Source organism: Carya illinoinensis, chromosome 3 (genome assembly GCF_018687715.1).
Source record: "Carya illinoinensis cultivar Pawnee chromosome 3, C.illinoinensisPawnee_v1, whole genome shotgun sequence".
Classification (NCBI taxonomy): domain Eukaryota; kingdom Viridiplantae; phylum Streptophyta; class Magnoliopsida; order Fagales; family Juglandaceae; genus Carya; species Carya illinoinensis.
This window is the reverse complement of record NC_056754.1, coordinates 37676083-37748171: the sequence shown is the minus strand read 5'-3', so window position 1 is coordinate 37748171 and position 72089 is coordinate 37676083. Positions and strand designations below refer to the sequence as shown.

Genomic DNA, 72089 nt, shown 5'->3' with positions numbered 1-72089 from the left:
GAGGGCTGTGAGCAAGCAATTAAGCAGGGATGGGAGAAGAGGATAGCTGACATTGAACCTGTATAGAAAGTTCAAACTAGACTAAAAGTTTGCAGTGGCATACTGTCATCTTGCTTTAAGGAGAGTGATAAAGGCAAAACTAAGGAAATTGAAACAATTTCAAAGAGAATTAAAGAGCTACAAGGGGAGCTTTCTCAGGAAGTGGTGATAGAATTAAAACAGCTGCAAGAAAGAATTGGTACATTACTAGAGTAGGAGGATATAAAATGGAAACAGCGTGCTAAGAGGAATTGATACATAATGAGAGATAAAAATACTAGATTCTTCCATGAATGTGCTAATCAAAGAAGAAAAAGAAACAAGATTGTGGCCATAATGGATGACTAGTCAGTTTTGAGGGATAATGAGGAGAGTATTGAAGCTGCATTCAGATAACATTTTGCACAAGTTTATTCCAATGCACATCCATCTAAAGAAAGTATTGATGAATGTATTGTTGAGTTAGAGCCTAGGGTGTCTGAATCTATGAATGAGTTTCTTGAGAAGGCTTTTACAAGAGAGGAAGTGGAGGTGGCTCTGAAAATGATGGGGCCTATGAAAGCCCCATGACCTAATGGGTATGGGGCTGTTTTCTTTAAATCCTTTTGGAATGTGGTTGGGAATGATGTAAGTGAAGCAGTGTTGAGATTTCTAAATAAAGGCAGGTTGAAGGAATCTATCAATCAGACCTTTATTGTACTGGTTCCTAAAATTAATGATCCAAAGACTGTTAATGACTTCAAGCCAATAAGTGTTTGCAATGTATTCTATAAGATCATTGCAAAGACTCTTGCAAATAGGCTCAAAAAGGTGATGGATAGAGTTATCTCAAGATGTCAGAGTGCATTCATACCTAGAAGATTGATCTCAGACAATGTTATTGCAACTTATGAGATTCTTCATTCTATGAAATGTAGACAAAAAGGCAAAGTGGGAAGCATGACTGTAAACCTTGACATCTCTAAGGCCTATGATAAGTTCGAGTGGCAATACTTAGAGGCAGTTATGAGGAAGCTTGGATTTGGGAAAAGATGGACAGACTTGATAATGAAGTGTATTTCAACAGTAACATATGCTACTCTAATTAATGGTAGACCAGGGAAGTTTATTTCTCCTTCAAGAGGATTAAGACAAGGAGACCCTTTATTTCCTTATCTTTTCCTAATATGTGCTGAAGGGTTAAGCTCTATGCTTAAGCTAGCAAAGCAAAGAGGTGAATTGAAAGGGGTGGCAGTGGCTCATGGGGGTGTTAAAATGAGTCACCTGTTGTTTGCAGATGATTGCTTAATCTTTGGGAAAGCTTCGTGGAATGAATGGAGGAAGATCAGTGGAATTCTGGAGGTACATGGAAAGGCTTCTGTTTAGAGCTTAAATAAGCATAAAACAACAATCTTGTTCAGTCCAACAGTTGCTAGTGAAATGAGAAAGGCCATTATCAAAGATTGTGGAGCTAGAGAACAAAATAACTGTGAGAAATATCTAGGATTTCCAATCATGGTTGGTAGATCGAGATACCAGGCTTTCAGCATTGTGAAAGATAGGGTATGGAAGAGTTGAATAATTGGAAGAATCAGTTTCTATCACCTTCAGGAAAAGAAGTATTACTTAAGGCAATCATTCAAGCAATTCCAACCTATTAAATGAGTGTGTTCAAGTTGCCAAAAAAGTTGAGTGATGAGATAGCTTCTCAAATGGCAAAATTCTGGTGGGGATTTAAGCAAAGGGAGACAGAATTCAGTGGAGAAGTTGGGCAAAGATGGGATGGTCTAAAAATGATGGGGGAATGGGTTTTAGAGAGCTTGAAGCCTTTAATCAAGCTCTTTTTGCAAAACAGTGTTAGAGAGTAATGATGAAACCCCATTCTATGGCAGCTGTGGTATTAAAAGAGAAATATTTCAGATATACTGATCTGTTGCATGCTCCCTTAGGATTCAGACCCTCAGTTATTTGGAGAAGCCAATGGAATGCAAGGGACTTGTTGAGTGAGGGATTGGTTTGGAGAGTGGGAGATAGAAGGAGTATTAAGATTTGGAAGGATAGATGGGTTCCAAGGGTTGTTACCTTTAAAATTCAATCCCCAATCAGTATTTTGCATGCTGAGGCAAAGGTGGAGCAACTAATTTCAGTTGAGAGAAAATAATGGAATGTGGAGCTAGTGAAAGAAGTGTTGAATGAAGAGGAAGCGGAAATAATATGCAAATTACCTATTAGTCTCTCGGGATTACCAGACAAGCAGATATGGGCATATTCAAAAAATGGCTTGTTCATAGTTAGAAGTGCATATCAAGTGGAAATCAATAGAAAAAGAAGGGAGAGAGGGGAGATGCCAAATAAATCAGGAGAGGTGTGGAGGAAGGTGTGGTTATTGAACATCCCAGGGGTAATTAAAATATTTGTTTGGAAGACTATGTTGAGCTGTCTGCCAACAAAGATGAATTTAATGAAGAGGTCTGTTGTGAAGGAAGCTACCTGTCCAGTTTGCATGAATGAAAATGAAACTGCCTGTCATGCCTTATAGAGTTGCAGGGGGCAAGTGATGTATGGGCTTGTGAGAGGAGTCCAGTGCATAAATGGTCGAGTGGTGAAAGGGACATGTTTGAGCTTTGGTCAGATTGGTTTCTAAAGCTGTCTCGAGATCAATTGGAAATTATGGCTGTGGTAATGAGGAGGATATGGCTGAGAAGGAATGGCTTGGTGTTTGATAATAAGCTTGTAGGGGCAAATGAAGTGTTTAACCAAGCTGTTCAATGTTTGACAAATTTCCAGTTGGCTCAAGTGAAGCAAACCAGTAAAGCAAACAGTGGTGTTTCTATAAGCAACAAGGCTACTCATTGAAAACCACCTCTGGGTGATGTATTGAAGGTTAATTGGGATGCAGCATGGAAAACTAAGGAGGACAGAAGTGAAATTGGGGTGGTGATCCGAGACAGTAGTGGGGAAATAATTGCTTCTCTATGCTGTCCTAGAACAAAGGTGCAAGATGCAATGGTAGCTGAAGTGTATGCACTATGGAGGGCCATGAAATTGTGTGCTGAACTGAATTTCAGAAAGGTTCAATTTGAAGGTGATGCTTTAACTGTTGTGAATGCAGTGAATAGCTCTGATGAGTGTTGGAAGAGACACGGGCAGGTAATTGAAGATCTTAAAGATGCATTAAGGAAGAGGATAGGCTGGTCTATGGTATATGTTAACAGATGCTGTAATAATGTGGCACATAGTCTTGCTAAAATTGCATTAAGTTTACAAGAGGAGAGGGTGTGGATGGAAGATTATCCACAAGAGATTCTTAAGTGTGTAAAGTTTGATAAACTGTGTAACTCACCAATTACATGAATACAACATACAAGTTTTCTTCAAAAAAAAAAAAACTCATCACAGGCTATCAAAGTGAAACACAAAGCTAAACTATTTATACTCTTTCCCGGAGTCTACTACATAAATAATATCATTCCTTTGTAGTATATATCACATTTACTAAAGAGAAAAGCACTCTAGAGGATAAAACATTGCATAAAAGGTAACGTAGGGGAAAGAATGCGAGTCGTTCTGACTTTTTGTTCTTCATCGTCTTGTCTTCTGTTTTCCGACTCGTAATTGAAAGAAAAATAGAGCTTGATGACTAATAATATTTCTAGAGTGGATTATCTCCTCTAAACTCTTGTATACATAACTGGTCGTTTGGATTGAAAAATCATATTATCTCATTTCATTATTACAATTTTTTTAAATTCTCATATAAAATATAATAAATAATTTAATATTTTTAAATTTTAAAATAATAATAATATTAAAAAATAATATTCGAATAATATTTTATTCAATTTTTAATTTTCATCTAAAACAATCTTATCTTATCTCACTATTCAAACAACCTCTAAATCTCCATATCGTAACACATTACTATTTCATTTATTTATGCTTTAATCATAAAATATATATATTAATAATATTTTTTGGCCTAATAAATTCTCAATATATTCTTTTTGATAAGTACATTAGTAAATTAATAATACTAATATACATTAGTATATAATGTATATTAATTACAATTATATTTTATGGCTTAATACTAATAGTCTAATACTATATTGCCATTAGTAATATATTTTAAGTTTGTATATAAATTACTATATAAATCACTATACTAAATAGTTATATATGAAATAATGACATAGTAATACTAATACTATCACTATCAATGATATAGTTATAATAAATTAAAATCATTATAACAAGTACTAATATATAGTTATTCTAATCACTATAACTAATACTAATATATACTAATACTCTTAAAACCAGAAAACTGAATCAGACCAGAATCGGTAAAATCGAAGGTATCGGTTTAGGAGAGTAACCGAATACGTAATCGGTTTTTGAAAATGTAAAACTAATGTATATCAGTTCAATCCTAAATTTTGCCTAAAACCAGACCAAAGTGAACCGGTTACACTTCTATTTAAAATTGGACGACTCCTCCATCTCAAACCGTCTTTGAGTCATCCAGACCAACATTGACGGTCAAATCCAAAATCTAGCATTGACCCATTTTATTCAATGTTACTCCATCTATAATTCAATTATGTGACATGGTACTTAGCTCTAATACAATGCATATAGCATTATCACATTGAGTATCAGCATAAAGGAATTAAACCCACTAAAGTTTAAGTAAAAATCTATTTATCATCTTTTTTATTATCATCATCTCAACATTTCTTGGTGTGGCATTAAATAATAGGCTCATAAGTGAAACTGAAACATAATATAGTCTTTAATCATTTAATACAAAATTATGAAATGATAAGCGAATAATTAAATAAAAACTTAAGACTTAAGAGTTGAAAAAAGATACATAAGAAGTGAGCTGAACATTTATTAAGGGATTTATAAATATTGTAAAGTCGTGCTCTGAGGATGAGTCCCAACACGGTCATTTTGTCTTTTTTATTTATTTATTTTTATTCATTTTTTATACCTTTAAACCTTTAAAAATATTCACAACATCATTAAAAAATATTTTCTTAATCACAAAGTAAAATTAAAAAAAAAAAAAAAGATCGGGACCCATCCTCGGTAACTCTAGCTTTATTCAATATTGTAGCTTAGTATATGTGTTTATCTCATTTTTTTTTTTTTTAAATTATAAAGTTTGGATTTAAATTTTAGAATGTGTCATTTAAGACTAGGGAAGAAAATTAGAAAATTATAGCACTAGTATACCATGTTAGGAAAAAGATCCCCTTATGTTATTGTCCAAACTTAAAAACTTTAAATGTGAGAGCGACGTATGAAGTGGGATCTACAACATTTATTGATATCCATATAAATATTTTAAACAACATTAAATAAATAATAAATACTATAGAACCAACTTCATATGTCAATCTGTCTCTTTCAAATTTCAACAATAATTATTTAAGACACATTAATCGAGTCCACATTAAAATACAATATTTTTTACATTAAATGTGAATATCCCACATAAAGAAAATATGGCTCATATTTCATTTAAATTTGAGATCTGGCAATTATTTCAGTAAGAAACTGGTGATGGTCCATTATAGAGTTTGATAGCGAATCTGAATTTATTCCTTGATTGAAGGACCAGTATTTTTATAATTATTTGGGGTAGTCTTTGATACATAAACTAGAAATCTTTTCATTCTCTTACAACATAATATCGTACTATTTAAAGGTAATAATTACATAAATAATCTTAATGACGTGATATTTACTAATAAAATAAAAATATCTGGTTATCTGTAGTTGTAACTATCAATATATTTCATAGTGATGGCCAATTTAATACTCCAAAAAAGAAGTATTAAACCTATGTAGAAATTTTATAAAATTAAATTTATAAAATAATGTTCGATGTAATATTTCAAACTATTTTATAATAAAATATTATTTATAATATAATGTACCACGTCAAATTATATTAATTTATTATTTTTATAAATAATATTATATATAATTATGAGTTGGATAAATGTTATATCCATTCCTTTTAAAAACGAGTAGAACCTATTATTAAAAATTAATTTTTTAATGTGTCTCATATTTATCTACTTTTTCAAAAAAAGTACGCGATACTTACATATTTTATAACTACAAATATTATTTTTAAAATTTTTAATTAGAATAAATTACTTTCAAAAATAATAATAAAAGGAAAACACTAAGGCCACAGCTGGTGGCTCCAGCTGGGGCCACCGCGGGCCCAATTTATTTTTTTTAATTTTTTTTCCTTAATGATTAAGAAATTTTTTTAATATTATTATAATTTTTTTATATTTTTTTAAAATATTTAAAATTATTAAAAAATGATTTATAAAAAAATAAAAAATTATTTTTACCTAATGGTGACAGGATCCACCAGCAATACCTGTAGCAACATTCATAACAAAATCCTCCTAAGCCCTTCTACAGTAGTTTGGAAACTTGTACTTTTTAAGTTGTAACCATAACAACGAGGAAAGGCCCCTTTGTGTGCGGCCTCGAAGCTCTCTTGCACTTCCTGATGCTGCCTTTTCTTTATCCGGACTTGCTTCCATCTTTGTGGGCTTCTCTTTTCTTCATTTTTCTTTTCTTTTTTCTTACGAATTATTTGTCGTGGGTCTTAGATGGCCCATTAATATTTTGTTCTGTTTATTTCTTTAAAAAAAATTAATAAATAAACTAAAAAATGATATAAATAAAAGGTAAATCATGATCCGTCTTTACTTTAAGGCCATCTCCTTTTATTATCAATCTTAGATCTTATGATCTCTAATTACATTTATTGATTTTATATGTAAGTCATTTCAATTCATCATATCTAATCATTATAATTTTTTTTAAATTTTAATACAAAATATAATAAATAATTCAACTTTTTTAAATATTAATATAATAATAATATTAAAAAATAATATTTTATATAATTTTTAACTTTCATTTCAATTCAACTCAATATCTAAACTCAATTAATCTCCCAAATCTTGGATACACTAGTAAAGATAATTGAGAAAGAAAAAATATATTTATTATTCTTTTGTCATCTTATAATATAGTATTAAAAGATAAGTTTAAAAGTTTAATAAATAATTTTTAATTATTTAATATTATATTATAAAATAATAAAAAAAATATAGAGAATTGAAATGATTAACCAATAGAAGAGTTGATATTTGAAAAAAACAAAGGAAAAAAAAATGTCGTATCCGACTTGACAAAATTGTCATGATTCATGTCCTTATCCTTCCACCTATATATTCACATTTCACATGCATACACACAACTTCCCAACTCCCAAAACCCTCCAAATCAATCAATACACACTTATGGTCATCTTTTTTGGGTCCCAACAATCACCTAATATCTAATCCTGAAAGAATCCCCCCTGGCCCTCTCTATAGGATAAGGTTAGCAGCTGTCCTTTACTTTCCACAATTCCTTAACTACCCATTATCCACAGCCTCTTTCTTTTGTTTTTTTATTTTTTATTATATATATATATATAGAAAATAATGAATCCACCACAAAAATGAAAAAAAATAATAATAAAAAAACATGAGTTCTGAACTTTATTCTTTGTCTTAAAGAATAAAAAGAGAGAAAAAGGAGACAACATTCTTGTGCAATTGCAACCCAAATTCAATCTTATTTGCTTTTTTCTCTGCTTTTGTCTCGGATGAATCCCCATACCCAGAAAAGAAAGCAAAAGTTCTCTTGGCAGGTCTAATCCACTAACTTCATCTACTATCCCCCCCGCTCATGTTATTTTTGGTTTCTTTTTGTTCTTGTTGCTTTTTCTACTTTTGGTCAAGAAGTAGAGCTATTTGTTTTTTTTTTTTTTTTATAAGTTGTAATTATTTATAAAGCTATATGAAATAGAGGAAAGTTTTCTAAACTTGAATTTCATTTTAATGAAGTGGCATGATTGTATTAAATTACAAAACACTTGGTCATTTAATACAGTAGTGGAAGGCGTGGCTCAACAAGAGCATAGTTACATACCACACTTTTATCTCATTACCTACAACACCAAACTTTTTTATTACCCTTGGAATGAAAGTGAGAGTATAGTGCATAATTTATTTTTTATTTTTTATTTTTTAAAAAAATAGGGATGAGATGCGCGTTAGGCTAAACATTCATTCGCTTAAAGGAAATTGGACAGAGCATGCGTTCTCAAAGACCAACAAACTCGGGCCCGCTCAGTAAAACCAAAGCTCCAATCGCCAAAATACATTAATGTGAAATTCAAATCTAAGTGATATTAATAGCGATTAATTGACATAACGTACGAGTAATTTTGGGCGTGATATCTGTCCGTGATATCCGTCCAGCATATCAATTCCTCCTCTGATTGGTAGAAGACTTGAAGCCTTAACAATCCTCCCCCTAGCAAGGATTAGAGGATGTGAAGCATGAAGACAAATCGTTCTAGTTAGGCTCTTAGCCCGTATAAGTAGAGGTCAAAATACATCGAGCCCCTCTCATTTTCTTGTGCAAGTTACCGGAAGTCGTTAGCAGGAATACAAAACATGTCTGCAACAATATGCGAGAGAGAAGACGAGCAAAAATATATTTGTATTATAAAAATATGTTTTTATAGCCATCAAAAAGAATTTATTAGTCATTAAAAATAAATAAATGACCAATAATAAAAAGGTTGAAAGTCTTCAATAATACTTGAAATAAATAAATAATAAAATCAAACAAGATAACGACTGGTCATACAACACAAAGAACTTCGCTTTGAATATCATAAATGGGGTATTATTAAAACTATAGAAACAAAATAAAGTAAAAGGAAAACAATAAAGTATCCTCTATAATGCGTCAAACAATAAAGGAAGTAATACAATCGGTGGATGTAGGGAAGATAATGTCTTCTTGGCCAAGTTGTGGATAATGGAATTGGTCAAGTGATAGATCTTCTTGAGTACTGTTTAAAAGGAAGGAGGATATGATTGTCTATATATACGTCGGTAATAATATTAAAAAAATATTAAATACATTCATAAATGTATAAATCTCGCATATTTTATTTTTAAAAGAATAGAATTTATTCTTTTAAAAATATTTTTTTTGTATGTCTTAAATTTTTTTTTTTTTTTAAATTGAGTACTCGAAATTTATATATTTTAAGACTATAAATACCATTTATATATAAATATCACGTGAATAATATTATTCGGATGCGTATGCTCAATATGTTGGGAGTAAAAGTATTGTAAGCCAAGAGCGAGACTTTTTGAAATAAGGAGAAAGTAAGAGACAAAAATGGCGCTTGGAGCTTTGAAAAGAAAGGATACCAACAGCATCCATGCAAATTCCTCCACAAAAGATATGTGTGCCCCACAAATCTCTATCTCTTAGAGCATAAACCTCATTATTTGTTAATTCCCTTACGCATTTGAGTGATTCCACTAGTTAACTATATATATATAATACTCTAATCATAAAGATATTATATAAAAATAATTTTATATGACTTAATATGATTCGTCAAATTATAAAATTATTTTTATTATAAAATACATATTAATCAGATAAAATCATATAAATATTTCATACACATGCTTCCATCTCTACTCAATCGGTGTGAGGTTTTTTACCTAACAGTTTTGGCATCATCCATGCCTCCATTTTCATCATCTTGGATTACATAAATAAGGTTAAGAATTTTAACAGTGCTTTCTTTGATACCAAGCATGTTTGGATGTTTGTAGTATCTCAAAATTTTGTACCTAATAATAAAATAATTTGAACGAAAATATTTTATTAGATTTTGAGAAATGAGAGAGAAAATATTAAATAAAAATATTATAAAGTTAAAAAATTATTAGAATATAATCTTTTAATATTATTTTTATTTTGAAATTTGTTAAAGTTATATTGATTTTTATATTTAAATAAAAATTATGTAATAATTAGATGAAAAAGTTAAAAATTTAATATTAAAAATTATTTTATATTTGATTGGTGTTTAAAAATAAAATTATAAAAAAATTTAAAAAATTAGATTTCTCATAATGTCGAAAACATGCCCTCATAATCTCCGAACAAAGAATTATTTTTCTATTGTCTAAATACTTTTGAACATCCTTAGCAACGTAACCAACACTATAATCACTATCAGTGTCTTTAATCAACACTATAATCGAGTATATTTAATTTATTTAAATCTCTTTTATAAATTAAATTCAATTATATTAATAATGAGGGGGTTTTCTAATTATAAATAGAATTATATATATAACTTTTTAGTAATTTTAATTCATAATTCATAATTACTCATCATAATTAGCACCTTCTCTTCTTTTCCTGTTAAAATGTAGATGTAGGGCTTGTCGAATCCAACTAATGATTGGATTGGGATATGCAGTAGTCTTGCTGATTTGGACCAATGATTAACGTGGGTTACACACATTGAACAGATGATTTGACAAACGATTTGCATATAATATCCAATGGGCTCAAAAGTTTAACTCTTTTAATTTAAATATTCCATTATCCTAGTGCTTGAATCATATCATATCTTCAAAGCCTCCTAATAAGTTGAGCTTCAAGATGGTGTGTGAGCTGGATTTTCTTGTTTGTTTTTACCATCCAAACTTGTAATGATATAAAGTGTTTTTTTTTTCTTCTTTTATATTTTTTCATAAATTAAAAAAGTTTAACCATTTCAATATGGTTCTGAATCATTTAAGAGATTGAAAACTATATCGAAAGTAAAATGAGAAAAGTTTATATTTAGTGGCACCATTAAAAAAAGTAAAGATGCATTTGGGCACAAGCGTGGATGGCATCGAGTAGGACTCCCGACAAGAAGGACGAGCAGATAAGGTTAGACGATCGAAAAAGACCGAGATTTGAAGTGGAATCAAAAATTTCAATTTAAGTGAATAAACTTATAAAAATATTTCTTTATAGAAGGAGAGTAGATAAGCATGATAATGGCACATTACAGAGGAGGGTAGATTTTTTCATCTACAATAGAAATTTTCCTAACTTTTTTACAAAATATAAAACTTTTCATGTGAATATATTTCATATTTTTATTTAAGTATAATACAAATAAATACTAGTTTTAAAAACGAACATGAACATCGTGGGCCACCCGTGGATGGCCCAGCCGCCCAAAAACCACCAGCTTGCTTGTACGGCTTTCTCTTTTCATGGCCACCCGAAATTCAGTTTTTGTTTTTTGTTCATATTTTAAAAATTAAAAACTTATATTCATTTTTTATACACATTTAAAAGAATTTATAAAACTTTAATAAGTACATAAGTTACAAAAAATTATAAAAACAATAATTCTATAAAGTGACATGACATGATGTGATATATTAACTTAAAAAATAAACTGACAAAGACAAAATAAAGTGAGAAGGATATATATATATATATTTTATCTCCATTTAAAAAATTTGGTTTGAAGTATGAATCTAATAAGGAAATCCTAAAATCTTCTTTTTACCTCTTTTTACATGGCTTTGGGGGAGATCTTAGCCTTTTTTTAATTTTTCTTTATTTTAGAATAACTAGAATAGAGTACAATATGGCAAGGTATCTACACCCATTAAGCCAAAGCTCAAATTGAATCATAAAAATAGGACCTTTTTTTACACAATAAAAATAGGACCTAAACTATAAAATTAAGCTTGAGACAAATAAAAACGTGAACAGATCTCACATCATATACAACATTTCTCTCTCTCTCTCTTTTTTTTTAAAATATTTTAACCACAAAATAATTATATAAAATTGAATTTATAACTTATATGAGTTGAAATGATATATCAAATTATAAAATTATTTTTATTATAAAATAGATCGAATAAATCATAAGAAACTATGTTAATTTATTAAATTAATTTTATGAATTTTTTTTTGTACATATAGCACTTTTTTTTTATCCTTTTAAAATCCAATCAACTCAATTTCATTTCTTGAACCCATACAAAAAGTGTGATATACAAAAGGGTGGTTGTAGGCTGGGAGGGGGCTTCCTCTAATTGTTTTTATTTTTTATTTTTATTTTTTTGTTTTTTTACATGTATTTTTTAATATTTTTAAATATTTTTAAAAATTTTATAATATTATTAAAAAATACTTACTTAATCATTAAATAAAAATAAAAATAAAAAAATAAAAAATTCAAGACAAGACGACCAACCAAAAGAGTAAGTTCTACTTAATAAGTAGAATGAAAATTTTAAATTTAAGATGAAATATTAAAATATTATATTTTAATATTATTATTATTTTAAAATTTAAAAAAATTAAGAAAAAATTAAATTATTTATTATATTTTATATAAAAATTTAAAAAAATTATAATAATGAGATGATAATTTTAAATTTAAAATAATTTTTTTTTTTTTTTTTTGTTACCAAACCACATTTAAGATTTTCCTATACAAAATTTGTGAAAAGACACCTACGGTACCAAGCCTTGCCAATTGGAGTATGCCTACGTCATTACATTTTTTATTGGGGGATGAGGATAATCGACATATTGATGGTACATGCGAGTCATCATCAAGAAATACCGTCAAAATTGTCTAATGTATTAAATCAGTTAGGTATAAGCAGTACGTGGATGTTGATAAGTTTAGGTCCCTGCATTTTGGATAGAGAGGTCTGATATTTACACGTACAACCTCTCCCTAGAATAAGAAATAAAAAATCAAATAAACACTGCTTATTATTTATCAATTATTTTGATTTAATACGTTTTATTGGAATTGTAGATTTAATCTATTAAATAAAATTATATTATTCTCTAAATTTATTTTTATATATATATTTTTAATTGTGTATGGTTATAGATGAACGAGTCCCCATAAGTCAAACATGTCATCCTTCCTTATTTTCTTTATTTAGTTAGTTTTTTTTTTTTTTAATCTTTTCAGGTTTTTTGTCCTTTTCTTTTATATTAAGTCATATTTTTGTTTAATTTTCTGCATGTCGTTATCTATAAAAATAATTCTATTCATCATTTTTATATTAAATAATTATTTTTTATTTTTTATCGTTTGTAAATATATAATATAAAAGTGATGAATAGAAATTTTTAATTAATTTAATAAAAATAAATAATAATAATATACGGTATAGGAAGCTAGATAGAAAGAATCTCCAAAAATAAGTCAGGGTAGATCCACTGATGTTTGGGTCATTGGGTGTCAGTGAAACCCTTAACAAATTATTTGATGAAAAAATAAGAACAGAAATCAACGTGGAAGTGAGAGATTGATATTGGAAAGATTGGTTGGCTTTAAGTCCAGAAGACGACACACAAACACACAACAATAATGTATAAATCTAAAGGGTAAATATGACAGATTTTCCCAATCCATACACTCTGGCAACACCCATTTGGAGGAGAAAGTTAGATACCAAACACCAATTGCTCGCAATCACAAACCACAGATTTTTCAATACCACCATCCCAATCCCACTGTTCTATCTGTCCTTTGGTTGGTGAGTCAAAAGTGAATATTAGCCTCTATACCTTGAAAATGAAATGCTGTGGTCCTTCTTCTTCAGCCGACCTTTTCTTTTGTCCTCCTATCCAATGAAATATATATTATATAAAAATTTTATATTCTCAACATCTATAATAAACTACTTATACGATATAATTTAATTTAAAAATTAAATTTTAAAATTTAAATATTATAAATTAAATTTAATCGGTTAAATGATATGAATAATATATTCTATATATCGGATTGAAAATAAAATAACTCATATATATTTATATGAAAAATTCTATTCATCATCTTCACGTAATATATTATATATAATTTTTTTATTTTTTTATTTCTTTTCTTACTAAATGTGTGGTGTATAGATGATGAGTAGAAGAACTCAATTAGTTTAAGAAAAATAATAAAAAAAATTTTAAAAATAATGTGTGGTGTATAAAAATGACGAATAACAAAACTCTCCCTCTCTCTATTATTCTATATACATATATTTGCATTTGGGGAGAAAAATTCAAGTCACCCACTTTTATGAAAAAAATGGATTAACATTTTGTTCAAGAACATACAAAACAAAAATATCAAAAAGCACATCTCAGAATGTTTTTTCTTCAAACATATCTACCCATTACTTTTACAAATCCCAACTAAAAACATATCTCAATTACAGACCCACCACTTTTAGAAATCAAAAAAGAAAATAATCTAAAAGATTGTCTCAATGATTTTAGAGAAAGATAACCAAGATAAACAGAAATTTCTGTATATTTTTTTGTAATTAGTAACATACTGGAATTATGTACGTGTTTCTGTTGAATAAATAATGATTTCTAAGTGAATGCCAGTTAATAAATGCACTAATAGAAGTAAATCAATTGAAAATTTAACCCTCAGTAATAAAAAAAAAAAAGAAAAAAACAATACTTATTAAAGTCATTCTTTTCCCAGTTTGGATTTAGAGTTGATCACAACATCTCATTTAATCATTAAATTATTTTTAAATTTTTACATAAAATATAATAAATAATTTAAATTTTTCAAATTTTAAAATAATATTATTAAAAAATAATATTTTATTCAATTTTTAATTTATAACTTTCATCCCATCTCGTCTCGTTTCAATTATAAATCTAATTTTATCAAATGAGCCGTTATCTGAGAGAGCTTTGAGAGGACCAGTTGTGCGAACTCGTTTGGGAAAAGTGGATGCGTCAGACCTCTGCCTGCTGTGATTTGAAACCTTCCAAAAATGATATTTTGTTGATGTTGATTTTTATTTTGTTCAAAATATCATAAAACATAATCCAATTAGAGTATTAGGAGGCGAATGTTTAATAACGTGTATATTCCATTTTTATCTACGTTACTTGAGTAAAATTGACAGGAGTCATTTTAATTGTTTATTACATTAAAACAAGATGTATTGAAATCTTGTCATAAAAAGTTAATTAAAAAAAGAGTTAATTAAATGTTCAGTCAATAGATTTTACACGTAACCACCCACTTCATTAAGGCTTGTAAAACTAGATGAATAAGATGCTACTAACCTTAAAACATACAACCAAGTATAAAAGATTTCATACATTTAGGAAATCTCCAAATGCATTTATAAAAAGAAAATAGTTTGTCATGTGATAGTCATTGCTGGGAACATAAATCATTTAATGTAAAGATAAAATCAATATCATTTCTTAATGCCTCAAGCTTCGTGTCACTCTCCTGGACAACATTCTCACTCACAGCATCCTCAAAATCTTCCTCACCTAAGGTAGGAAAAACATAGCAACAATTAAAATGAGTTAAATATTTAGTAAGAACCACTTGATGCAGTGCACATAATATAAACATAGGGTTTTGAGTTAACACCATCGTTCTTTAAGAAAAACTTACCTTTAAGCAGACATAAATCACTTTCCTTAAGAGTTACAAAAAACAAAAAAAGAAAGCCCTTCTTTTCCTCAACCTCAATCATTAATCATTTATTATTTAAAACTCATCTTTAATGGCCATTACACATTATTAACTCTCTTGTGTTAGGGTTAGCAACCCTTGTGATCAATGGTTCTTCCTGTAGCTAGCAGATAAAAACCGAACCTCAAGAATGGGCCATCACTAAGTGCACTGCTAGTGATATATTTCGACATTGCCATCCATCCTAACCTCTCATGGTACATTCCTCATCCTCATATATTCATTAAACCTCATCAATTAATTACATGTATTCTACCTTTTTTTTTTCCCCCTTCTTCTTTAACCTTTCATTCTTTAAAATAAATAGTCATACTATATAGAATTCAGTCACACATCAGTTGTACAGTTCTAAATCATATAACATCTTTCATCATAAATAGGGTTCGTAAAAGGGATTTTCCAACGAAGGCTTATACATACATATATATTCCTTTATAAACCTTTACTACACACACACATATTTGCAAAAGAGATTTTATTGTTTACCATAAAGCGATGTATAGAAGAATATGATCACACTCACTTAAGTCATTATGCAAATTAATCTAATCATATGTGTTTCCAATCTTTAATGAACTATAATATTTTAGGCAATAGTATAAGCGCTCTAATCCATTAAATATGATGCATGATATGCTTTACGCATGAACCCTCAAGATGTTTACGTTCCTTAGTTACTACTCTTCCTTGCCTCCATTGCTCGCCAAGAACTTTGCTCACCTACACGTTGCTCGCCTAATGTTCTGTCCCAAATCCCTACTTGGGATTTGATAATAATTGAAGTATCGAGGCATGCAATATTGAGTTCCATACTCCTCATTTATGACAGTTAACACGCAATGCACTCTAACATGTTACTTGCAGTATGAATAGATCGCTGAGAAAAAATAACAAGCACTTGAGCAATATGTCATAAAAACTTAATCTTTAAATCCCAAATCATGTTTTAATATCCTTACAAAAGTAGGGTCTCAAAACATTGACCTTCATGTTTACCAAAATACCATCTTGTGAAACATAGTAAAATAAAATTATCATTGTTTGCCTAAAATCTCTAGGATCTCTATTATCAGCTTCAAAATGGTCTCTATAAATTTATCAATCCCCTCGAGGCGATTCTCAATCATAAGACCTTCTTCAACTATTGGTGGCCAATGGGTAGAAGTGGCAATATGTTACACAACCCGTTAACCCAACACGAACACGATACGATAATAGCTGGTTAGGATTTAGTCTTAACAGGTTTGGGTCAAAACGGATTGACCCGTTAAGACACGATTGCTTAATGGGTTGATAACAGGTCAACTCATTTTAACCCGTTATGATACGTTAAGAAAGTTAAAGTTACAATTATACCTTATACCTAAAAGTAAAATGGTTAGAATTTCAATTTTGATATTTTTATTGTTTGAATTGTAATTTTGTACTTATAGTTAAATTTATAATTTTTATAAATATTATGATTTTAAAATTTATATAAAATTAGACTAAATTTAATCAGATCAAATGGGTTAATTTTGGACCTATTCAACCCATTTACATAAACAGTTTGAAACGGGTTATATTATATCGTGCTAACCTATTTCGTAATATTCATTAATAGGTCAAAACGGGTTGACACGACATGACCTGTTACTAGGGGTGTCAAATTGTGTTAACGAGTCGTATTCGTATCATGTCAAAGCATATATATTATGCTATATAGGTCAATCCTAATCCGACTCGTTAAGCTTATCGTGTCAGAATCGTAAACCCCCTAACATGACCCTTTAACATAACGGGTCATGTTTTACTTTTATATTAGTTTTGACCCATTAGTAAATATTACAAAATAGGTTAACACGACACAATACAACTTGTTTCAAATTGTTTATATAAATAGTTTGAATAGGCCCGAAATTAACCCGTTTGACCTAATTAAATTTAGCATAATTTTATATAAATGTTAAAATCACAATATCTATAAAATTTATAAAACTAACTACAAGTTCAAAATTACAATCCAAACAATAAAAATATCGAAATTGAAATACTAACAATTTTACTTTTAGGTATAAGGGTATAATTGTAACTTTAACTTTATTAACGTATCATAATGGGTTGACATGTTATCAACCCGTTAAGCAATCATGTCTTAGCGAGTCAACCCGTTTTGACCTGAACCCGTTAAGACTAAATCCTAATATGCTATTATCGTGTTGTGTTCATGTTGGGTTAACGGGTCATCTAACATATTGTCACCCCTACCCGTTATATTAATGGGTCGTATTAGAGTTTGAAATTTTGACATGATAAACTTAACGGATCGAGTTATGATTGAGCTATAAAGTATAATATACATATTTTGACATGACACGAATACGATCCATTAACATGATTGACTGCCAATGGAGTTTATGTTTCCCCATCTTGCTCGCTGTCTTCATTATCTGTCACAACTTCTACCATTTTGAAAAATATAGTAGTGAAACTTCCACAATAAAATTTCAAGAAATCTCAGTAAGTTATGCAAAAAACATGCATAGAGATAACATAAATATACATAAAGTAAACATGAACATGGATGGATGAGCATGAATGTGCAATTTCACAAACTGTATTTTTCACCCATTTAGACTTCTTTTTAAAATATATTTGAATTTGTAACAATGTAACCTTTTGCACGAACTTACCATTTCTTACTCAATCACATACATTCTTATTCAATATAAACAATTAAAGATACCTCACGGTTTCCCCTAAGAACCGCATGCACATGCTAGTTGCAGCATCATATCACAGGCCTTTTGACCAACTGCGAATGTCATATGAGAGACATTCAGGCAGAACAACATGCCTTTACCGAAAGTTCACAGTCGATACGACAATACATAACACCTTCACCATACTTGCCATATTTTGTAACCACTAGCGTCAAGTGCTAAAACTTCACTCCAAAAACCTTGTGGTCCAATTTAAAGCACATTTACTATACTTTATCAACTCAAGAGTTACCATTTCATATTTAGTCACTTGAAAATAGATAAGGGAGTTCCACTAGAACATTTCCCCATCCTAGCATTTGGCTTGTCAAAACTTACTTTAGTGCACAACCCATCAAATTTTGCATGGCATGAGATAGTAACATATAATAATGATATGGCATGTGAAATGCATGTAGCATGTCAACATAAAGATGAGAACATATGACGTGATTATGGCCTTTATATTGGGACATACTATATGGGCACAACTTATGACGATACAATAAATCACTTAAGCATGATTTGCAACAATCAAACATGTCACAAGAGCAAGATTCCAAGTATTCACAAGATTCGATCATAGCATGACAAACCGAACACACACATGATTCAATCATGTCAAGAAGCCAAGCATGTGATATATCATTACAAGAATTCAAACATATATAGATATACACATATAGTACGTATGCAGCGTTTACATAAAAACATAAGCACATTATCTAAGAGTAAGTTAGAGGCTATTCTACAAACTTTTAATTTAATAACAATGCTGACGAATAAGTATGCTAAAAAAATATATGTTCTGAATGTTAGAGCTTGATTAAAAAGGAAATCCTTACACTATCGTACTTACCTGTGTACTTGGTGGATCTAGAAATCTCTTTGCTAAAAGTTCCTAAATCCACTTAACTGTAGTGGTCTTTCAACCCTTCCAAACTCAACCTTTACTCATACACTTGGCTTACTCATACACACACAAACGGGCAAGAACCCTAGTGAGCCTCCCAAATCTCATCACTCCCTTCATCGGGGCCACTTTGTGGAACACCTTGTCTCATGGTTCAAAGTATAGTTCCTTGTATCTATGGTTTGCGTATCTCTTCTATCTCTCCTATGTTGTTGCCAATGTTTTTCTAATCACTATTATTTTATCATAATGGTTAGGATAAGCTTTGGGCCTAACATCTTTCTCTCACTTACCTCATCCATAAAATCTTCAGTAACCCCATATGCCAACATTTTAAGTGTTGCGGTTATCTTTTATATAGAAGATAAATCGAGTCTTCTGGTATTATCTTTTTTCTAGACGAAGTACGGCTCGTAAGACTCTACCTTATTTAGAATACGGAGAAATAGGGGACGGCTCATCTGAAATCTAATTCGAAATAGATTCGAGGGATATACTGGATTTTCTATGAAATAATCGCGAAATAGGCACTTGTGCCCATGAATATGATCACGCCGAATAAACTTACGACGTTGACGATTACCACAATGTCTTGATGACTGTCTATTGGCCTCGTCATTAAGAACAACATCGCTATCATCTTTAGAGGATACGTATGTCAGCAATTTGCGAAGAAGGTACAAGCCATTTGATCAAGGGAGTGAGAGACCAGGGGAGACTATTGAATTTAAGTTCTATAGATCAAATGAGATTTGAGTTTGTAAGAATATGAATGTTAGCAATATGTGTATTTATAGATGAAAAAGTTATCATTACATATATGATAAAAAATGTTACCGTTTGAGAGAAGACAAAAAAAATTACCGTTAAAGAAAAGACAAAAAATGTTACCGTTTGAAAAATGACAAAAAAATATTACCATTATAGAAATGAGAAAAATTTTTATTATCAATACGTGACTAGGTATTACGATTAGTTAAATTGATAAAGAGTATTAAATAAAAAAAAAATTGGCCATCACGTTAGAAAATGCACATATTAAAAAAGAATATTATTATTTTTATAATACAAATTCCGGTTAAAAAATAATATTGTATTAGATAGTCAAAATCGTATAAATATTTAATAGAAGATGAAATTTAAAAAGAAGATAATAAGACAAAATATTAATAATTAAGATTGTAAAAGGAAAAGAGAAAAAAAGTAATAAAAAACTAATAGATAAATATTATTTAATAGAATAGAGATAACGATAGAAAATATGATGTAGAAGGTTTTTAAAAAATAAATAAAATTTAAAGATAAATTTAAAAAAATTTAATTTTAAATTAAATTATAAAAAATTTTATGATAATTCAAATGGAGATGCTTCTTAATGGATTTGACGTCGGATGCTTTTTAGATTTGCATAAGAGAGAAACCCGTTTTTCTTAAATAAAAAACTCAAATGCCAACTATAACACCTTTTGAGTTTCATAGAGTTTTCTTAAAAACTTCTAGAACTTTGGTAATTAATTTATTAACCCATTTTAAAATGAATAAGAATTGCAATTTAGGGAAAAGCAAAATAATGTAATTATCCTACAGTTCTTTACTTCATTAATATTTATTCATATATAAATAAATAGTAGTATTATATATACTTATAATTTTTTTTACAATACTCATTATATTATACTTTTTAAATTCAAATTTTAAATTTTAAATTTTATAATTTTTAACGTATCAGATAGTATTGTTATATAAATAAAAATTATAAATATAAATAATATTTTCTATAAATAAATACAGCTAATAACAATTAACAAGCATGAACTGGCTCTGGCTCGCCCTGCATAAGTCAAAAGTCAAGACTGCAGATCGTTTCAATTTTCAAACCCATCGAAAATCACTTACATAAGTCAACGGTTTTAGTCCTTTTAAGATACTTTATTATGATAGGATTAGGTACCAAATTCTTCGGGAGCTCCTTTTCTACGGTAAAGAAGATAAATACGAGGGTAAAGTGGGCCCATAGGAATAACTTTTTTTTTTTTTACACCACTTGTAAATTCAACGCGAATGAAATCGGACGAAACTTTATCAAACATATTTATAAATAAAAATGCTATATATATATATATATATATATGATACCATTATCTTATTCTATGCCATTTAATAATGATAAATATATCATATTTTATATAGTGATATATGTATATGAGATGAAAATATAGTATATAGTATTACTCATTTATAAATATGACATGTGTCCATTAAATATGTAGCAAGCAATCGTCTTTTTAGAAGTATAACTTAAAAAACTGATGTGTCTCTTGGTTAAAAAATGTGTCTCATGCTCAATATTAGTTTAGATTTATATTTGAATAATTTTATTTGAAAGTATTTACACCACATACAATCTACATAATATAAAATACAGGTCAACTTCTAGATTCAAATCTGCACCAAATATAAAGAGTAACGCTATTTTATATAGATCTAGTGATTGTATAGATAGTTTAACAATAGGATTTACCATTCACCCGTCCGTCCACTTGCTCATGTTGGACAAAGTCTTAACTAAGGGTATAAGCTTATCGGTCTATATCGAATAATCCGACCAAACCGAATGCTTTGGTCTGAACCAGATCGGATCGATAAGTATATCGGTTGATTTCAGTCCATATAACCTTAGAATCGGTTTTCAATCCAATCCTGGAGTGTAGATTTTTTGGATTGGACCAACTAAGTATATATATATATGGTTTTTAAAATATTTTTTATTTATATTATTTTATATAATAATTGTATAAGTTAATTATGTAATTTTTATCTATCGTCATTGACTATATGTATTTGGAGTATGGAGGATATTACATTTTTCAATTTCATTTTCTCTATTTTTTATTTTTAACTTTATTATAATGATTGCTAATTTCCATGGATGGATATGGATAATTTTAAATATTTCTTCCACTTAGTTCAGACAAATTTCAAGTATAAAATGTACAAATAAAATTAAATAATTGATATTAAAAAATATAAAAATTGTTATTTTTTGTTTAGTTTGGTCGAAAATATAAGTTAAAAGCGATTTTGAATATTTTGTATGTTTGACCCATTTTATACTAATTAGACCGAATTGGAATTACAAGAGTCCGGTATGATCTCTAAGAGTAAGGTCTCAGCTTGGAAAAGGAATGGATCAATAGGAAAATTTTCCTATAAACCGATCGGATCGAAGCGATTAAGGTCTTGCTTGTTTTCGCGACTAAAAATTAAAACTTTAAAAACTTCTCAAAGTTTTCGTACTGTCAGAAATTTTACAAAAACAAACACATATTTTGATATACCAATTTTCATCTCAAAAGATTTTAAGTTTCTTCTCAGGTTTTCATCTCAAAAGATCTCAAGTTTCTTCTCAAATTTTCGTCTCAAGTTTTCATATCAAAAGATCTCAAGTTTTCATCTAAAAAAAATTACACCATTAGTAAATAAATAAAGGAAGTAGCCAAAAAAAAAAAAAAAAAAAGACAATGGTAAAAAAAAACAGGAAGCAGAAAAAAAAAATTACTATTGGTAAATAAATAAACAAAGAAAGTAACAGGAAAAAAAAAGACCAAATGGTTAAAAAAAAAAAAGCAGCAAAAAAATAATTACTATTGGTAAATAAATAAACAAAATAAGCAGAAAAAAATTTGACCAAATGGTTAATAAAAAAGGAAGCAGCAATAAAAAAAAATGCATCATTGGTAAATAAATAAACAAATGAAGCAACCAAAAAAAAAAAAATAGTTTCTCTCAATTAAAAAAAAAGGAATCAACGAAAAAAATATACCATTGGTAAATAAATAAACAAAGGAAGCAGCAAAATTTAAAAAGTAGAAAAAAAATTGTAACATTGGTAAATAAATAAAATATTATAAAAAATACTACAAGTACTTGTAAGTCTCATCATATTACTAACTATAACAAAATCAAATTAATCTCATTTTATCTCTAAAAACAAATATATATTTCATCTAATATCATCTCATCTCAACATATCTTAAAAAATTTTATCTCATCTTATTTTTAAAAATAAACATATATTTTATCTCATCTTATCTTAATATATTTTAAAAAATTTTATTTTATTTTATCTCATCTTATTTCATCTTTAAAATAAATAAAAAATAAGAAGAGGCGAGGGCAAAAATATGTAAAGTAAAACGAGGTAGTTAAAAAGAAGAAAAAAAAAAAAAAAAAAAAGATAAATTCGGTCATATATATCGGAGAAGACAGGTGGATGGGAGTACTTTGCCCAAATCCTAATACATCGTATTCACGTGGGTCTCCAGAGTAACACCCCCTGACACACCCACCTCCCTCCCACCCCCATCTCTCTCTCTCTCTCTCTCCAATCCCCAAAACCAATGTCTGTCCGGGAATCAGACCTTCTTCTTCTTCTTCTTCTTCATCGTCGTCGTCGTCGTCCAATCAAAGCCTGAAACCAGTATCTCCATATTCACAGCCCCCAACTCCATATTCACAGCCCCCAACTCCCAATACCATTACCAAAGTCTCCGGCCATGGCCACCACCATCAACGACCTTCCCGACGCTGTTCTCAGCACCATCATCGCTTTGATCTCCGACAGTCGCACCCGCAACTCCGTTTCCCTCGTCTCCCACAAGTTCCTCCAACTCGAGAGGCCAACCCGCACCACCCTCGTCCTCCGCGGCAACGCCCGCGACCTCTTCATGATCCCCCCCTGTTTCCGCTCCGTCACCCATCTGGACCTCTCCCTTCTCTCTCCCTGGGGTCATTCCCTTCTCTCCTCTTCATCATCTTCCTACGATCCCCTCCTTCTCGCTCGCCGTCTCCGCCACGCCTTCCCCTCCGTCACATCCCTCACCGTCTATGCCCGTTCTCCCTCCGTTCTCCAGGTCCTCCTTTCACCCCAATGGCCCGCCTTGCGTCATCTCAAGCTCGTCCGCTGGCATCAACGCCCTCATCTCCCCGTCGGGTCCGACTTCTCTCCGGTCTTTGACAAATGCCCCTCCCTTTCTTCCCTGGACCTATCCGAATTCTACTACTGGTCCGAGGATCTCCCCCCAGTTCTCCGAGCCTATCCGGCTGTTTCGGCTTCCCTTACCAAACTCGACCTCCTCACCAAGTCCTTCGCAGAGGGCTTCAAATCCCTCGAGATCCAAGACATCGCGGCTGCTTGCCCCAACCTTAAACACCTCCTCTTAGCCTGCGTGTTCGATCCGAGGTACAATGGGTTCGTCGGAGACGAGGCTTTGTTGTCGATATCCAGAAACTGCCCAAAGCTCACGCTTCTCCACCTGGCAGACACTACGTCCTTGTCGAACACCCGCGGGGACCCAAACGAAGACGGGTATAGTTCCGAGGACGCGAGAATCAGCCGTGCGACGTTAGTGGACCTCTTCACTAGCCTGCCTCTGCTAGAGGAGCTGGTCCTGGATGTGTGCAAGAACGTGAGAGATAGTGGGTTAGCGCTGGAAGCGCTTGGCTCCAATCGTTCGAAGCTGAAGGTGCTGAAGCTGGGACATTTTCATGGTGTGTGCATGGCGATTGGGTCGCAATTGGATGGGATTGCCTTGTGTCGAGGGCTGGAGTCGCTGTCGATAAAAAACTCGGCAGACTTGGACGATATGGGCTTGATCGAGATCGCGAGGGGGTGTGGTAAATTAAAGAAGTTTGAGGTTGTTGGGTGCAAGAAGATTACTGGGAAGGGACTGAGGACTTTGGCTTCTTTGCTGCGGAAGACTTTGGTTGAGGTCGGGATTTCTGCTTGTATAAATCTCGATGCGGCGGCGTCTTTGAGAGCGCTGGAGCCAATTCGCGATCGGATCGAGCGGCTTCACATAGATTGCGTGTGGGAAAATTTGGGAGAGGGAGAGGATTTGGGTGGTATTGAGGAGGATACTCAGGAAGGCGTTTATGATTTCGATATCCATGAAGGGGATGAGGAGGAGTGTGAGAATGCAACTCGTGTAATCGATTTTTTCAGTGGCGGTGAAATGGACGGGATGGGCAACAGGAAGAAATGCAAGTACTCATCGGAAGCTTCAGCCAAGGCGGATTGCTCGTATATGGCAAGCAATGGAAATGGGTTTTGGCTCAAGAGCTGGGAGCGGCTCAGGTATCTGTCTCTGTGGATTGGTGTTGGCGAGCTTCTGACTCCATTGCCAGTGGCGGGTCTTGAGTATTGTCCAAGCTTGGAGGAGATTCGTATAAAGGTCGAGGGAGATTGCCGGGGAAGGCCCAAGCCGGTGGAGCGGGAGTTCGGGCTGAGCACACTTGCAAGTTACACCCAGCTGTCGAAGATGCAGTTGGATTGCGGAGACACATTAGGTTTTGCACTGACTGCACCGTCGGGGCAAATGGACTTGAGCCTGTGGGAGAGGTTTTTCCTGAATGGAATTGGGGATTTGACAAGTCTGGAAGAGCTTGATTATTGGCCACCTCAGGACAGCGATGTTAATCAGAGGAGTCTAACACTTCCGGGAGCTGGTTTGCTTGGAGGATGTATTGCACTGAGGAAGCTTTTCATCCACGGTACGGCTCATGAGCATTTTTTGTCATTCCTGCTTAGAGTACCAAATCTGAGAGATGTGCAGCTAAGAGAGGATTACTATCCAGCACCGGAGGAGAACGACATGAGTACAGAGATGAGGGTAGACTCTTGCAGTCGCTTTGAGGATGCATTGAACAGCCGCCCCATCCCTGATTGAAATGAGTTTTAAGAATGGATTGACACAATTTGTTGATCAAGAGAGAACCAAATTGTACTGGATATTGTAACATGTATGAGCTTCAAACCCACGTTTTTGTTGTCATACAACTTTTGTCTGTACTCTTTTTAACTAGCCATGTAAACACGTTGGGTGCAATAACAGAGATTTGCGGTTTTCAACAGATATAGAAATAAACCCATTATCTGATCTTGATTTGATTGCACAAAAATGATTAAAAGCGTGGGGAATTTTGAGCTAGTCAAAAATGAAAAAAAAAAAAAAAAAAAACATCTACGTTTGCAACTTATGCCGGAAACAAAATGTAACACCTCTACCATGTCTCTCTCTCTCTCTTCCTGTACACGAGCAAACAGGTTGTATCAGCAGAGCGAGTAATCGCAGTTGGGCAAGCGGGAAAGTATTTCCTCACAACTTGGCCGCTCATGCGGTTCCGCCCAACAATCTGCCAACAAACGGAAACAAGAGCCTGTCAGGAATACAAATTGAGTGAAGCTAAGCTAAATCTCTTTCTTTAGACAGTTCCGAGTTTTTTTGGTTAACTGAACCTGAAATAAGCCCGCCAAGTGGACCTTCAGGGATATCCAGTCGGGAACCCTCATTAGCAACAGCATACACAACCTGAAGACACAGTGCAAGGGTTCCTTGCCTTAATAATTCTACGTATCTGTATATCGCGATGAAAATCACTCTAAACATAAAATGAAAATTCATCATATAAGAAAATTACCCTCTCTGGTGGTACGCCTTCCCACGGCCTACTTAGAGTGCAGAGCTCCCACATCACCACTCCCAGGCTAAAAATATCACATTTTTCGGTGAAGGATTCGTTTCGAATAAGTTCAGGTGCCATCCATTCTGGAGTTCCTGCAGATGAAGCATCTTTCATTGGTGATTCTGTTACTATCCTTGAGAGCCCGAAATCACAGATCTTGACAGTCCAATTCTTATTCACAAGGCAGTTTGCACTCTTTATATCACGATGAACAATCTTCATCCTATGTATGCACATCAAACCCCTACATTGACAGCAGGAAGCTCAACTCAACATGAAATCAATATTTTTCATCACTTTTAAAGTCATCTAACAAATGGAATTTTCAATTTTGATAACGATCATGGCGACAATCGTAGAAAGTAATTAAATAATAATAACAGCCGCAAGAAGTAGTTGCAATATAATGTATACATCCAGCCAACTTCACATAGTCTTGCAAGATGACAAATCTTCCAAGCATTTAGCACTTCTTCATGAATAAGGTATCGCCTCTCTCTGATCCCCTCTTAGCGTCGTAATGGTCTTGGTGCAATAAATACAATTATCACAGCCAACTATCTCATGTGACGCCATCTTTGTTCCACTAGATGTAACAGTACAATCATTCCCAAAGTTTTTCACCAACTCATCCAATTCTGTAACTACCTTCCCTTATCAGGCCACTAGTCTGTGCCATAATAAAATTATCAATTCCACCAAAGCACATTCCATAGGCTTGCTTCATGACTGACATGCAATTCCAGTGAAGCAAGGTGATCCTATAATTTGTCCTTAGGAAGTTTTTCTGCGATACATAGGTATATGCCAACCGCAACAGTTTTAAAAGGCCTCTGCTGCATTTTGACTTAACTCCTCCCGGCAAAATTACATAAAGTATTTCCCTAAATTACTAACTGCAAAAGAATTCTCTCCTGGACCTACTGTTCCATCAAAGATCGTATCCCTCCTCCACCCATAGTCTCTATTAGGCTTCGCTTGGGAGTTTATAGGGGAATGAATGGATGGAACAGAAAAGAATGGAAAGGAAATGAATGGAATGGAATGAGTATAATGGATGGAAGGGAAAGAAATAGAATGAGTGTATCTTTCTTGTTTGGATGTTTTAAAAGAAGAGAATGGAAAGTAAATAACCCTGTTTAGAAGTATATAATAAAACTGAATATATTGTGACAACATTACTATTATGCCATTTTCTTAAATTCCTTTTTCATTGCCTCCGAAATTGGTAAGAATAAGAGTTCCTTTCCATTCATTCCATTCCCTCTTAATTGTGAACTTCCAAACGATAGAATGCACATTCCATTCCTTCCAAATTTAACTCCCAAACAAGGAAAGAATGAAATATTCTAAAAATTTCTATTTTTCCATTCCATTCCCTCCTCCCAAACAAGCTGTGTTAAAGGAGGGTCATGTAAAAAGTATTGATTTTGTGGACTACAAATATCGCAGCAAACAATGATAGGGCATACACTTTTGAGCAACAGGCAGAGCAAGAGGATGGAACTTCGTTCAACTTATAGGTAGACTGAGCATACCTGCAGATATCACACAACATTTTTAATCTCCTCCGCCAGCTAAGCTTCTTCTTCTGACCGCTCAAGTGAATCAAATAATACAAGGATCCCAATTCCATGTATTCAGTAACCATTGACAACCGTGGAGGCTTCATGCATGCACCAAGAAATAAAATAACTGCAAAACCAGCATCACTCAAGTCATCAATTTTCGATACTCTTTGATACTTGCTAATAACACCAGAGGTTTCAAACAGCCTTAAACAACACATTGAGCTAAGATAGAACAACAAAAGATGAAAAGACATATTTCAAACAATAGCAGGTGAATGAGCATTACCATTAGGATGTCGAAGACGGCTGGAGAGAAACCACACATGGACACAAGCACAACAAGCACGTAAGTTAAAAGGAGATGAAAAGTTTGACCATAACATATAAACTAATATATACCTGAGAATGGATATCTCATTGCAGAAGTCTTCCATGTTTTCAGCAGTTAGATCTTGCTCTAGGAAAACCTTAATTGCCACCTCAGTTCCATTCCATATGCCACGAAAAACTTCTCCAAAGAAACCTAGATATGGAAAATACAACAAATCTCAACTCTATAAAGTAGGTTCCAGAAATTGGAGCAATATACAAAGTGTATTATTGTTTCATCTTTGTTCTTAACAGAACCTCCAATGCTTTGACATGCTCTCTGATATTTTATTCTGTTACTTGCTAATATATTGGAAAATACAATTCTGGTTTCAGAACAATTACAAGACACGTGAGAAATATGGGATGCCCAACAAGCCATAAAATACTATTCCAAAGAAAGATAAGCCTTATGCAAGCTTGCTGAGGTCAGCCAATAGTATTAAATCATTCCATCTTGAGCAAGCTTTCTCGAAAGAATCTATTGGGTAAAGTTTCATTTCCAGTGGATTCTTTTTATTTATCTATTCATTTATCTTTTTATAGAAGTAAAATTCCAGTTGGACAGAAGCAGCTGATACAAATTGATAAGAGGCTTTCTATTTTTCAATCTTTAAAAAGCAGTCCTTCGTGTTGATCCTTCACAAGCCCTATCCTCCAACACAAATGAGAGAGAGAGAGAGAGAGAGAGAGAGAGAGAGCTTTAACTCATTAGATCCAAAACAACAAAACAATGGGACAATACAGAGGTGAAATCTCAAACAATACTCATGAGGAAATTGTGTGCAGAAATGCTCCTGGTTCGTGTATAGCCTTCTATAAGGGAGGTGTATGGAGTATGTGGTGCCAAGAAATTTTAATAAAGCAAGTTCACCGAAACCCAACAACCAGCAATATATACGAAAATGAAATCTTCTGTTAAACTTGGGTAACAAACTGTTAGTCAATCAATAAGGTTGACAAAAAGAGAATACAAGGATGAATATCATAATAGTGGTAGAGTGGCCTTTTTGTTTGGCAGCCCTCGGGAAGATCCTTCCTTTGGACAACCTAAGAAAGAGAAATGCTATGGTGGTAGAGTGATGTACGCACAAGCAGAATAGGGAATCAATAGATTATCACTTACTCTATTGCAAGGTAGCTACCACTTTATAGCAACCTGTAACAAGTATCTTTTGATTGAGTTGGGTGATACCTAAATAGGTGGTGGAGATGTTAGCAAGTTGTTTGAAAGACAGCATAGTAAGGAAAATTATACCAGTTTCTTTGATGTGATTTATATGGACAAAAAGAAATCGCTAACATTTCAAAGGACTGCTGAAGACCTTAAGACTTTCTTCTTGGACATACTCTTATCAGTTTCTGGTAGCTCACCTATGCTTTCTAACTTCCAAGGATTTTCTTGCTCCTCTTCACCCTCTCTCACAAGGTGTATCTGTTTTATAACCCCAGTGTACCTGATGCACGAGGATTCGAGTTTGATGATGCTGAGCTGGCAAATGATCTGACGTTAATAGCACTGGACTATCTCAAGAAGATAGATCAGTGCAAAATCGGCAGGAAAAGATGAAGACGGTTGGGCAAGAAATGGCATTCCTCGGTTGGTGAGAAAAGGGGAGCCAATGTATTCAGACAGGTAGAGCTAGCCTGGGTTATGCTTGCAACAGTGGTCGAACTTCTAGCATGTTGGACAAACCTAGGTGGTATTCCACAAATCTCAGCTATGTGGAAAATGATTCCTATATCTATTCTTTGGTGCATTTGGCAGAAATGAAATGACCAGATGTTTGAAGACAAGGAACGTTCATTGGAGGAGATTAGATTACTTCTTGTTAAAACTTTATTTTTTTTGGACCAAAGCTGTAGATTTCAATGGCCCTGATTTACATGATTTTCTTGTTTCTATTTCTTCTTCCTAAAGTGCACCTGACTTATAAGTAGGTATTTCTTGCTTATAGGTGTTACCTCTTGTATACCCCCTTGTGTACTTGAGATTTGCCTATTCATATTAATATTAATATAATCATTTACTTATTAAAAAATAATTAATAAATAATTCCAATGGCCAGAGGAAGCAGAGACCAGTTTCAGGCTAGTCAAAAAGAAGATGACAGAAGCACAAGTTCTGGCACTCCCTGTTTTTCAGAAAATCTTCAAGGTGAGATGCAATGCTTCCGAAGTGGGTATTGGCAGTGTACTGGGTCAAGAAGGGGGACCTGTTACATTTTTTAGTGAGAAACTATGGGAATCGAAGAAAAACTACTCCACGCACAACTTGAGATTCTACGCCATTGCACAATCCTTGAAGTACTAACGACACTATTTGGTGCAACAGAAGCATGACGAGCCAAGTGGGTCGCCTATCTGCAACAGTTCATGTTCTTGTTGAGACACCAATCGGGAGAGCTTCAACCGGGTTGCAAATGCTTTAAGTCGACAGGTGTCACTCCTCACTACCATGAGTGCCAGAGTGGTGGGCTTTGACACTTTCAAGGATCTATATGCAGAAGATCCTTCCTTCAAGAAGATTTTTATGGAGGTGACTAAGGGGGGATAAGCAAAGCAACTTTCTTTTACACGATGGTTTTTTGTTTCATCACCTACAGTTGTGTATTCCATTATGTTCTTTGAGAGAACACATTATACGGGAATTACATGGCAATGGGCACTTTGGGAAACAAAAGACTTTGGCTTTGATTGTCGTAGATTACTACTGACCCAAATTGACCAGTGATGTGGCGATGTTTTGTGTGCCAAAGAGCAAAGGGCACCCTCACCAATGCTAGGCTTTACACTCCGTTACCTGTACTCAAGGGTCCATTGCTTGACATTAGCATGGATTTTGTCTTGGGTTTACCTAGAACCCAACGCGCCATGGATTTAATCTTCATTGTGGTAGACTGATTTTCCAAGATAGCCCATTTTGTAGCGTGCAAAAAGGCCATAGATGCCACATGGATTTGCCATCTTTATTTCAAGGAGATGGCTCGCTTGCATGGTGTTCCTCGGTCCATCACCTTAAATCAGAATATGAAGTTTATAAGTAAATTTTGGAAGAGTTTGTGGGAAAAAAGGGAATGAAGCTGAACTTTTGTAGTGCCTACCACTCCCAAACAAACGGACAGATCAAGGTGGTGAATCGTAGTTTGGGCAACCTTCTGAGAAGCTTGGCCAGTACTAAGCCGAAACAGTGGGACCTCGCCTTATCTCAAGTAGAGTTTGCTTACAACCGAACTACACAGCTGAGCCCATTGAGGTTTTGTATGGACATAATCTGCCAGGCATCCTTGACTTGGAACCTGTTCCACAGATTAGTCACCTGAACGTTAAGGCCGAGGAGATGGCAGTTCCTAGCGAGCAATGCAAAGTACGAGGCTCAAGTCGACAATCGTTGTCCCCAAGTACTTTTTGAAATTGGGGATTTTGTTTGGACTATGTTAACCTGTTATTGTTATCCCGTTAGCGAGTACAAGAAGTTGAAGGACAGGAAGATTAGACCTTGTGAAGTTCTCCAGAAGATCAACGACAATACATATAGGTTATGTCTTCCCAATCAAATGAAGACTTCAGATGTGTTCAACATCAAACACCTTCCATGCTTTAACCGATGATGGCGTGAACTAGAGGGCGAGTTCTTTCCAACCAGGGGAGATTGATATAGGAAGATATGAGTCTATAAATGATCTAACGTTAATAGCATTGGACTACCTTGAGAAGGTAGATTAGCAGAAAAATGGCCAAAAAAGATGAAGACTCATCGGTTGGGCGAAGAGATGGCATTCCTCGGTTGGCAAGAAAAGGGGAGCGATCTGCATGAGCTAGTGTTTTGGCCATAACTTTGGCTACAGGTGTAAAAATCACGGATATGACCCCAATTCAGAAAGCTCTCTTTGATGTGCACGTCGTGGTCACCATGTTATGCTTGGTGGTCCCCACTTCAAGCCCAAAATCAGCCGTTTTCCCCTCCGAATCGTCATTTTTAGCTATTTCTTCATTTTTGGTTAATTTTCTTTTATGGTAATGTTTATTGTGAGAAACGATTTTATTCCAGATTTTCGGCTAGATTTTAGCAAGATACTTATTTTATTCCGTATATTATTATTTGGTCATAATTGTAATTTTGCCTTTTTCCTTAGCTATTTAAGCCCGGCTTGTGGGCTTCAGAAGATATATTTGATTTTTATAAGCAAACCCTAATCTCAGAGTTTATCTCAGAGTACTCTCTCTGTTTGCGTTGTTCTCAATCTCAATCTCTAGCTTCTGTTATTTAGCTAGCCGTCAAAATAATCTCTATTCTACATCCTGCATCAGTACCCCAAGTATGCCTAACTCTATTTTCATCATCAATAAAATTATCTTATCTAACAAAAAAGGAAATTTATTATTATATTTCAAATTGTCAATTCCATTCCACATATGTACTTCCTAGCTCCACCACTTATACCTAGATGTGACAATGCACAAAAGATTATGAACAACTTGAAATTTGAAGTCACTGATTTTTTGATAGAAGCGTCAGCAAAGTAGAACAAGGCAAAATAACTGATGCGTTAAAAGATATGATTTTAAGATTTGGCAATGAGCAGATGAGGACTATCCTATTCATTAGTCCTTCCCTTTTCTTGGGCAAGTAAGAAAATAGAAAGGCAACACAGCAGTGAGTGCAACCCTAGTAAAAAGTACCATGAAAAACACAGTTCATGTTCATATTCTTTTTTGTTTTTTCAGTTCACATTCACTGTAGCAAAAGGCAGAAGGAGGGAGGGGGAGGGGGGGATATAAAACTGTTTTTTTTTTTAAGAGAACATGAAACAGGAAGCATAAACTAGTAATGCATAGAATGTTAAAAATAATAGTGCTTACCTATCCCAACACGTGTTCCAACAGTCAATTCAGAAAAATCAATATTCCATTCTTCGAAAGGTAAGAGAGGTTTATTTTGAAACATGGGAGAGTCAAGAATTTTATTCCATGCTGAGACCAATTCATCATTGCCGCCATATTCTGGATGCCCACTTCTCTCAGAAGTTTGTCTCCTATATTCATTTGGTGATGAGGGCAAGGAGACTGCCCCTTGAGAACTTATCTGATTCCGGGGAAGGGAAAAAAGAGCAGACCTTTCACCAGATATGTCACGATGACCATCACAATGGAAACTAGAGACCTAAAGTAGAGTGAAAAAAGTAATTAACAACCATGCAGAGACCTAGGAAGATGATATATTAACCACACTTCAGAATAAAAAAGCATGTATTGATTGCAAGTCATATAATCAAGCTGTGAATTTTAACACTGGTAATAAATAGGTTCCCAACTAAGCTGACTACTCCTAAACAGTCAGTATATGGTAGGATTGCACTAAGCATATACAAGCTCTTTCTAACAGAAACTAACCACACCTCTTTCTTTTGATGAAACTTCAATTTCTAGAACAAGTGATGTGCCATTTTTCCCAAAAAGATGATAAACTTATTCTATTCTATTTTCTCATAGATCTTATTTCCAATTTAACTTTTGACTGTTCAAGCATCAACTTTTACTTCGCATCCTAATGAAGTCCACAGAATGACACGAGCACAGGGATATTAAAGGGAGATTCTTTTAAGAGCAGTATCAAAGAATATTTATGAAGTCAATGTGGACAGCTTGAGTTAAAGAATGAGGTGTGGTGACAGCAAAATGGGGGAATGCAAAGATCTATAGCAATAGTAGGTGGAAGCAAACAGAAATTATTTATGGAAGCTTGTAAAGCAAACGTTTACATGCATAATCAAGAAACCAATCTTTTGTAAAAACCAGTTCATGACTCAGAATGAGTATAGAAAGACAATATCTCTCAGAATTTCATACTACAAATTCCTGCCATATGTTAGCATTTTAAGACTATGCTTTGAAACAGTTTTAGAAAAGTGTATTTTTACTTTTTGCCACTTTAGCCCCCAAAAAAGAATATTTTTGTGGGTTTTTTCCCATATTAGCACCAAAAAAAAAAAAAAAGAAACAAATTGCTCCCACCACAGAAGATGAAGGGCGACTCCACCACTCTGCACAGTGGAGATTCCCCATCCCGTTCCGCCTCGCATGGTGGTGGACTGCAAGGTTCCTGGGGGGAATGCAGTGTTTTTTTTTTTTTTTTTTTTCCTTTTCATTTGTGATTTTAATTTTTTTTTAGTTTTGGTACAGCTCAATTAGAACAACGGATGATAATACATTGACCACCTCAAATTTAAAAATAAAAAAATAAAAAATAAATAAAAAAGAGAGAGAGAGAGAAGAAGAAGAAGAAGAAAGAAAGAAAAGGAAAGAGGATAGTGATAAATAAATGAGTTTTGCTACATACAAGCAAAGTCGCGTAATAATCTGCGTGCTAATACTGATTCCTTCATACTTAAAATTTTAATTAGCACTGTTTTCAATAAAATTTACTTTTTGACCAATCACAATAAAATGGTGCACATATTAGTGCATAATTGTGCTTGCGACTAGATTTTTCCTAAATATAATACCAAACAATAACAGGTGACAAACAAACCCAAAATTAAATAACATAAAAATATCCCTCCGGGATAATAAATACAGCCCATCTCATAAAAAAATGTATGAAGTAGGGCACTCTTATATAACATAAATGGAAGAACATAGCCATCTATCTTATGGTCTAAACTAGGGGTGGGCAACGGGGCCCCGCACCCCGCTACCCCGCCCCCGTTCGCCCCGCCCCCGCACGACGGGGCGGGGTACACCGCCCCGCATCTAGACCCCCTAGCGGGGGCGGGGGGCGGGGAGAGCCCAACCCCGCCCCGCATTTCCCCCGCCCCGCCCTCACCTATATATATATATATATATTATATATATAAACATAAATATTTAAATTTACAAAAACATAAATATATGTTTATATATAAATATATATTTATATTTTACAAATTGTGTATATATAAATATATATTATAATTTGTTAGACTTGTTCACAAATTATGCATTAGCAAATTTAAAAACTATATAGTTTAAAAACTACTACACTACAACTTACACAAAATATGCATTAGTAAATTTAAAAATGACATAATTTTTAAATTATAGTCATATTTACAAAATTTAAATTTACAATTTAGATCTAAACATATATTTTTTATCACTTTTAGATCTAGAAATAATTTTTTAAAATAATAAAATATAGTTAATATTTGAAGTGAAAATAAAGCGGGAGCGGATTGGGTATCCGCCCCGCACCCCGCCTAGCGGGGCGGGGGCGGGTGGCGGGGAGGAAAACCCCACCCCCGCATGGTGCGGGGCGGGGTGCGGGGAGGGGGCTACCCCGCACCGTATGGTGCGGGTAGCACCCCTAGTCTAAACATAATATAATTGTAATAAAAATCACGACGACGCTAATGAAGAAAACAATGTTACGTACAAATATGGTCCTCTGTTCATATACCAAGACATACATTTTTCTGAAGATCTGAATTTCTGTCACTTGAAGAAGGGGAGAATGACCTGTCATCGCCTTGCTCTCTCAAAAGACGATTTTGCTTCAATGTTTCATTCATTGCACGTACAGCCCTGAGGATTTGATTGGATACCAAGTTATTTCATCACATAGAACAAATTCGTATAATCCAAAAGTTAAAAAAAAAAAAGAAAAAAAGAAAAAAAAAAGGCACACGCTTATTCAAATAAAAGCCATGCCTTATCCAAAAATAGGATTAGCGAAGCACTTGACTACTATAGAACAACCTAGGTGGTGAAGTGCCCAAGTTGATATGCCAATTTCTTGAAAACCAAATAGAGCTAAACAGCTCAACTTGTCCACACATTATAAAAACAAATTATTGTTGAGTTTGATGTTTCGCACAAGTACACAGCATCCAACCTGCTGCACCAAAAATGATAACACAGACTTAATGAAAAGCAAAGTTATAGAAAACCGTTCTTTCAGCCTGTAAATTGCCTCAACATGAGTGAATACCGAAGCGGGAAAATACATATCCTTAACACATGCATTATCTGACTTCAATGGTCACAAAGTAAGAGATTTTAGATTTTTTTATTTTATTTTTTTAAACTCAGCTTAAAGTATTTTCTTCTCCTCCCTAATCGAGCACATCCTCTTGTATATGCCACTTTGCACTTTTAATAAAATCAACTTGCCAAAATCAAAAAACTCAGCCATTAGCCCAAAGACAAAGCACTTGCATGAACTCTGAGCTTCTTCCTACGTGTTGGCCTTTTACTCTTAAATGGCCTTTTCATGAAAAGAAAAATATATGGAAGGAGACTTTGATTGATGTGATGCTGCCAAGTTTTTATTGTATAATCAAACAATGCACAATGCCTAAGATTTTCTCACTTTTTTCCTGTACTTTATTTTCTTACATTGTTGTCATGCTGTCAATTTTAGATCGTAGAATAAAAAAAGACAGTATCAAGATGATATTTCATGTTCTATCTTTTTTTTTTAGATCAAATCAAATAACATTCACTTATCAAAAAATGCATTCTATATTTCTAAGTATCCAAAATAGCTTTAACACTCCCTTTCATTCTATTTCTACTTTAAAGTAACCAATTATGGCAAGAGTGAGAGGTTCAGAACTTGATAAATCTCAAAAACATGCAGCACAATCTTTCCTCTTACTTCATACTAATGCTATGGACTTCATAAAGATGTAATTGACTAGAGAAAAATCTGATGAAGGAAGAAAAAAAATGAAAAACGACCAATAAATAATCAAATTGCTTAGTCTATGCAACCCCAAAACTTTTGCAAATGACACTAAATATATAAATTTTATAATAGAGTCCTCTTTATGTAATTTTTCTGACGCTTGATACCAAATGGGCCATGTATCAATGAGCAAACACATCAGTAATAAACATAAGGTCAGCTCAACTGAGCAACCATTCTTTTTGAACAATGATGAAACAAACATCAACCTTACGATATCATCACCAATCTCAGGAGTAATGCTAATACTTCTTCTTCTTATCCTACGAGTGTCTGATGTTGACGCACCATCTGACCTGTAGCATAATAGGAAGATAGAATATATGAACAATTATTAGTGCACAATTGTACACAAACAAGATGAAAATGTAACTCATCAATTTATGCCCCTATAATCCTCATAAACAATTAGAAACATAAAAAATAATATTAAAAAAGCTTTGTTTCAGAGTCAGAAAAAACTAACATAAGTATACACTTGCATTCACAGACAACGGTATAAACTATAAAAGAAAGTCTACCCTGAGATATAGACAAATGATCTCAACAATAGCATTCACTAGTCCACACTTTCGACTCCATTAGGGTAAGAATAATCAAGTAATATATTAATTAAAAGGTAGATAAGTAATCATCATTTCATTAACAATGCAATAGAGTTGCTTTAAGTCAAGATGCAGAAGGCTATTTCTACCATATGTTAAATATAACCATACATTTTTTATAGTAGAATTCACACAACTGATATCCTGTTTCAAAAGGTACAAGTGTCTGGTTTAAACCTTATTTTCTTTCCCCGTTTAGAGGTATGTACTATTATCGCAAAGGATGTTCCAAAGCGAAGGAAAATTATAACAAGAAACTGATTCCCAATTCCATGAAGGAATGTTACATCAATTCATTATATTAATTTTCTTTTAACATTATCAAATCTCACAATTGCAGGATGCATGAGAAATCAGTACTTCATATTATTCTCTAATGCTACAAAACAACTAGAGATTAGCCAAAATGTAATTGCAACAAAGGTCGAGTCTAATACAAAAGAGAATTTTTTCCTGAATTAATAGCTTTACCACATCTCCTAGGAAAAGAAAAGTTCAGAACTGACCCTCCCTGTACGGAATCTACCTTAAGTCACCAGCAGAAAATTTAACTACAGATTTTCAGGTACCAAAAATCAGGAACCACCCAGTTCAGATTCACTGAGACGTTTTCCTCATATTATACTTCTTAAATCCAATTAATATAGATTTAGCCAAGGACCTTTACAGTGCATTTGCCTTCTCGTTTTGAGGGAAAAGACTAGGGTTCAGACTGGGACTTGCACCCCTGATGAAGATTTAGCTTAAAAGAAGTATTCTCAACTGCTTCAGAGACAGTAATAACACTTACAACTAAACTTAAAATATTTAGCTTTAGTGATAACACATTCACAATGCACAGTGTGGGGAATTCCAAAAGACCAAAAGAACTCAACCTCAAAATCAAATCTTACATAAGATTATCTTTTAGCGTGTCTCATTGAAATGCGACAGAAACTTAATCCAGCTTACATCTTTCTCAATGTTTTTGGAGTTAATGATTACCTATTATATATTTCAAGATGGGGGGAATACGGTTTCTCAAAACAAATACTAGTGAAGTCCAAGATCTTTGAGATTCCGGTGGTAGAGTTAGTTCTATTTGCATAGTATAGAGAAGCAAAAAGGATACAAAAGAATTGGTTCTTGGAGTTCCAATTGCGAAGTGGCTGCTGAACACACTGGAAGAGTGTATTTCCTCAGCAGAATGGAAGGGTTTTTATGCAACATCCCACGCCGGTAGTAGTGCTTCAATGCCTAGAAGTCCTCAAATTCTTATGGAAGATATGTGGCAGTAGGAGGGGTGGTGGAAGAAGAGGCTCCATGGTTATCCCCGAAGAGGCGGAGGGTAGGGGATGGAAGAGTTAGCATCAAAGCTCCAAAAGGAATGCTTCAGCATAACGAATGGAGGAAAATGTGACTCAAAACAAATCAAGAATTGCAAACAGATGAAGCTGTGCTTTGAGAAAGAATTTGCAGTCATACATGGAGGCACTGTTTCTTCGAACCAGCTTCAGCCATTGGAGATGTTTATAACAGCAGGAAGGAGATTGTCAGTGAGGGTTGGCTTAGAAGTTGAGAGACTTTGTTCTTGGACACCCGGTGCCAATCAAAAACAAAAAAAAAAAAATGACCGTTGGTGAGTCAAGCAGGAAGTGATGTGCGCCATTTGCCTATAATCACAGAACTTATGTAAAAGAGGGAGGCTCACTATTCAAGGATTCTGAAGAGAAGATGGTGTCTTGTACACAAACTTGGAAGTGTAAAATTGTAACTGCTGAACATAAGGCAAGCGGTCAATGGGTTATTACAAAAGGTGGAATTGGATTTGGGCTCAGGTTTTAAGGAAAAGGGTTTTGGTTCAAAGTTGGGTACAGAAATGAAATATGGGCCTGCGAAACAAAAGGCTGGCCTAGGTGCAAAGATTCTCTTAGGTTAAGAAAGGAAAGATGAAAGCTGAACCCAAAGACCATCCATTTGGCAGGTCAAGAAAGTTGGGTCTGTCTCATTCGAAATAGACTTCACCTCTGGAACTGCTATTCAGCTACTGGTGTCGTCGATCCACCTACCAGAAGTTACACAGAAACCATCATCAGAAGTCAGTGACCTAGGGGTTGGGTCTCGGCCGATGGGGTGTTGACCTCTACTCCAACAGCATTGGAAGAAGCTGAGGAATAGGTCTGTGAATGTGAAAAATGGTATCGGGCAACCGAAGTCAGGGAGAACGAGGAAGAGGGCCTCACAGTGACTTCTCTAGAAGTGGCTAAGATCACTACACATTGAGATGGTGGAAAATGGTGAAGATAAGGAATCGGATGGCGCAACATGGAAAGGGATAGGGACAGAACACATCGCGGCTCTTGTTGGGTGTACTCTTTAGGAGTTTAAGGCTAAAAAGGAGATAGGGGAGCCCATTTCGGTGTCTGAAGTGGTATTGAAAGAGACCAAAGCTCAGATGGACGGTGATGCACCAATGTGGGGGGAGCCTGTGCCCCTACCAGTAAATACAACATTAGGCAGGCATTGGAATGGGTATTAAAAAAAGCCATGGGGCCCAAAGGTGAGTAAGGCTCTCATGTGAGGGTTCTGAAGATCAATTTACAGCTCTTCTTATGGCCAGTGAAGCTGGAGAGTCCCTGTTGTACTCAACCCCTAATTTTACCTCAACCAAGAAAAGGGAGAGAGCTGAAAAGGCTTACTTGGTCAGTGAACTACAAAACAAGAGAAAGGAGCATTAGTCAGGAAAGAAGGTGGTTTTGTGAAGTTCAAAATCACCTCATGGAATGTACGAAGGCTGAACGAGTTGAAAAAGTGACTCAAAATTCGAGATCGCTTCATGATTGGAAAGTTGACATGGTATGTTTACAAGAGACAAAGTTGGAGTTTATTTCCTTAAAAATTATAAGGAGTTTGTGGGGTTGTCACCAAGTGGGTTGGCAATACATTCCTTTCCATTAGAGATCCCGGGGACATCTTGATGATGTGGGACAAAAGGGTGGGGAAAAGATGGAAGAATGCTTGGAGAAATTCACGATGGCTTGCCCATTCAAGAATATTGAGGATGGGTATCAGTAGGCCTTTTTAGCTGTTTGTGGTCCTAATCTAGATAAAACAAGAAGGTTATTATGGGATGAGTTGGAAGAGCCATGTAGCATATGGGATTTACCTTTGTGCATTTGTAATGATTTCAACGTAACTCGGTTTTCGAGTGAATGATTGGGTGCTTCCCGTTCCAATTCAGAAATGGCAGACTTCCCTAACTTCATCTCTGAGCAAGATTTACTAGATTTTCCTCCTGCAAGGGACACCTTTACTCAGTCAAGTTAATTGAGGATCAATAGATTTTTGGCATCCTCTAATTGGGAAGCTCACGATCCAGACCTAAATAAAAAATGACTAACCAGCTTGTGTTCAAGCATGTAGGTCGATCCACCTTTGAACTTGGGCTGACCTCTAAAGCGGCTCAACACTCATCGGGGGCTGACAATCACTAGACGAGGCCACCATAGAATCAACCAATGGAGGAAGGCGAGCCGGTGGCCGGTATCCTAGCCCCGGGGGGGGGGGGGGGGGGGGGTGTTAAATACAACTGACATGGGACTGGTTTTTGACACAGAAAAAGTCAGCTGTACTGTCCAAACCGACGGGAACACTTTTGTTTCACCCTTAGAGAGTGCCATCATTGGAAATGGGTGAGCTTTTGAACCTAGGAAATGACTTAACAGAGGAGTGAGATTGTGAAGAGGATATAGAGGTTACAGGAACCACAAACACCACAATGGCTGTGTTTCAGACGAGTGGGACTGAGGGAGGAGAGTATTGGCAGAGGCTAGGCCTGGCCTCACACATTGTGGGTGTGATAACAACAAGCACATCTACGTGTGAAGATGCTTGCAGGAAAGAACCAAATCCTTTCGTTTCTCTATATCCAAGTAAAAACAGCAGCATCCAGGCTTCAGATTGGGTTCTCCACAAGGCAAAGGAGATTCAGCACTGTGTGGGGATTTCGTGTGATGGTTTCAAGGACCAGTTCATAGCACTCCTTGCAGCTATAGAGGCTGAAAAGACTCATTCTGCATCACCTGGGGAGCTCACATCAACTAAGAAGAGAGCAAAACAGTTAAAAAGACTTGACTAGACGGTAAATGATAAAGCAAGAGAAAAAAGCTCCAACTGTGGAAGATTGAAGGGAAGGGCAGTGGAGGTGGTTTTATGAAACCAAAACTTGTTTCATGGAATGTGAGGGGGCTAAATGAGAAGGAAAAACACCCCAAAGTCAAAAATCAGCTTCGTAAATGGAAGATAGACATTGTATGTTTGTAAGAAATGAAAAGGCATTTATCTCCCTTTGCATTATTAGGAGTATGTGAGGTTGTTACCAAGTGGGGTGGCATTACCATCCAATGGAGTGTCAGGAGGCCTTTAGTGATGTGAGATAAAAGAATGGTGGAAAAGATAGATGATTGCTTGGGAGACTTTATGGTAGCTGGCTCGTTTAAGAATGTCATGGATGGATATCAATGGGCCTTTGCAGGAGTTTATGGACCTAATCTAGATCGCACAAGAAGCTTTTTATGGGATGTGCTGGCTGATCTAAGCAGCATATGGGACCTACCTTGGTGTATTGGTGGTGAATTCAATGTCACTCGACGGTTCTAACCCACCAATGGTAGACTACTCTAACTTCATCTCTAAACAAAATTTACTAGATAATCCTCTTGCAGGCAGTTCATTCACTTGGTCAAGCAACTGAGAACACCCTTCTTGGTCAAGGCTTGATAGATTTTTAATTTCATCGGATTGGAAGGCAACTATCTGGACCTTCTTCAAAAGAGACTCCCCAGGTTGTGTTTGGATCACTTTCCCATCATCCTAGATTGTAGAGGTCTTTGTAGAGGCCCAAGGTACTTCAAGTTTGAGAAAATGTGGTTGAAGTTAGAGGAATTTCTTGGCAAAATCCGAAAATGATGGTCATCTTACCATTTTTATGGAAATCCCAGCTATATCTTGGCTTGCAAATTTAAGTCCCTAAAGAAAGGTTTGAAGGTGTGGAATCAGCGAGTGTTTGGCGATGTGGAAGGACAAAAAAATACTCTTTTGGAGTAAGTCAAGAGATGGGAGGGAGTGGAAGAGGAGAGGGAACCATTTGAAGCTGGGAGGGCTTGTAAAACTCGAGTGACTATGGATATTGAACAGGTTTTTTTTTTGGAAAAAATATCTTGGAGACAAAAATCGCGAGCATTATGGTTGAAGAAAGGGGACAGATGCATCAAGTTTTTCCATCAGGTGGCTTGCTCACATAGAAGAAGCAATGCTATAGAGATTTTAATAAATGGGGTGGCTTCCTCTAGCCAAACCGAGATCGTAGATCACATTGTCACTTACTATGAGAGTGTGCTTTCGGAACAATTTTCTTGCAGACCAAGACTAGATGGGGGATTGCTTTTGACGTCCTTGATTCATGGGAAATGGAACAACTCGAAAGGCTGTTTGACAAGTTAGAGGTTAGTCAAGGAAGATGTCATGGGGGTCTTCCATGAATTCCATGAGAATGGAAGGTTTGAAAAAAAGCCTAAATGCAACTTTTATAGCGCTCATTCCTAAAAAGCCTAGCACTATAGAGGTAAAATATTATCATCACATCAACATGGTGGGCGGGTTAAACAAAATTCTATCCAAAGTATTATTAGCAAATGGATTGAGCAAAGTGTTGGAGAAATTAATATCAAAGCCTCAAAATGCTTTTGTCAAAGGTAGGCAAATCCTCGACGGTACTTATTGCCAACGAATGTCTGGATAGTCGAATCAAGTCAGGAGAGCCGGGAATTTTGTGCAAGCTGGATATGGAAGAAGCCTATGATCATGTCAATTGGAGATTTTTACTTTATATGCTCAAGAGATGTGGCTTTGGTATGAAGTGGCATACATAGATCCATTACTATATCTCTACGCCTTGTTTCTCTATTTGGTGAATGTCACACGCCAAAAGGCTTCTTTAAAAGCTCACGAGGATTGAGACAAGGAGACCCTCTATCTCCACTACTTTTTGTCATTGTGATGGAAGCTTTCAGTAACATGATTTCAAGTGTCATGGAGGATGGATTCATAACTGGATTCTTAGTGGGGGAAGCAATCACTAACTAGTTCGCTGAACATATCTCATTTCTTATTCGTCGATGATACCTTAATCTTTTATGGGGCTAGACATGATCAAATTCGAGCCTTGAGGGCTCTCCTATTATGCTTTGAAGCTGCATCGAGGTTGAAGATGAACTTGGCCAAGTCAGAATTAGTGTCAATGGGGAACGTTCCTAATGTGGAGAGTATGGCATCCATTTTGGGGTATAAGATATCTCAACTACCCCTCTGTAAAAGTGGGGGAGAGTCGGTGGATCACCTTCTCCTGCATTGTGATATAGCCGGAACACTATGGAATGAGGTATTTACTCGACTAGACATGGCATGGGTTATGCCGAAGACGGTGAAGACAGCTTTGGCGAGTTGGCCAAATTTAAGAGGAAGGCAACCAATCAAAGCAATGTGGAAGATGATTCCTCTATGCATTATGTGGTGCTTATGGCAGGAGCGCAATGAGAGGACTTTTGAAGACCGAGAAAGATCCTTAGAGGAACTAAAAGTTTTATTTTTCAGAACTCTTTGTAGTTGGGCCATAGCTGTGGATTTCAATGGCATGGTTTTTCATGATTTTCTTGTCTCTAATGTGCCTACCTAGTTAGGGCATTAGACTAGTGTAACTGGCTTTGCCTTTCTTTGATCAATATATTTATTTATTCATCAAAAAAAAGATATCTCAACTACCCCTGAAATATCTTGGCCTCCCGTTGGGTGCTACGTTCAAATCGAAATCTATTTGGGACAATGTTCTAGAAAAAATGGAGATGAAATTAGCTACTTGGAAGAGGATGTATTTATCTAAAGGGGGTAGGGCGACCCTAACCAAAAGCACTCTTTCCAATTTACCAACTTACTTCCTCTCATTATTTCCTCTCACCACCAAGGTGGCTCATTGCATGGAAAATCTTCAACATGATTTCTTCTTTTTTTTTTTGGGGGGGGGGGGGGGGGGGGTGTTAATTACAAGCTTAAATTCCACTTGGTAAAATGGGCTGCAATTTGCTCTCCCATTAAAGAATGAGGTTTGGGAATCTGAAACTTGAAATCTTTCAACAAAGCCTTGCTTGGGAAATGGTTATGGAGATATCACTATGTACGGGGGGGGGGGGGGGGGGGGGGGGGGGGGGGGGGGGGGGCCTTGTTGAGAACCGTCATCACATTGAAGCATGGGGAACCATGGGGAGGGTAGTGTTCTAATGAGGTGAGCGGGCCTTATGGAGTGTGGTTATGGAATCACATAAAAGAGGTTGGGACACATATGCAGTAAATATTCACATTACTGTGGGTAACAGATTGAAGGTCAAATTTTGGCATGATGTATGGTGCAGCGATGGGGCATTCAAGGAAGTTTATCCACAAGTTTATGGCTTAGCAAGAATGAAAGAAGCCTCGATTGCAGATCTATGAATCGTCTCTAATGGTCTTCCCCAATGGAATGTTACATTCCTTAGAGATGCAAAAAATTGGAAAATTGATGTTTTTTCGGCATTCTTTGATCTTGTGTACTCCACCCATTTGCCAAGGGGAGGAGAAGACAAGATATTTTGGTGCCCTTCTAAGAAAGGCATATTCACAGTCCAATCTTTCTACCACACCATGACCACGCACAAATAAATACATTTAAATGGAAGAGAATTTGGAAGACAAAGACAACTCTAAAGGCAGCATTTTTTTTATGGACGGCTTTTTTGGGGAAGATTCTCACTCTAGATAACTTGAAGAAACTTTGAATCAAAGTCATGGTGCAAGAAGAGCAGAGAGTTCGTTGATCCTCTATTACTTCATTATGAGATTGCCACGACTTTGTGGAATTAAGTTTGTGCTCATTTGGGATTAGCTTGAGTGATAGTGAGAAGGGTAAGTGCCTCCTAGCTTCTTGGAGAGGCATTTGGGGCAACTCTCAAATTGCATCCATATAGAAGATGGTAACAATATTCCTATGGTCATGCATTTGGAGGAAGAGGAATGATAGAAGCTTTGAAGACCAAGAGCAGTCAATGGATGAGCTTAGAACTTTGTTTTTCAATACTTTACTCCATTGGTTGATTGTAATTGATTTTCTTGGCATGACCTTCCATGATTTCCTTGTATCATTAAACTAGCGTGCTTAGGCATTGCTTTTGTATATGTCCTATATACTTGGACTTTTGCCTACTCTTTTTATTAATAAAAATTTTCTTTGCCAATCAAAAAAAAAAAAAAAAAAAAAATTATGTGAATCACACACCAATGGGCTTTTTTAAAAGCTATTGGGGCTTGAGACAGGGGACAAGGCGACCTTCTATCCCCATTATTATTAGTTTTCTTTATGAAAGCTTTTAGCAAGATGATCTTGGGTGTTGTGGTAGGTGGATTTCTATCTAGATTCTCCATGGGCTCTCAAGTCTCAACATATCTCATCTTTTATTCACCGATGACACCCTAATCTTTCATGGGGCCAACCATGATCATATTTGAGCATCGCAGGCTCTCCTGATTTATGTTGAAGCCATTCCTAAATTGAAAGTGAACCTGGCCAAGCCAGAAGTTGTTCATCTCTATTCCTGCTTCCCACTAAGATGGCCCATTGCATGGGGAAACTTCAAAGAGATTTCTTAAGGGGAGATGGATGATGAGTCTAAATTTCACCTAGTGAAATGGGCCACGATATGTTCACCATCCACTATGAGAAAGGGAGTTCACCATCAGCTCATTCTACAAATCCCTTAGTATGCATAACGCAAGCCCATTCTTGTGAAAGAGCATTTGAACGACAAAGGCTCCCTTAAGAGCAATATTCTTTGAATAAATTGCATCCTTAGAGAAGCTCCTCACATTAGGCAACTTAAGGAAATGCCAAATCATTGTCATGGGTTTGTGTTTCATGTGCAATAAGAGTGGGGAGCCCGTCACATTAGGCAACTTAAGGAAGTGCCAAATCATTGTCATGGGTTTGTGTTTCATGTGCAATAAGAGTGGGGAGCCCGTTATCATCTACTACTTTACTACAAGTTTGCCATGACCTTATGGAATGAATTCTTTGCCAAGGTGGGATGAGCTTGAGTGATGCCGAGAAGGGATATTGATCTCCTAGCATCATGGAGAGGCCTTCAAGGCAATTCACAGGTTGTCAATGCATGAGCTTAGAACTTTCTTTTTTAATACTTTACTCCATTTGTCAATTGTAAACGATTTTAACGACATGAACTTTCTTGAGTTTCCTGTATCACTAGATTATCATGCATAGGTGATTCTCTTGTATGTGTCTCATGTACTTGGGCTCTTATCTACTTTTATTATCAATAAAATTATGTTTACCAATGAAAAAAAATGTCTTAGTAATAACATTTCCAATACCCAAGAAATTCATTAGAGGAATTACTAGTGATCCTTATTCATAAGATAAAATGAGATCATAGAGAGGTAAGAACCTTGATGAAGTCATGTCATCAGCATAATCTCTAAATAATTTTCTATCACCACTAAGCATAGACCGTCCACATGCTCGAAATGAAAGATGCTTGGGACTGAAAACCAAAAGCATTTGAAATATAGAAACATACAAAAAATTTTATTAGTATATTCATATTTATAAGTATATTTATTATATGTTCATACACAAATATCTAAATATATAAACTCATACACTGCAAATACCAAATATTAACTTTTCACATTAGCTAAAAAGTAGACTTTCTGGACCACCTACACATGCCCGAGCAATAATTTCACATAACAACCAGCAGATCATGTGGAGCAACTAAGGAGAAAAAAATTGTAGAGTGTCTGGGTTTGTCTGCATTTGCATGCATGCTAGCACTTGTGCGCAAGAACTTCCATAGGTGTCAGTGTGAGCACATGACGTTTTGCAGGACCAATGAAACTGACTCTTGACAATCAAGAACAACAACCTATAACCCACACAGATTTATATTTCCCATTAAAAAAAGAGGAAATTGACAAATTTAAGTGGTGAACAGAATTTACAAGACCAAGAATCCAGAAATTAAAATAATCCAACTTTAACCAAAATTTTGACCACATATATGAGACTACAATTTTTCAACTCTGACCATTGCAAGTTTGAGAAGTAACTTGTGAATGAAGATGCTTTAAAGATAAAGAGCGATCTTTTGAAGATCTTCGCTATTTTTTCTTTTCTTCTTTGAGTTTGTGGGCTAGGATCTTTGTAAGGAATGATGATAATCTACTGAATCTATTTCTATCGTAGTTTCCTGCTTTCTAGTGTGTAGTAGGTATTTCCTTTATATACTTCCTGTGTACTTGGGCTGTCCCTATGCTTGGTAATAAAATTCTTATTAACTATCAAAAAACAAAAAAAAAAAAAAACTTGTGAATATTATTCTTGTACTTCAACCATCTAGTAAAGTAATCAAAAATCTATCCATGTGTTAAAAAGGGCAAAATACATGATTAACTTCTGGAGTACTCTAATATCCAACCACATTCTGTAGTAACAAAAGATTCCACCTAATTTTTGTAGGACTAGCACAAAAATCTTTCAAGAGGAGCATGTTTATTTTTCGACAACTGCAAGTTCAAGATGTAATTTGGCGAATGTTATTATTGTATATCATTTATCTAGTCAAGAATTGAAAACTGATCCATGCCTTAGAAGGGAAAATACATTAATTACTTCTGGAGCACCCTAATATCCACCTAGATTCTGAAAAGTAAAAAAAACTCCCACCTGCTTTTTGTAGGACGCACAAAAATTCTTTCAAGAGGATGTATTTATTTTTATCCCTTAAGAATAAATCACTGATGTGGCCAAGTCCACTAGCATGATGATCCATCAGCTCCACAGCCACTAGGCTATCCATCAAAAGGTGGTTAACTGACTAATTATCCCGTTCACACGATCACACCAGTTAAAATATATATAAATATATATATATATATCTATATATATGTTCCCTTTTAATCAAATTCTTACAGGTCAAACACTTTTCTGATGCACTCAGGCAAATAGAGATGTTTAATGTCAAGATACGGTCCAATCAAGTTCATCATCCCCTGTCCTTGCACTCTAACTTCATATAGCTTTGCTAAGAACTCAATCATCAGCAAAGGATATTGAACTTTTTCACACAAAATAAAACCGAAGAATTGGTAAATAATGAGTTAATCCTAAAAAGGGGGATTAAAAAACCTGGAACTAGCAGTTCGCTGTTCAACAATGGCCTTTCGGCGGCTGCGTCGCCAAAATGCATTCGCAATGTTGGGTGCACTATGCGACAAACTGATAGAATTGACCAAAACAAGATTTAATGGCAAACGTCTCATGGTACACTTTATAATGGCTTTTAATCAAACAGATATTCTAACAAATAATAGGATTTTGAATGGAAAAAAGAAAATCATTGCAGAAGCCATTCATTAATCTGCAACTACCATTACCTCAATTTACTCTCAATAGACTTATTTGATTGCAAAATCATATTTCTCAATGAAGGACCAGTTACATTTGACGACGCTTCAAATTTCCGATGGAACAGAAGGCTATCCTCTTTTTCAGCACTGTGGCACAAGAAACAAGAATAATAATGACCTAACCAGCTTTAGAGAGCATGTATGGAGAAAAACATTTTTTTTATATGCAAGAACCAAAGATCTGAACATCAAACAACATCATCTAACCTGTCAGGATCTACTCTCTCTGAAAGGCCAAAAAGTGGACTATTTGGTTCAAGTGGTGAATCACAGGAGTCGTTTTCTGCTGAATCACTCTCCCCGGTTGCAGATATATGGGTCATAAAAATTGCCTTGGTAGATCGTGGTATCAGCTTCCCAGGACACCGCATAAGATCAACCAATAGTTCCATAGAGTTCAGCACAACTATAACAGACATATGCTTATAGGAATCTGCACACTCAACAACCCCTTCATTTGGCAAACCCTGATCAAAATAATGAAAAAAAAAAACAGACAAGACCTTCCAGATATTAGAAATTATGATCAGCAATCAAACATACTTTCACATTATCTGCACAAAACAGTTTAGCAAACCAAAAGAAACTAAAAGCTTACCACCATAAGCCTACTTTCGAGACCTACAGTATCTGCCAGAACTTTAAATAAGATTGCTCTAGGACGGCATGAACCTTGCTTTGTTTGCCCCAGCATCTGAATGCCTCGATTCTCAAACACGTGAGAGGTTTCTTCTAGTGCAGCTTTTGCTGGACTTTCCAAATTTGGTCGTTCGTAAACATCAGCCACCTGTGTCAAAATACATTCATTTTGGTGAAACAAAATAATAATTACATTGTCACATAATAGTGGTTGATCTTACCACATATATCATCATCAATCAAAAATTGGGATCAGGGATAATTTGTCAAATCAAAGAGAAAAATAAATGCTTATGGTATATGGTGATCCCAGTGATGGCTGAGAAACAAAATCCTTTACCAAATTAGCATATTGAGATTATATAACAATAAAAACAATGCAGCTTGTTATAAGAAGTCCACACCTTGACACCCACACATGAACAAAATATTCAACTCAATCAACAAATACAAACCAATATGAATTATTTGGAATAAAAGAATAAGCAGCACACATCCACAACCAAGCAACTATGCTTGCCATCACATCTAAGTTTCCATCGTCAAAAACATCAATTGTTTGACACTCTTAAGTGCTACCAGAAAACATAATAGAATGGCTTAGGAAAGTGTAAAACATAAGAATGAATGAATTGTTAAACACTTAAGTGATTCTTGGCACAAGAGTTGAGAAAATTCTCACCAATCCAGCAATCTTTTTTATCATTGCAGGTGGATTTGAGTTCAGCCCTTTCACCAGTGTCACAATCAGATGCTTCAGCAGAGATAGCTTTCTATCTTTCTCGCTATCAACAAGAATGATATCAGCTTTAAAACCCTCTCCGCCCAAAGCGTGGAGCTCATCCAGAGTAGGAATAGCATCAAAAAGCTCCTTCAGCCTTTTCTCCTGTACATGGTTTTATGCCAACAACTTATACCAAATTTTGAAACTAGACATTTAGCATAAAACCAGACAAATCAAGCACTGGTTTCATCTGAAAGATAGCCAAAATATGTAGATAACAGAATAGGGTCATCATCCAGTGCTAGAATAAAAGTGAAAATGCCATATTACCAGAGAAAATTAATACATGTGACCATTTTCACGTCATCATTCATTGACAATGAATATACATGTCTTTGACAAATTTTAATAATAGACATCAACTCTAGAATAGTCTTCTGGCCCTCCAATGAAAGATTATTAATAACCTTTTTTTTTTTTTTTTGGATGGGAAGATCATTAATAGCTTAAGTAGGAATGTATATGATAAAATCTTTTCATTATAAATAATAGAATTAACTAAAAATAAATGGACACCATAGTACTTGAAGACAAAATATAGAAATGCAAAGGGAAAATGAAAGAAGAAAAGGCTTTAATTTACATAGTTTTAAATCTCCAATAAAGAAAATGAAGACTTTCTTCCATAAGTAATAAGATTTCATTAAAAGCACTGAGGAGCACAACCCTAGTACACAACAAATATATTAGAGAAGAAAAAATATAGTTGCAAGCACAACTGTGCACTAATATGTGCACCAATCTAATGTGATTGGTCAAAAAGTAGATTCTATTTAAAACAGTGCTAATTTAAATTTTGAATATGAAGGAATCAGTATTGGTATGCAGATTAGTACGCGACTTTGCTTGTACGTAGCAAAACTCATCAGAGAATACCTATCTAGGAGAGAGAAAAATAGAAATTCGGAAATTTTTAAAAGCTAGAAAAAATAAAAGAATCAAACTATCATGAGCTTCTATCCATTTATAAAGAGAGTTTTAAAAACGTTCTTTTTCAGCTCTCCCACCGGATCTTACCTACCTTCAAAAGTCTGTGCACTCTATTCTCTTGAAACACACCACATTAAACATAAAGGAGCCGGCCTACACACCACCAAAATATTGCCATGCCCCTATCGTCCTGCCCAACTAACCTACTCCTCTCATGCCCTCTTAGGCATTAACCCAATCAAAACCAAACCTCTCAAAAATCAAACACCATAAATCTCTCACAACATCAAAATGTAGAAGAAGATGATCAATAGACTCCTCGTTCCTCTTACACATACAGCAACAACTCACCACAATCATGTACTGCTTCCTCAAATTATCTAATCGTCCTTACATCTCCTAATATCACCATCCACACACACACACAAACACTCTTGAAGGAGCTTTCACTCTCAAAATGCTCTTCCAAGTAAATGGGGAGCCCATTGGCAATATTATGACTGTTGAGTACTGTGGAGTCTGGTCCACACAGCTCAAGCAGAGAGGCATTGGCTGCTCGAGCGAAGTCAGGCACAGTTGAATGCTTGATATCAGCTCGACAATGAGCTCGAGCGGATGTGGGAAGGGAGTTCACTCGACGCGCGTTCGACACGCCGCTCGAGCGAACATGTATTTTACATGGATCTAGGGTTTTTTCCGCCATTTGACTATATATATGATTATTATATCATATGGCCATACTGTAGCACACTGTAGACATACAGTAATCGACCCACCATTGTATTGTGTGATTTCTCAAGTAATAAAAATCCTCTGCAGCTCCCGTGGACATAGGCAATTTGCCGAACCACGTAAATCTTGTCTTGTGTATGATTGTTTTCTCGTTCATATTATTTTTCACTTTATTGTCATCGCTTTTCACAACAATTAGTATCAAGAGCCAAGGTTCAGGTATGAGGGAAAACGATGGCTGGAGATGAAATGAAGGTATCGGGGATCGAGAAGTTTGATGGCATAGATTTTAGATACTGGAGGATACAGATAGAGGACTACCTCTATGGGAAGAAAATCCATCTTCCACTATTGGGAAAGCGACCGGAAAAGATGGATGAGACTGATTGGAACCTGTTGGATTGACAGGTTTTGGGGGTTATTCGATTAACCCTGTCGAGATCCGTTGCACACAACGTCATAAAGGAGAAGACGACTACGGATCTCATGGCTGCTTTTTCAGGTATGTATGAAAAGCTGTCAACGAATAACAAGGTACATTTGATGAAAAAGTTATTCAATTTGAAGATGGCAAATGATATGTCTGTTGCACAACATCTGAATGATTTTAATACTATCACAAATCAATTGTCGTCGGTTGAAATTGAATTTGATGATGAGATACGTGCACTAATACTACTGACTTCATTGCCAAATAGTTGGGAAGCCATGAGAATGGCTGTCAGTAATTCTGCTGCTAAATCTAAGTTGAAATATGACGATATTCGTAATTTGATTTTGGCTAAGGAGGTGCGCAGGAAAGATTCAGGCGAGACCTCGGGTTCGAGTTCAGCACTGAATGTTGATTCTCGAGGGAAAACACAAGACAAGAACTCAAAGAAAGGAAGGTCAAAATCAAAGAACAGGGGTAAGAGCAAGTCGAGGCCTGATCAGCAGGCAACTTGCTGGAATTATGGCAAAGCTGGCCACATAAAGAAGCACTGCAAAAATCCTAAAAAGACAGAGAATGATAGTGCTAATGTGGTAACTGAAGAAACATAGGATGCACTATTGCTTGCAATTCATAGTCCAGTTGATGACTGGATACTGGATTTAGGGGCTTTCTTTTATACATCTTCCCACTGGGAGTTAATGTGGAACTATATTGCAAGTGATTTTGGGAAGGTGTATTTGGCTGATGGAGAGGCTTTGAACGTAGTGAGGATGTGAGACATTGATATTGTACTCCCTAGCAAGAACAAATGGACCTTACAAAAGGTCAGGCATATTCCTGAGTTGAAGAAGAAACTCATTTCTGTTGGGCAGCTCGATGAATGTGGTCATTCAGTAGTGTTCTCAGATAGCACCTGGAAGGTCACAAAAGGGGCATTGGTATTGGTTCGGGATAAGAAAACTGGTACACTATATATGACTACTGGTTTGATTAACACTATTGCTACTACCGTTGTAGAGAGTACAGCAAATTTGTGGCATTGCAGGCTTGGTCATATGAGTCAGAAGGGTATCAAAGAACTTCTGTCTAGAGGCAAGCTACCAGAACTGAAGTCAGTTGATCTCAGTACGTATGAGAGTTGTGTTATGGGGAAACAAAAGAATGTCAGCTTCTTGAAAAGTGGCAGAACGCCTAAGACAGGAAGACTGGATCTAGTGCACACTGATGTGTGGGGTCCTTCCCCAGTGGCATCTCTTGGAGGTTTTCGTTACTATGTCACATTCATTAATGACTATAGTAGGAAGGTATGGGTTTATTTTTTGAAACATAAATCTGATGTATTTAATGTTTTCAAAACTTGGAAGGCCATGGTTGAGACAGAGACAAGCTTGAAACCGAAATGTTTGAGGTCTGACAATGGTGGTGAGTATATTGATGGTGGGTTCAATGAGTATTATGCAACTCTGGGTATCAGAATGAAGAAAACCATTCCTGAGACACCACAGCAAAATGGAGTTGATGAACGTATGAACAAAACTATTAATGAGCGTGCTAGAAGCATGAGGTTGCATGCTGGACTACCACCCACTTTCTGGGCAGATGCAATCAGCACTGCAGTTTACTTGATAAACAAAGGGCCATCAGTTCCACTAGATTGTGGATTGCCTGAGGAGGTTTGGAGTGGGAAAGCGGTCAAATTTTCTCACCTTAAAACTTTTAGCTGTCTTTCTTATGTACTTATTGATTTTGATGCTCGTAGTAAACTTGAGGCTAAGACAAGGAAATGTTATTTCATTGGCTATGGAGACGAGGCATTTGGTTATCATTTCTGAGATGATCAGGGTCGGAAGATCATAAGAATGAATGTGATTTTCAATGAAAAAATTATGTACAAGGATAAGTCTAGTACAGCTTCTGAAGTAGCTCCTCAGGAGTCTGTAGAGATGTGAGTGACGGGGAGAGTGGGTCCAATGCACCCATTCCTATTATTCTACAATCAGTTTCAGAGCCGTCCACTCCTACAATTGTAGTTCGCATATCAGTTAGGAGTATATATCCTCCACAGCGTTTCTCACCTACTTTGAATTACATTCAGTTGATAGATGGTGGAGAACCGCAAAGTTATAAAGAAACCTTGTAACAAATTCTAGCAAGTGGGAGCTGGCCATGAAAGATGAGATGGATTCCCTGCTAGGGAATCAGACATGGGAGTTTACAGAACTTCCATCAAGGAAGAAAGCATTACACAACAAGTGGGTGTACCGGGTAAAAACTGAGCATGATGGCAGTAAGAGGTACAAGGCCAGACTTGTTGTAAAAGGCTTTCAGCAGAAGTAGGGTATTGATTACTCTGAAATTTTCTCCTGTAGTGAAGATCACAACCATCAGGATGGTACTGGCTATGGTTGCTACTGAAGATTTATTTCTTGAGCAGTTAGATGTGAAGACAGCTTTTCTTCATGGAGACCTTGAAGAAGACATCTACATGCACCAGCCTGAGAGGTTTGTGGTACAGAGAAAGGAAAGTTCAGTTTGCAAACTGAAGAAGAGCTTGTATGGCCTGAAGCAAGCTCCTAGACAATGGTACAAAAAATTTGATAATTTCATGCACAGTGCAGGGTACATCAGATGTCAGGCAGATCACTATTGCTTTTTCAAGCACTTTGACAATTCTTACATTATTCTGTTATTGGATGTGGATAACATGCTTATTGCAGGGCCTAGTATTGATGAGATCAATAATCTGAAGAAGCAGATGTCAGAGCACTTTGCAATGAAGGATTTGGGAGCTACAAAGCAAATCCTTAGCATGAGAATTGTCAGAGATAGAGTCAGAAGTACGTTGAGACTCTCACAGACTGAGTATGTGAAAAAGGTACTCAGCAGATTCAATATGGACAAGGCCAAACCAATTGGCACACCCTTGGGTAGTCACTTCAAACTCAGCAAGAATTAGTCACCTAAGTTAGAGGAGGAACAAGATTACATGAGTAAGGTTCCTTATGCCTCAACTATTGGTTCACTTATGTATGCTATGGTTTGCACAAGACCGGATATTGCCCATGCAGTGGGAGTTATGAGTAGATACATGAGTAACTCAGGAAAACAACATTGGGAAACAGTGAAATAGATTTTGAGGTACCTAAAGGGCTCCTCAAAAACGTGCTTGTGTTTTTCAGGAGAAAGCTTGGAGGTGCAGGGCTATGTTGATGATGATTTAGCTGGAGATATTGACAGTCGAAAGAGTACCACAGGCTTTGTTTATACACTTGGTGGTACTGCAGTGTCATGGGGTTCTAATATACAGAAAACAGTTTCTTTGTCTACTATAGAAGCTGAGTATATTGCAATGTCAAAGGCTGCAAAGGAGATGATATGGCTACAGGGCTTCTTGGAGGAATTGGGTAAAAAGAATTAGAAAGTCACTCTCTACAGTGATAGCCAGAGTGTCATATCCCTTACCAAGAATTCAGCATTTCATTTCAGGACCAAGCACATTCAGATCAGGTATCACTTCATACGATCATTGTTAGATAACGGACAATTGTTACTTGAGAAGATTTGTGGAAGCAAGAACCCTGCTAATATGTTAACAAAGGGTGTTACACTTGAGAAACTGAAGTTGTGCGCAACTTCAGTTGGTCTTCTAGCATGAAGACAGGGGCAGTGAGTTGCAGATGTGGAGGATATCATGTTTGAGGAAGACGGCGATACAACGAGTGTACCAATATCCAAGTGGGAGAATTGTTGAGTACTGTGGAGTCTGGTCCACACGGCTCGAGCAGAGGCATTTCCGCTCGAGCGAAGTCAGGCAGAGTTGAATGCTCGATGTCAGCTCAAGCGGATGCGGGAAGGAAGTTCGCTCGACACGCTGCTCAAGCGAACATGCATTTTACACGAATCTAGGATTTTTTCTGCCGTTTGACTATATATATGATTATTATATCATATGGCTGTACTGTAGAACACTGTAGACGTACAGTAATCACCCCACCATTGTATTGTGTGATTTCTAAAGTAATAAAAATCCTCTGCAACTCCTGTGGACGTAGGCAATTTGCCGAACCACATAAATATTGTGTCGTGTGTGATTGTTTCCTCGTTCATATTATTTTTCACTTTATTGTTATCGCTTTTCACAACAATGACCTCATAAAAAGACCACTTCAAACTTATGACTCGTAAATGTGATCCAACAAATACCATCCACACCTCCTCATACTCTAAAATTATAATTCTTAATAAAAGGAAGACACAAAATATTGGATTTCCTGAATCACAAGTCTTATATGCTGTGTTATGATCACGTCATACTGACAAAAAGTAACCAAATCCATGGCCTAATCTTGCACAGGTCTAGTAAAAAGAATAACCCAATGAGTACGTCCATTTCAAATTTGCATATTTTCCACTACCCACGTATCCTTACAGGGATACCATACAACTCCAGGTGAGGTATCTTTAGAAGTTGATCCTCACACCAAACGTCACGCCAGAAACTAACCTTATAACAAACACCCACCAAAAATTTAATAAATGTTGACAATAGTCCCACCCCCTCCTGATATGTTTCCACAACCCGACACCAAATAGCCCACCCCAATACCTCTTTTGAACAACAACCATCTCCACAAACTCCCATTCTTGGCATCTATCCCACAATGTCCATAAAGCATCTCCCTCCCCACGTAATACCATAACCATTTACCCAATAAAGCATGATTAAACAAAGATAATTTTCTAACCCCCAAACCACCCAATTTCATGGGAGTCCGACTAGTCATCCAATTCATTAACTGAGACTTAAACTCGTCACATTAATCAACCACCATTAGATAAATAAAGTCTTTTCCAAACTGCAAACTTTTCTTCCACTTTTTGAGGATGCCAATCGAAATAGATATAGCCTTATAGGAAGCATCCAAAGGCAAACCCAACATATTTCTTTGGAAAAGAAGAAACCTCACAGCCAAGAATACTAGCCAAGCTTTCCACTTCTCCCACCTGAACAACAGGAATGATCTCATATTTTGCCAAATTGATCGTCAGACTTAAAACCGCTGCAAAACATAAGAAACAACACCTCAAGTCTTGTAATTGTTCAGCATTTGCATCACAAAAATAGTGTCATTAGAAAAATGCCAGATAACAATCCCTTATCCACCGTAGCGTTCATCATCCTACTCAATGCCATAACAATAACAAATACCAATGGCGATAGTGATTCCCTTGTCTCTACATGCAATGTATAAATTTTCATTGCTTTAAACTTACTAAGATTTCTTGGAATCTCAACGTGGTAGTTTCACTACGGTTTCGCCCCTCGAAACCGTAGACCTTGATGCAAATATAGGTGATGAGGGCGTGTACGATCATGAAGACCCAGTACAGCCTGAGGAGTAAGACAATGCCCCCCCCCCCCCCTTCTCCTTTTGGGCTATTATTTTGTAATGGACTATGTTTGTCTGATTTAGGTAAATTAATGGACACTTTATGGTCTGTAATACCTTAACAAGTGTGGAGTTGTGACTTATGGATGATTTATGATGCCAAGTTTAATGTTCTAAAATAACTTCTCTAGTACTAATGTCTTTAGTTCTGACATATACCTTATTCCTTTCCATTGTGAATATCTATACACGCGTGTGCCGAGCATACAAGCACACAAAATTGCACACAATGCAAGGGACGTAGCCCATGTGTTCCAAATCCTGATATCACAGATTTCTGCCAAATCACAAGTGGTGGCTGAGGGCATCACACCTTAGGGGACGTGGTGTAATCAATAAATTTGTTAAGAAATATGGAGGCCTTAGAAGATAGCCCAATAGTGGAAGCATGACCACCACCACCACCATAACCATCTATGTTTATCCCTCTCTCTCTTAACTCCCCAAAGCCATACCCTAATACTAACCAATAGAGAAAACCACAGAGAAATCCAAGGCTGACGATTAAAGAGAGAGGAGAAATGGCCAAACGGTAGAATAGGTTACGAATTTTACCAACACCCTAGCACTCACAACTGATTTGAGACAGTTTTTTGGATTTTCAAACCACCTACCCACAGAACTGTCATAATCCAACCGATATCCATTGACTTTCAATCAAAACTATCATGTAGCTTGGGTTCTTTAACACCATGCTTACCCTAGTTTAGCACATCCAATAGTTCATATGAGGCGATAACTTAGTGCTGCTATTCCCCATCCCACTAAAATCCGAAACCCAACAAAGAGATAAATTTGCAAACTATCCTCTTAATAGTAATCATATACGAAACTTGATTGAAAAAGGGATATTGTTCATCCATCTACTCAAAATATCAAACCCTGCCTCTTTCCACAACTTGAAACCTGTACAATCACTTGAATATTCAAACCAGAGATCCTGATGAAACGTCAATGAATCTGACTCAAGAATATTTCAATTAGTCCAGTTTCTACATTGCGACAACAACCATTGAGACAAACATGGGCCGTCAAGTCCTTCAGGCATTCGCAAATCCAATTAAGGGTCTCCAGTAGATTTGCAAAGGAAGATAAAACAAGAATATATAGACGATGCAGAAAACATTAAAAGCAAGAGAGGGAAAATTGTAGCATCTAAAGGTAAAAAAGAAATGAAACTGAAAAGTGAACTCAGTCCCCTCATGGTCATGTCACAAGCACATCTCTCGGATAACTCAGCAAAGAATAAATCAGAAGTAGTCATAGCATAAAAATAATTGTCTACACTAGCAAAATTGAACTTCAAACTCACTGGAACGACAGAATAGAAACCATTTGGAATCTGTTCAGAAAGTATTCCCGTGCGCCAGAGAATCTGAGATGCTCTCTGATGTGACAACCTATCTTCCTCAGAACTTATAGGCGATTCTTTATTACTTAAGGTCTCTTCTGGAGAACCCAAAGAAACTGATCCAAGCTTTTCAATAAGATCTGAAGGCCACCATGAAGCATTTGAAGGCCCTTGCTCTGCTGGCCCGGCATCATCTCTTGTCTCCTCCATGTCTTTAAATATTTGGAATGTAAAACCATTTCGCCCCACGATTTACCCCATAAAAGATGCTTTCAATCTAAGAATAATCCTTAGACAAAAGAAACCTTGGATTACACGCTCTAATTGCTCTGAATTCTTAAAGCTGGAGACCATCGGACCTGCAGAACACAGACTGAAGGCAAAATATCACATTTTTTTACAAGCAAACAAGCTAGAATAATATTCAAAACAAGGTGTCCTTCCAGACACAAGCACAAGCAGAAAGAATAAACCAAGAGAACTAAATTTAAAAGTAACATGTACTATAAATTCTGCAGAGTCACTATAGAGTTGGTGATCCTCTGCTAAATAATTACCCAAAACCAAGAAACAGCCACTTAAGTAATGCATAGGAACTTATTCTATAAGTATGAATTATTTCCAAGGAATTTAAGAGCCAAAAACAGCCCAACCTAACTGTGCAAAAAAGCCAATGCAAGCTAAAACACTATTCACAGGCAATACCAGTCTCAGTCTCACCAGATCACAGCCCTTTCATATAAAAGATACTGTTAATACCTAACAAAAAAGTTTATGAGGGAAAATAGGTTCAACTCTACCGTAAGGATGCAGAGTCTTACCTATGCAAATATTGAGGTTCAGAAAATAATGAACAAACAAAGCAATTCGCAAACACAAGCATGCATAGGCAATGCTCTAGTATATGTCCCGTATACCTGAGCTTTTGCATATTTTTATTATCAATAAGATTTGTTTAACTATCAAAAAAAAAGAAAAATATAAGAAGTTTCCAAAGCTAAACCTATAAAAACTCTCACTGTATCCAAAAATCTCGATAGAGAAACAAGGAAGAAAAGGAATTTGAATACATGCATATACCTGAATTTCCATTAATAAATACAAATAAATAAATAAAAAAAACGATGACAAGGAACTTGGATACTGTACAAACACAAAATGTCCTTTACATGGTTAAACCCCGGACCCATGTAACATGCTCACATTATGCATATCAAGTAAATCATCAGCATTTTACCAATGGGACATGGCCCCAAAAAATTGTTTGCACCCCAACGATACAAATCTTAGACCCAGGGGGGAAAAATCATATCCCTAGAGCAAGACCCACTTGATTAAAAAAGCAAAAAATACAAGAATAACCGGTTATTGATATATTAATTATTTTCTACTTTTAAAAATAATTTTGGTACATATATTGGAATTCCTAGAATTATCAGTTATAAGCAAATATGTGGTGATTGAAAAATTATTTACTAAAGCCTAACGAAACAATATCTTGTTTTCCATAAAAATTGTTTAATACATATAATTAAATAGAAATCCAGTTTATATTATAGTAATTTGTAACGAACTAAAAGTCAATATATGTATCCATATGAGCTATTTACGTATCCCCAATCCCTGCACCCTACATACCGCATATTCTGATATTCTCACACATACTACAGATACATACTAGCAATGTTTCACATGCACTCAACTCAAATGTCAACAATGTAAATCAGTCAACTGGCTGGAACACTAAGAATTCTTTCACCTACACATTTTAACAAAAATTCGCATGGAAAACTTAGAAGGTGAATCGGCGATGCTATAGTTTTTCCATGCCACATAATCATCCCAGAGTCGTACACTAAAGAGAATGTAGTGTGGCAAATCAAAATGATTGTAAACATATCTAAATGTTTTAAATCTCGAGGGTCTAAAATTTCTCTTAAGCACACATTAACACTAATCCCAAAAATCAATCTCTAGCATGAGAATTCTTTCACAAGTAGTGCTGTATGAAGGCCTTTACACCATATGCCCATATACCATCCACATGGTAGAATTTGATTTGTAATATTCAAATTTTAAAATTTATCTTCCAAATCAAATTATGCCATGTGGTGTGTGGTGCAATGGCCTTCAAATAGAATTATTATTCTTTAGCATTACCTTCAACATGGTCTTCACGTCTCTCACCAAGATAAAGAGGTGTACTTTCAAAGGCAGAACTAATGTCTCCAAGAACACAATCATTGAAAAACATATAATTTGAAGTCAGCATTGGAAAAAAACGAAGAATTACTAACCCAAGAACAATTTTTTTATACAACTAAATTCTTAAAATCCTTCATACAAATGATAAACCCACTAATCACTGTTCCACAATTCAATTCATGACAAATAACCATATCATCATTTAAATTCAAGTATATCTTTTAGGAAATAGCGTAATTCCCAACTTCAGTCACTCCTAGACATCAAATTTTCAGGATCAAAATCAAAAGCCAAAGAACTGAAAACAAATATAAACAAAATTTCAATCAGATTCCAAATTCTTCAGAAGATGCCCATTACTCCAAAAAAGCCCAAATGACACAATACTTCACCTCAGTCGCTTCAAATCACACACATTCCTAACATACACACTTGCAACCCACCTTTCGTTGAACAACCACATCGAAAAAACAATCCCATACCATTGCAAACACCCAAAGAAACAAGTCCACACCGTCACTATATTTCCACCAATAAAATACACCTCTATCAAAATCGGCTCAGGATTCACTTACATAAATAAAATTGAACAAGAATATAAAAATGTTACCCAAGGACGAATAAATAGAATAAAAAAGGGATCAAATTACATACGTAAATTTAAAAAGGAAAATTTTTACCACCAGCAGATCCGAGCATTTGAATCCGAGTCTCCTTCATTATACACCAACATTCGAATGTCAAATCCGCATCCAAATCCTCATCCCCACCTGCCTACGACGAAGTGCCGAAAATATCCACCGACAAATATACCAACATATAAATGTGTATATATGGAAATAAACAGAGAGAGAGAGAGAGAGAGAGAGAAATTGATGCAAAAGAGGAAAAGAAGATGACGGAGGTTTGATTGATATAATTGATCGCTGTGGAAAGCGATGGGCTTTTCCTTTCCAGAAAGGGTGAGAGAGAGAGAGAATTGGGAGGGGAGAGAAGAGATCAGTAGAGTGAGGTGGTGAGTCACGTGCAGAAGGAGTGCCGGAATCGATCTGGATCTTTGGGGACCTCTCCCCGACAGCCAGCTGTCACTACTGGGTGGCTCACCAACATTAGCACCATGTCGTCCCCCTGAATTCCTCTTGCAATATATTAGGTGGAAAAAACTCATTTACTAACGTACTCGGCCCTTACCTCTTTTACATCGAGGTTTTTTGGAATGATAAACTTTTTTTATTATTATAATTTTTTTTTAATTTTTATATAAAATATAATAAATAATTTAATTTTTTTAAATTTTAATTTAATTTTTTTAAATCTTAAAATAATAATATTATTATAATAACATTTTATTTAACTATCAACTTTTTTCTAAAATTATTTCATCTCATCTCATATCACTATCTAAACAACTCCTTACTTAATAAAATCAGTATCTTAGGCCTAATTTTGTTACATAAATTAAATGAAATGAAAGTTAAAAATTAAATAAAATATTGTTATAATGTAATTTTTTAATATTATTTTTATTTTAAAATTTAAAAATTTTAAATTTTTTATTATATGAAAAGTTTGAAAAAGTTGTAATTATCAAATGAAATTAAATAAAATGATTTGTGTAACCAAATAAGTTCTTAAATTTTTTAAAAAGAGATACACATTGTCTCGTGTAATTTTTTTGTAAAATAATAAAATTTATTATTAAAAAATTAATTTTTTTATGTAATAACTATATTTATCTATTATTTTTAAAGGAGATATGCAGGACTTACATAATTTAAGACTACAAATATTTTTCTCATTTTAAAATTATAAATGATCTCACAATAATTGATATATTACCACACCGTTTTATAAATAGTAAATCTCTATTTTGTCTTATCGTTTTTAATTTATATTAGAAAATGAAACCTCTTCAATTTTTTTTATAATTCTATTTAAAATAAATAATAATTTTTTAAAATTAAATTTATTTTTAATGCAGCGACACAATTATATTAATTGATTGTAAAATAGCTATAGAAATTGTAGTCCTACCTACAACCTCAACATGTAGAAATCTAATAATTATTATTTAAATAATTAATCCCCTAAGGTCACTAAAAGTAAACTTAAGTAGATATAAATAAATAAAAAATACAAAGTTTAAGATTATTATTATTATCAACTAGGTTGTTAGGTTGACATGACATATTTTAATTCTATAGGAATTATTAATTGTTATTAAGGATTTTTTATTTTATAAGAAATTGTCATTAAGGATTTTACGTGTAAGGCATGTATATCCAGTTGAAATGTGTTATTAAAATAAAATTTTGAATGTGATAAATTAAAAACCAATCATAAAATGAATGTATAAATTGGAAACTAAAAATAAGAATTGTATTTTGTAAACTGATAACAATATTAATCCAATGAATATTATTTATTTTTATGAGATATTATAGAAAATAAGATGAAGAAAATTGTTGTTTTTTCCAACTAATATTATATAGGAATAATAATAATAATATTTCTAATTCTAAAAATAATATAAAAAATATTATTTATGTATATATTTAGAAATAAAATCGTTTTATCTTAAGTTTGTTTTTTTAATAGTACAATGTTCTATCCAAAACGATGTCATTTTGGATTAGGTTTTGTTGTTAAAAACAACACCACGCACGCCGATCTCCCTCTCTTCTCTCTATCTCTATTTTTGGTCAACGTCGTCATCTTCAATCTCTTGCCCCATTGCAATCTCTTGAACTCTCTCCCTCTCGCCATTGACCCCACTCGGCCCAAGTATATATATCCCTCTCTCAGTGTGACATTGTGAGTAGTTGGTGGATGGTCGTGGGGGCCAATAAGCCCCCCGTCAATTGGATGGGGGCACCTGAATGGGGGAGGGGTGGGGGGCACGTCTGAGGGGTGCAAGTAGCACCCCTAAATAATAGTGCTTGTCTTAAGGCAAACACTGTTGAAGTGTGAAGCTTGTCCCTGAGAGAGAAAAAATCATGCCTGAGGCGAGCACAAGTGTTCGCACTCAAAGTAATCAATGAGAGCTCACAATTTGGAAGAGAATAAATTTAAGACTGAGGTGAGCATAAGTGTTGGCATATGGATCAATATCTTTGAACAAATCAACATGATGGTCACTTCGCCCATCCCATCACGGGTGAACAATAAAGCTTGTCCCGAATAAGGGTTATTTTCTTGCTCTATTTGGTTATCCTAAGCGGTTTATTGATCCGACAGATCTTACTCAATAATCTTGAGCATGCAAGAAAATAACCAAGTAGAGCAACAACAACCAAAAAAAAAAAAAAAAACCTGGCTAGGGATCACTAAGTAATGCCATTCTGATCAAAACATTATTCAAGATAACCAACCAACGCAAAGAAATAACCATTGCTCACACGTAATAGGGGTGGGCGAAGATGTATGTCTGCACTTACGGTTGCCTTGGTCTTGAATTTCTTCTCTTATGAGTTGTGAAGCACTCATTGCTCACTTGGTGCAAGCACATTTTGCTTGCTTTAGGTGCGAGCACTTATGCTTGCATCAAGTTTTTTTTTTTTTCCCTCCCAAATGCGAGATTTACATTTCTAGAATGAAAATTTTAAAAGAATGTAAATGTTCCAGAAATAAGGCATTGAGATTTGAATTCCTCAAACTTAGGAAAACAAAATGACCAAATAGGGCATCAGAGGCACATCTTCCACTGCACAACCAAAGATATTTTAAGTAAAGGTCACACGTTTTTCCACATCTGGAAAAGATAGTCACATGATTTCAAGTTCGCATGCAGAGGGATACCATCAAGCAAAGTAAAATAGACAGACATCACAAAGATATCAACGTTTCACCCTAAAATACAACATAACCAATCATAAAGTTTAAGAGAAAGTTTAAACTTTCTCAGATCCAAGCAACTGTCTAGCCTAAGATCTAGACTCTAACTGGTTTTTATGGTCACCCAGTAGTTGCTAAAAGAAAAGAAAGTTGTAGCCTACTTAGACTCCTTAAACCACCTTAAAATACTCCCTGGCTTTGCATGAGAGATTTTAATGAAATTTTATGCCATGGTGAAAAGAGGGGTGGCCCCATTAGACCTCTCTTTTCACCCCTCTAAACAAATGGATGATTTCAGGCAGGCAGTTATGGATTGTGAACTTGGTGACCTTGGATATGAAGATTCATAATTTACTTGGTGTAATTCTCAAAAGGGTTTTGCATTCACTAAAGAGAGATTACATAGAGCCTTAGTGAACTTTGCTTGGCAGTAATCATTTAAACTCAACTCAATCAACATTCTACCTGTCCAAACCTCAGACCATAATCCCCTTCTCATCACCAACCTTTCCCATGCCCCTCCCAACACCCCTAAAAAAAAAAACCTATTAGATTTGAAGCAGCATGGGTCAAGCTTGAGGAATGTGAAGCCATTATTAAGAGAGCCTGGCTGGGTTCTCTCCAACATCTAAAGTTGATGTTTTAAGGAGAGGGCTCGAGAGATGTAGATACCAGTCGAGAGATTGGCACCACACCTCCAAGAGGCTTCATTAGCAATCCCTTACTCAAAAGAGGGAGCAATTAAGAGCCATACAAGACTCCAATTCAAGACTTAAGACTAAACAAATAAGGTCCCTACAACAAAAAATAGATGATCTTCTGGAGATGGATGACTTAAAATGGCGCCAAAGAGCCAAACAGAAATGACTTCAAGAAGGTGACAGAAATCCAACATCAGAAAGGAAAATAGGGATCTGGTGACCAATTTGGAAGACATTGGGGTGCAGTTTCAAGACATTTACCTGAATCTTTTCTCATCATCCAACCCTTTTGATTCAGCTACTTTTCTGGAAACCTTTGAACCATTTGTCACAGCAAAGATGAACATGGGATTAACCAAGGGTTACAATAGGGAAGAAGTGGAAATGGCCATTTTCAAAATAAATTCTTTAGGTTCTCCCAGCCCTAGTGGCTTCCCAGCACTTTTCTTCCAAAATCACTGGTCCATAGTAGGGGACAATGTGGTAGCAGCAGTCTTGGAATTACTCAACTCCAGGACAGGTTTTCAATCCATAAACCAAACCTTCATCACCCTTATTCCCACGAAAAAGTCCCCTTTGCTTGTGGCTAACTTCAAACCCATTAGCCTTCACATTATTTTCTACAAAATCATTGCAAAGGTCACATAGCCAATAGACTCCAAAGTATCATGTTCCATCTGATTTTCAGACACTCAAAGTGGCTTTGTTCAAGGTAGACTAATATCAAATAACACAATTGTGGCTTATGAACTACTCCACTCCATGCAAAATAGGATGAGAAACCAGAAAGAGGGGTACATGGCTCTTAAACTTGACATAAGCAAAGCCTATGATAGACTAGAATGGAGCTTTCTACAAGCTGTGTTGCAGAAAATGGGTTTTGACAAAGGGTGGATTGACCCATCATGCAATGTGTGACCTTAGTATCCTACTCAATCCTTCTCAATTATTCCCCTCAACCCAACTTCACTCCTTCTCAGGGTATTAGACAAGGAGATCCACTCTCTCCTTACCTCTTTATCCTATGCTCAGAATGTTAATATTTGCTTTGAACAAAGCTGAACAGATGGGTCTTATTTCTTGTTTCCACTTAGCTTGTGGCTCTTTATCTGTTAACCACTTATTTTTTTGCAGATGATAGCCTAGTTTTCTACAAGGCTAACTTAAATGAATGGCTCAGGCTACAAGGTATTCTAAGTTCCTATAAACAAGCCTCTGGTCAGAGACTCAATCTAGAAAAAGCCTCCATATTCTTCAGTAAGAATACCAAGCAGACTACTCAGCAAGCCATTGTGACCATAGCAGGGATCAAAGTCTTAGGCCCATTTGACAAATACTTAGGCCTGCTCTCTTATATTGGCAAGCAAAAATTCAAGGCTTTCAACCCAATCTTGGATAGGATAAAAGCACAAATGGGAAGCTGGAAGACCAACCAGCTTTCTCAAGCATGAAAGGAGATTCTCTTGAAATCAATTATTCAATCCATACCTACTTACTTCATGGGTATCTTCAAGATCCTTAAGGGTATTTTGAGGAGTATTAATAAATTAATGTAATCATTCTGGTGGGGACAAAAACAACAAAAGTCTAAGATGTATTGGTTCAGTTGGAAGGGATGAGGCACTTCCAAGCAGGCTGGAGGTCTTGGCTTCAGGGATTTTGATAATTTTAATCTTGCACTACTGGCCAAATAAGAATGGAGGCTACTCACTCATTCTTCTTCACTAGCTGCCCGAGTTCTAAAAGTCAAATACTTCCCTCAAACAAATTTCTCTACTGCAAAAGTTAGACCATGTGACTCTTTTATGTGGAAAAGCATAATTGCAGCAAGACCTCTACAACTCGAAGGTCTAATATAGAAAGTTGGGAATAGGACCAAGATCAAAATCTAGGCAGACAAGTGGATCCCCAACCCCTCTTCTTTTAGAATTCAATCCTCTCCCAAATCCCTTTATCCAAAGGCCACAGTCTCAGCCGTCATTGACCATGACACTCTCTAATGGAACCTACCACTTCTCCATGACCTCTTTAGTTACACTAAGGCTTCCACCATCTCAAAACTCCCTATTAGTCCCTACAATAGGCCTGATCAATTAGCCTAGAGGTGTTCCCTCGATGGGAAATACTCAGTGAAGTCTGCATCTCCAAATGTCCCTCACTGCTGGAAATCTAGGACAAGCCTCTTGTCCATCAAACCCCCTGCCATGTGGAATCATATTTGGCATTTACCAGTCCCAAACTCCACAAATATGTTCCTGTGGCAGTTTACTAAGGACATACTCCCCACTAAGGTCAACCTACACAAAAGGAAGGTTGTTGACTCTCCCCTCTATCCAGTATGCTTGCTTCACACTGAAACTGTCTCCTATGTGCTATGGACTTGTAAAGCTGCCCAGGATGTTTGGAGCTATAGCTCAAGAAGGCTCCAAAAGTGTAGCATCCATGAAGCTCCTTTTAACCAGATCCTAGACTAGCTCTCATCAACATTGTCTACTGGGGATCATATCACATTAGTGCTTACAGCTAAGCAGCTTTGGCATAGGAGAAACAAGTTGCTCTTTGACTCCCAATTCCTATCCCCCCAGCAAGTCACCAAGCAAGTTTCTTCTAGTTTATTAGAGTTTCAATTGATGGAGTCAGGATAAGCAAACTATTTTGATCTTCACCTTGCCCTAGTGGTGCAAACCCCCTACACCATTACAAAATCAACTAGGATGCTGCCATTGACAAAGTTCACTGCAGAGTTGGCATAGGGGTAGTTATTAGAGATTGGAATGGGTGTGTCACAGCCACCCTAAGATCCACTTGCGCCTTCTTCCCTGACCCTCTGTTGGGGGAAGCTATTACAACTCTGAGAGCTATCAAATTTTGTGTTGATCTAGGCATCATATCTATCATTCTTGAAGGGGGCTCATTGACTGTGGTTAAGGCAATCAAATGCCATGAAGAAAGCTGGAGCTCAGTAGTCTTCTCATCTCAAACATTAAGCAGATTCTGATACTTTTAGGTGATTGGCAAGTTAGTCACATATCGAGACAATTCAATGCAGTGGCTCATTGTTTAGCTAAAAGCTCACTGGAACTCTTTGAGGAGTCTATTCATGTAGAGGATTATCCTCATTGTATTCACAACCTTCTTAATTGATTGTTAATACAAATGCAACCTTTCTCTCAAAAAAAAAAAAAAAAAAAAAAAAGAAGAAGAAGAGTAAAAGTTTAATGTAGCCATCAAACACAAATCATTATTCGTAAACAAAATACACTTAGAGGTGAATATAGACATTATGGAGAGGTTTCAATATAAGAAGCCTCTCAACTTATCTTATTTTATCTAATCATTATAACTTTTTCAAAATCTAAGATAAAATATAATTAAAAATTCAATTTTTTCAAATCTCAAAATAAAAATAATATTTTAATATTATCTAATTCAACTTTGATCTTATCTCAACTTACTATCCAAACCTCCTTTTGTTGGATGGAAGTTTGAGGCAAAACTTATTATTTAATTTAAATAAAAATAAAAAATAACATTATAATCATTACAACTTTTACAAATTTTTACATAAAATATAATAAACAACTCAACTTTTTCAAACCTCAAAATAAAAATAATATTAAAAAATTATATTCTAATAATATTTTATTTCATCTCATCTCATCCAATCTGTGTAACCAAACGAGGCCTAAAAGTTATTTTAATTAGAAACTTTTTCTTATTTTTTTTTATTTCTCATCAAATAATTACGATAACATACAAATGACTAAAAATGTTTAGAAAACACCTATTTTAGTACTTACTTTGAATCATAAGCATGCTTAGATCTCGTTTGGTTATACAGTTTAGACAAAATGAGATAAGATATTGTGTTGAAATTGAATAAAATATTATTGTAATATCATTTTTTAATATTAATTTTGTTTTGAGATTTGAAAATGTTAAATTGTTTATTATATTTTATGTAAAAATTAAAAAAAAATTATAATAATTATATTAAATAAAATGAAATAAAATATTTTAATTTTATATAATTAAACCAGTCCTACAAATTAAATGGAATAAAGATGTTATAAAAATGGCAAAATGACAGGCCCACGACGAAAAAAGAAGAAGACTAGAGTCCTTTTGGTACTACAAATTTGAAATTTGTACAACAAGAGAATTGGTAGGCCAAAAGAGTCAATTGGCTTACGGAACATGAATCACGTGGAAAAATAAAACAATTATTTAGACCATCCGTATGACTTGTGCAAAAGATTTTGATGGAAACCATATTTTATTTATTTTAAATTGAAAAATATTATTATAAAGCTTTTAGGGGTTTAATATTTTTCTAAAATACCATTAGGACTCAGAAATCATTTAATTTCATCTTATTTTATTTAATCTTATCTTATTATTATAATTTTTTTTAATTTCTACACAAAATATAAAAATAATTCAACATTTTCAAATTCTAAAATAATAAGAATTTTAATAATATTTTATTCAACTTTTAACTTTTATCTAAAATCATTTCTTCTCATCTCACTATCCAAATAAGTCCTTAAATTAATCATTGAGACCAAAAAGGATTGACATAGATACTCCATCGAAACACTACTAATTTAGAACTCGTTTTGATAGTAAGTTGAGAGAAGATAATTTATAAATAATAGTAAGATATTGTATGAATAGCAGTGAAATAGTTTTAATTAAATGATTTTATGAAATTTGGGAAAAGGATTAAGAAAAAGTTGAATAAAAATATTATAAAGTTAAAATATTGTTAGAATATAATTTTTTAATATTATTTTTGTTTTAGAATTTAAAAATTTTGAATTATTTTTTATTTTATTTTTTTGTAAATTTAAAAAATTGTAATAATTAGATAATGATTAGATGAAAAATTTGAAAATTTAAAATTGAAAAGTATTTATGTTTGAGGTATTGAAATATTGAGATTAGATGAGATTGAATAATTTCTCTATCCAAACATGGCTTTAGAGACGGAAAACATAATATTGTACACATCTATCATGTTATTTGTTAATCATAAAACACCAAATCCCCAATATACAAAACTCAAAAATAATATTATAAAAAAGATAAAAATCTACAACATGCCATATTTTTTAAAAAAGTCGACTAAACTAAAAATAAGAATACATAAAAAATTAAAATTAAAATTAAAAATAAGAAACGGAACAAAAATTTATAAAATATTTTTTTTAAAATCAAAATAATTAAAATTATAAACTAAAAACTTTAAAATTAAATAAATAAATAAATAAAACAAAATATTTGACCCACTCCTCAGGAATGGCAATAAGGGCGTAGGCCCAATAGTGGCCACCCCAGGTGCAACCGACTACATAGGTCCAAAGGGTCATTAATGCCTAATGGCCACCCGTCATCATCATAGGTGCTCTCTTTTTAAGGTCTTGTTTCTAAAATTTATTGTGTTTTTTGTATTTCTTTAGGTTTTTAATTTAAGATAAATGATATTTACAGTTGTGGTTGTGCAAGCGACGTGCAGTCGTTTTAAAAAAAA

The 72089-nt window shown here is 35.0% G+C and overlaps 2 protein-coding genes across 10 annotated transcripts; one reads left to right on the top strand and one right to left on the bottom strand.

Moving 5' to 3' along the window:
- Positions 1 to 23439: 23439 nt before the first annotated feature.
- LOC122304177 (F-box/LRR-repeat MAX2 homolog A) lies at positions 23440 to 26065 on the top strand. Its single transcript, XM_043116283.1, has one exon. The coding sequence runs from the start codon at positions 23710 to 23712 to the stop codon at positions 25879 to 25881; it is 2172 nt and encodes a 723-aa protein (XP_042972217.1). The 5' UTR covers positions 23440 to 23709; the 3' UTR covers positions 25882 to 26065.
- Positions 26066 to 26071: 6 nt separating this feature from the next.
- On the bottom strand, positions 26072 to 63083 carry LOC122304176 (serine/threonine-protein kinase EDR1). 9 transcript variants are annotated; one of them, XM_043116278.1, is made up of 18 exons: positions 62702 to 63083; positions 61977 to 62042; positions 59778 to 60189; positions 50819 to 51022; positions 50096 to 50284; positions 49705 to 49964; positions 49465 to 49584; positions 49217 to 49306; positions 47475 to 47570; positions 37555 to 37641; positions 36066 to 36180; positions 33481 to 33781; positions 28648 to 28771; positions 28535 to 28554; positions 28216 to 28372; positions 26633 to 26921; positions 26451 to 26523; positions 26072 to 26347 (listed from the first exon to the last, which is right to left on the bottom strand). In XM_043116278.1, the coding sequence occupies exons 3-18, from the start codon at positions 60024 to 60026 to the stop codon at positions 26265 to 26267; spliced, it is 2457 nt and encodes an 818-aa protein (XP_042972212.1). In that variant the 5' UTR covers positions 60027 to 60189; positions 61977 to 62042; positions 62702 to 63083; the 3' UTR covers positions 26072 to 26264. The 9 variants fall into 9 exon arrangements, with proteins under 9 accessions (XP_042972212.1, XP_042972209.1, XP_042972213.1 ...); XM_043116275.1 differs by lacking the exon at positions 61977 to 62042 and having other exon boundaries at positions 62676 to 63083; XM_043116279.1 differs by lacking the exon at positions 61977 to 62042 and having other exon boundaries at positions 59778 to 60175; positions 62676 to 63083.
- Between the last annotated feature and the right edge of the window lie 9006 nt (positions 63084 to 72089).

Bases quoted from the DNA above. Each gene is read 5' to 3' on its own strand.
- LOC122304177 (XM_043116283.1), top strand. From the start codon at position 23,710: ATGGCCACCACCATCAACGACCTTCCCGACGCTGTTCTCAGCACCATC.
- LOC122304176 (XM_043116275.1), bottom strand. From the start codon at position 60,026: ATGGAGGAGACAAGAGATGATGCCGGGCCAGCAGAGCAAGGGCCTTCA. The intron at 49,965-50,095 runs GTAAGCTTTTAG...TATTTTGATCAG, and splicing joins TCGAAAGTAGGCTTATGGTG to GGTTTGCCAAATGAAGGGGT. The intron at 26,524-26,632 runs GTAATTTTCTTA...CTGTGTCTTCAG, and splicing joins AAGGCGTACCACCAGAGAGG to GTTGTGTATGCTGTTGCTAA.